The 72089-nt window shown below is 41.1% G+C and overlaps 2 protein-coding genes across 4 annotated transcripts; both read left to right on the forward strand.

Moving 5' to 3' along the window:
* Positions 1-25854: 25854 nt before the first annotated feature.
* Positions 25855-46416, forward strand: rgs8 (regulator of G protein signaling 8). Of its 3 annotated transcripts, none has more exons than XM_020497604.2 (6): positions 25856-26231; positions 38544-38635; positions 39786-39893; positions 40130-40191; positions 43356-43522; positions 44434-46416. In XM_020497604.2, exons 3-6 carry the CDS (start codon positions 39793-39795, stop codon positions 44626-44628), a joined length of 525 nt encoding a protein of 174 aa, XP_020353193.2. In that variant the 5' UTR covers positions 25856-26231; positions 38544-38635; positions 39786-39792; the 3' UTR covers positions 44629-46416. The 3 variants fall into 3 exon arrangements, with proteins under 3 accessions (XP_031641647.1, XP_020353193.2, XP_020353191.2); XM_020497602.2 differs by having other exon boundaries at positions 25859-26231; positions 38544-38708; XM_031785787.1 differs by having other exon boundaries at positions 25855-26231; positions 38544-39893.
* A 10213-nt stretch (positions 46417-56629) lies between these two features.
* rgs16 (regulator of G protein signaling 16) lies at positions 56630-58869 on the forward strand. Its single transcript, XM_020497601.2, has 4 exons — positions 56630-56848; positions 57123-57268; positions 57682-57848; positions 58011-58869. Exons 1-4 carry the CDS (start codon positions 56805-56807, stop codon positions 58209-58211), a joined length of 558 nt encoding a protein of 185 aa, XP_020353190.1. The 5' UTR covers positions 56630-56804; the 3' UTR covers positions 58212-58869.
* The last annotated feature ends 13220 nt before the right edge of the window (positions 58870-72089 follow it).

A 72089-nucleotide genomic window follows, 5' to 3' on the forward strand; every position in this document is an offset into this window, starting at 1 on the left:
ACATTCTGCTATCCCCCCTTACGCAAGGTGTAAAACAAAAAATAACAAACATGATAACGTTCTCCATATTGGAAGGCATTGTTTTCATTTCAGTATACCTTCATAAAGTTACTCTATATTTGTATTACTAATCCCAATCGACAATAAATGACTGATTTGTTCCATAAAGCTCATCATTTAGTCAAATGATGTATGCAATCAATCTTTAGAATGTTTTTAACATAAACCATCAAAAAGGTTCCAACCGGAGAATTTCATTGTCTGAAGAAAAGCATTGGAACGAGAGCAAACTCTGTCGGGAGCGCGTGTCATGAGACCGAGGCTCTCTGCAAGACCACTCACTCATAGAACTATTATGAGCCTCTCCTTTATAGTAGAATCCTCAAATCAGTTTCTAAAGACGTTTGACATCTAGTGGAAGCCCTAGGAAGTGCAACCTCATCCATATCTCAATGTGTACTCGGTAGGCCAAGCTTTGAAAAACTACAAACCTCAGATGTCCCACTTCCTGGTTGGACTTTTCTCAGGTTTTCGGCTGCCATATGAGTTCTGTTATACTCACAGACATCATTCAAACAGTTGTAGAAACTTCAGAGTGTTTTCTATCCAATACTAATAATAATATGCATATATTAGCATCTGGGACAGAGTAGGAGGCAGTTCAGTCTGGCACGCTATTCATCCAAAAGTGAAAATGCTGCCCCCTATCCCAAAAAGGTTAACTCTAACCCATTATAAATGTGTGTTACATCACATCTTTTAGACTAGTGTTATATTCATACAGGGGTTCTACACAGGCTCTATTTAACAGCATATTCTGAAATAGAATGAGACATGCTATCCTCTGAGACATGTTATGTATGAGATTCCTGAGACGTTATCCTCTGCCTGTAGATCCAACGGCAGTATTGGACAGACCCCTAGATAACGTTACAGATCAGGTCACACAGAACTGGAAAACTCAGCTCACACAGAACTGGTTTCCCTTACTTTAATAGGAGTATAGAATATTTAGCTTACATTACATTGTAATGATTATTATCGCACAAGTGATAAGCGGATGGAATGTAATGGAAATGTTCATGTCTGTGCTTTTCTTATAACTAATTTCTGTGTTCTATTCATGTGCTGTTCTATAAACCAATTTCAGTGTTCATGCAAGTGACTGTTGTAACGAAACCTCACTATTAGTAGCTGCAATTTGGCAGTACACCCAGATCTTGATTTGAGAATTAAAGATATCTCAGTTTCAAGGTATCAGCTTAGAGAGGTATTGGTCTGTCAAATGTTATGGACCAGTATTGGTCGGTCACATGAATGATACCAAACGGTAATGATTAAATAATTATGCTAAATCATACAAATATAACTTGTGTAGCCATATATAACACAACTGCTGGGACTAAACAAACAGAGCTCCTGATTGACATGTGTACTATGATGCATTGAGTTGGTTGGAACCTCCCCAGCATGATTGATTCTGCCTGCGGAGCTTTCCAGTGGGGTCTGCGAGAGAAATTGAGAGAAATTCCCAAATTCCCATCTCACCAAAAGACGAGAAGAGCTGCCCAGAACAGACCCTTACTGTGAGCTGCCCAGGAGGAGACACATCATCTGCAAACAATTGAGGGATGGCAACTGATTTCAGTAAGTCAATTTAAATGAATCTGTATAAAAAGAAAAACAATTATAAAAAGGGAAATCAAGGCTAGTAACTCATAAAAAGGTACCCATAGTCACTCGTTTTATGAGAAGACTAGAGCGAGGGTGTAATGGTACCATGGAAAGCCCCGCTGACAGCTGTCTGTAGGCATTTAGAAGAAATGTCTATGTGGTCTGCAATCACAAAAAAATTAACACGTGGTATTTTTTAATACGGGGTGTTATTTATATGCATAGCAAGTAACGACAAGAGAATCGTTGACGATGCACGTGGGGTAACGAAGAGATGACCGAGTGTGTTTGTTTGGGAATAGTACTAAGTGAATATGGATGTGAAGGTTGTGTGATTGTGAGATATGGGATGAGAAAGATTGAAATTTGGATAATAAATGGATTGAAATGATTACTATTAACATTGAAATATGGATAATAAGCTGATTAAAACGTGGATAATAAGTGGATTGAAATTGAGCTATAAATTACTGAGTGAATGAGAGCCGTCAGGGGACTAGCTCATGAGTGAAAGAGGTGAATGAATGCCACAACCAGTTTTGTCGATCTGTAACATTATCTAGGTTTCTGTCCAACACCGCCGTTGGATCTACAGGTAGAGGATAACGTCTCAGAAATCTCATACGTACAGTTGAAGTCGGAAGTTTACATACATCTTAGCCAAATACATTTAACCTATTTAATCCCATCGGTCACAATAGTGACCATAAAAAACCTTTCAGTTATAAGGCTCTAAGAATTTTACTGAATGATATATCAATGCATTTCCATCAAATATTGAAATAGTAAAGAGTCTCAAGGAAATATGTGCAGTGTCACATGTTTATTGTAAATTGTATTGATATATGCATTTGCAATTACTCAACTTTGTTCAGTGTGGTCATAGAATGTGTAAACATGTTGACGGCAACAATAGTGACCGGCAGGATAACACAGTGCATCTAGGTATAGACATAGAAATACACATACATAGTTCTTGTTCTACCTAACTTTCTACTCTGTTCTTTCTTTTAATTTCATTTTGAGTCAAGTTCTGGATATGTTGGATCTAGGTGACTGCCCAGACAAGGCATGCAACATTGCAGTTATCCCTCAAAATGAGAAAGATGCTGTCCTGAGTGATTGTGATAGCGATGGGTCAGTTATGGTATATGGACAGGCCATTTGCCAGCCAGGCTGTTGAATGCATATGCTGAACTGATGCAAACAGATCATGACAGGAACAACGTTAGTGATGATGACCTACCCCTCACCCCCCCATCCACAACCTTCCCCACCCCCCTCCATTGTTGATAATGAAGAACCAAGGCCTCTACTCGCCAGAGGGTCCAGTCAGAAGAGCCAAGGGCCTCTACAAGCCACCGATGTGATTCCAAAACACATAGTATACAGCCCAAATATGCAAAAGTTTGGCACGAAACCACTGAGCCACGGAAGGAGATCTTTACTGGCTGCTACTGTTGAAGAACAGGCAAGATATGACAAAGCTTCTCACTGGCCAATCAACACGATGCACCGGTTCCAGAGAAGTCGTCATTGTGACAAACGTACTACCTATGCATGTGAGAAATGCATTTGGCGTAGCGCATTTGCATTTGCTGATGGCTAGATGAGACGATTGCGTCTCGGGTGGGCTTAAGAGTCAACAGAAGTCAGAAATAACATTATAAATATTCACTTACCTTTGATGATCTTCATCCGAATGCACTTCCATGAATCCCAGTTCCACAATAAATGTTTGTTTTGTTCGATAATGTCCATCATTTATGTCCAAATAGCTACTTTTGTTAGCGCATTTTGTAAACAAATCCAAAGTCACGAAGCGCGTTCACTAGGAGCAGACGAAATGACAAAAACTTCCGCTACAGTCCGTAGAAACATGTCAAACGATGTACAGAATCAATCTTTAGGATGTTTTTAACATAAATCTTCAATAATGTTCCAACCGGAGAATTCCGTTTGGAACGGGAGCTACCTCTCACGTGAACGAGCGTCACGCGTTTGTGGCACTCTGCCAGACCACTGACTCAAAGAGCTCTTATGAGACCCTCCTTTACAGTAGAAGCCTCAAACAAGTTCCTAAAGACGGTTGACATCTAGTGGAAGCCTTAGGAAGTGCAACATGACCAATATCCCACTATATATTCAATAGGGAATGAGTTAAAAATTGACCAACCTTTATATTCCCACTTCCTGGTTGGATTTTTTTCTCAGGTTTTTGCCTGCCATATGAGTTCTGTTATACTCACAGACATCATTCTAACAGTTTTAGAAACTTCAGAGTGTTTTCTATCCAAATATACTAATTATGTGCATATATTAGCAACTGGGACTGAGGAGCAGGAAGTGTACTCTGGGCACCTCTGGGCACCTTACTCATCCAAGCTTCTCAATACTGCCCCAGCCATAAGAAGTTTTAACAAGAAATTTGTGGAGTGGTTGGACACGAGTTTTAATGACTCCAACCTAAGTGTGTAAACTTCCGACTTCAACTATAACATGTCTCAGAGGATAACATGTCTCGTTAGTAATGTCTTATTAGTAGCGAGGATAACATGTCTCTGTGGTTAACATGACTTTAGATTACATGAGGATAACATGTCTCATCAGTGTAGTTTGATGGTATAACATTATTAATTAAGTATGGAGATATGAAAGAAGAGAACTATTTCCGAATATGCTGTTAAATAGAACTAGTGTAAATATCTAAACCCCTGTATGAATAGAACACTAGTCTAAAAGAGGAATTTGTGATGTAACACAAATGTATAATGGTAACATAATATTGAGTTGGTTGGAACCTCTCTAGCGCGCTTACAATAAACAATGATTCAATTAAGAATGACTTGTGTTCCCGTGTAAGAATTTCCACAACATAGTGTCAATGATATCTGACAAGGCGGTAACACGTTATATTATGTTGCCCCTATTACTATCAACTACACAGTAATAACTGTAGTAACAACATAGTAATTCTAGGTCTTACTATGTAATTACATGGTAATAAGGTTGTAGCACTCTCAGTTATTGCACATTTGAAACTAGGAATCCACTTGAAGGTTATTCCACATGTTATTCCACACATTACTGATGTTATTCCACATTTTCTAGCTACACTAGCTTTACCACCCTGTGTTAGTATGTTCTACTAGTTAGTACATTTTCCAAAATGATTGCAATGTGTCTGCAATGGGGAATTGCATTTGAATGGTTTACGAATATGGAATGGAATACGAATCTTTGTCAAATCCATAAAATAATATCAAATTGAAAAATGTTCTCCTGTATCCTTCTCTGAATCAGATTAAAAAAGGAATGGATTTTTCTCTGTCCTCCCCTGATTCATTTTCATATTGTTACTTCATCAGATCATCATAATAACCCATTATATTCAATATTATGTAACTTTAACTCTAACCCATTACACATTTGTGCATAATGAGGTCAACCCTGAAACTTGACCTCTGCGCATTTCCCTTGTAACAACATTGTAATTACAGAGTTGGTTGATACATTTCTTCTGGTTAGCCGATAGGCTGCAAAGGTTGTTACATTGTAACTACCTAGTAATTATTAAGGTTATATTATTATTAAGGCTCCTGGGTTGGTTAATGATAATTACAAGTATATCCTATGTAACTACATTGTTCTTACATTACACCTGATTCAGGTATAGCCTTTGCGCTAGGTCATAACATAGAAATAAACAAATAGAAAATGACCGGTAGTTAATGACAGGGTGTACCTTGTTACAATTGTCATTGCCAGGTCCTAGCCTATTTATCAACCCTGGTATTACATCTGGAATAACTTTCAGCAAGTGGATGTGTAATTACACAGTCCTTGTCCCAATTGTATAATAACTGATTGCGCTACAACCTTATTACTATGTAATTACATAGTAACGTCTAGTTAACTCCTATGTTGGTACTATAGTCATTACGGTGTAGTTACACAGTAATAGGGGAAACTTAATGTAAAGTGTTACCGCAACTGCTTACAATGTGGGGAAGCATACAACATAGAGCTGACTTTGTCCTAAAAGAAATGTAAATCCCCCAGTATGTTTTCTCTCATATACTGTAGTGATCATCTGATTTATATGTACAACTAGTACATATTCTAAGAAAGAAGATTAAACAGTAATATACACTATGCATATAATAAACATATCAACAGATGTGTATTTCCTGAAATTCTTAGTAACAAAAAAGTTCACTGTATCATACCTTAAGGATCTAGTGATGAAAGTCTGGTAGTGTTGGTGAACGCCTGGTAGTGTGGTTGAAAGCCTAGAGAGCCAATCCAGCTGACACTAAACTGATTAGAAGTAGAGGTAGTGGTACAGTGCCTGCCCAATAGATAACAAAAGTGCTCCAAAGATAGAAAGCAGCCAGGTTTCCATCTAATTGGCGACAGATTTTCATGTGAATATCCTCAAATCTGCATAAAACAATATGTGCATTTTCCCACTAGAGATGTGTTTTGATCAAATTGACTTGTTGCAGATAAAAGGCTTCGCGTGATGACATAGTGTACATAAAAATACCCATGTACCAAATATAAAATACAAGTTAAATGGGTTTCAATCTTATTTTAAACTCTATTGATGGTTTTCACACACAAAATAAAGCGTTATGTAGCGACTGTGCCCACTCTGGTATTGGCACGTGCACTCTAGCCGACAGCGCAGCCCTTGTGCTGTTGTCTAGAGCCACCTATTGCCTACATTATGAGATTATTATGGACAAAAGAGAACAATTATTTTTATTTGTCAAATGGCAGCAAAGATGATTTTGTCACCAGAGTAAGACCCTCGAAATGTATTGGAAAGGAGCATCAAGCTCACCATGCACTTTCACCACCCTGTGAAGTTCATCATAATTGATTTAATCTGTAGCCTAACAAACTGCATGCATTCCCAGGAGTCGTAGTGGGAGGACCACACAACATGTCATCACATTTTGCGAATAAAAGCATTTCCATCGATATTTCTGGCATAATTCACTTTACCAACACAAAAAGATTCCACCTTGTCTTGTGTATTTTGTTTTATCGACATTTGGAAAGTTTACCGAAAGTGTTTCTGTTTCCATCAGGCCTGTCATAAAAAATGTTATCCAACATATACTTTACTCGCATAAAAAGGTTGGAAGGAAAACTGGTTAGTGTCTCAGTCACCTTCATCCCCTGGGCTATTTTAGGACTCGCCAGTAGGGGTCGAAACAGTACCCAATTGTCATATTTAAGTAAGAGTAAAGATACCTTCATAGAAAATTACTAAAGTAAAAGTTACAGAGTAAAATACCACTTGAGTAAAAGTCTAAGAGTATTTCATTTGAAATATATTTAAGTATCAAAAGTAAATGTAATTGATAGTATACTTAAGTATCAAAAGTACAAGTATAAATCATTTTAAAAAATCCTTATATTAAGCAAACCAGATGGCACAATTTGTTAAAAAGATAGCTAGAAACACACTCCAACAACTCAGACATAATTTACAAATTAAGCATTTGTGTTTATTGAGTCCGCCAGATCAGATGCAGTGGGTATGACCAAGGATGTTCTCTTGATAAGTACATGCATTGGACCATTTTTCTGTCCTGCTAAGCATTCAAAATGTAACAAGTACTTTTGGGTGTCAGGGAAACAAACTCAGTAAAGTAATGTGATTACGTTTAGTTACTTTTAGATTACTTTCCTCTTAATTAAGAGGCATTAGAAGAAGACAAACATGTATGTTACCAATTGAACGACATCTATTGCAGGATAAATCAATGTTAACGTTTACATACTGTAGCTGACCATATATGGATGTTCAATTTTACTTTATGGGTTGGTTAAGTAGGTTTCTTCTAACCCATCACTTTCTACTCCATATAATACGATTAAATTATATATTTACATTAAAATCCACAGTCAGTCTATTCCAGTCATTCCAATAAATCTTATACCCCTTGATCTTCAAGAATAGGACTTTGAAATATAGAAGTATATATTAACCAAATTGTTTTCCCTGAGCATAACCCAAAAACGAAGGACTTATTAGCCAGCCCTACTTTGTTGTTTATGATTTTGTTGTCATGGAGGACTGATTGGGCTCATTGCTTTGAGTTCAAAAATAAATGCTGGGCTCACTTTTGAAAAGTGCTATTTACATGTGAAAAATGTATGCCATATGCTGCATTTTCTATAGGCCAATTGTTTAACTTTTTGCTGGTGACACTTTGATATCTTGATAATATGCAGCTGTTTAAAGGGCAAATCCAATAACAAAATGGACACCCTGCCTCTGTTTTGGTAAAAGTCTGAGGGATGGGCCTGGAGAAATGTAACCACTCTCAGATTAATAGACAGAGCTACGGATGCATGGACTGACCATCAATGATATCAAAATTATTATTTTAACCATGTTATGAAGCTATATAGTGTTTGTTTACATTTACAATGTTTACAAACATTGGAGAAAAACAAGCTTATATTTTGGGTTCTGTGACAGTTGTGTGTGACAGTTGAACCAAGCTCATGAGGCATTTATAAGTTATATTCTTCAAGAAGCAATGGATATATATTGTGGCAAACCTCTTCAAGGTTAGGAGCGTTTGTCACAAACTAAGTGGTAAACTGTCACCAAATCACCCAAGAATGAGAGTTCTTTCGAACAGGACAGTACCTGTGTGTTTGTTTCTCCGTCCTGGTCCACCCAGGCCGTAGGCGAGGTCAATGATAACAGGGTTCGGTACACGAATCGGGTTCTCGGTAGGTCCAGGTCCAAACGCCAACAGGTAAGTCCAAAACAATCCAGCTCATACACGGTAAATCCAGCCAATCTCTATAGTCTCTTTCTCTATTGTTCATACCTCCTTCCAGCACTCTCTCTCCCTCTTCCTGGTTTTTCTTGACCCTTTATCTGTGAGTCGGCTCCACCTTCTGAGGGTTCCCCTTGCTTCTGGGACTTGTAGTTTTGGCGGTCGGCCATTTTGTGATCTGTAGTTCTGACAGGGGTGGCCATTTTAGTGATCGGGCAGAGCCCGTTTATTAGTTCTGCTCTCACATATCTGCCACTTATCACTCGACCCCCTTCTTTGCCACATATCTCTCCCCCTAGATCCGACCCCCTAGGTCGGGCTACCGCAGCAAAATATGCATGCATGCGGGATAACCCATCCACGTTTCCCATTTCCTTCCCTGCTCTGAGTTTCAAGTCAAAATGAAACGGTTGGAGACTCAAAAACCACCGCATTTTCCGAGCGTTCTTCTCTTTAGCCCTATGCATCCAGGTGAGTGGGGCATGGTCACTGATGAGGGTGAAGTGGCGCCCCAGCAGGTAGTACTTCAGGCTTTCTAGAGCCCACTTTACTGCCAGCGCCTCTTTCTCAACGACTGAGTAGTTGGTTTCCCGTGGTTCCAGCTTCCTGCTTAAAAACAGGATGGGGTGTTCTACCCCTTCTACATCTTGGGATAGCACTGCTCCCAAGCCGACCTCTGAGGCATCCGTCTGAACCACAAACTCTTTCTCAAAGTCTGGTACCACCAGCACTGGGTTACAGCAGAGAGCCTCCTGTAATGTCCTAAATGCTTTGGTGGCCCTTTCATCCCATTTGACCATGTTTGGCCCTCTGGCTCTAGTCATGTCGGTAAGTGGGGCGGCCACTGTGGCATAACTTGGGATGAACTTCCGGTAGTAACCGGTCAGCCCTAGGAAGGCTCGAACCTGCTTCTTATTTACTGGTTTCGGCCATTCTCTAATTGCCTTCACCTTCTTATGTTGGGGTTTGATTAACCCTCTTCCTACAGTGTATCCCAGATACTCTGTTTCCTCTAACCCCACATAACACTTGGCAGGGTTTGCCGTGAGCCCTGCCTTTCTAAGGGCATCTAACACTGCCTGTACCCGGGGTAAGTGGGATTCCCAATCTGGGCTGTAGATCCCCACGTCATCTAAATAAGCTGTGGCGTATGCTTTATGCGGTTTTAGGACTTTGTCCATGAGCCGTTGAAAGGTGGCTGGGGCCCCGTGTAAGCCGAATGGCATGACGGTGTATTGAAACAAACCGTCAGGTGTTGCAAAGGCTGTCTTTTCTTTGGCCCTGGGGGTCAGAGGAATTTTCCAGTACCCTTTTGTCAGATCAAGGGTCGTAATGTACCGAGCATGACCAATTTTCTCCAGTAGTTCATCTACTCGGGGCATGGGGTAGGCATCAAACTTCGAGATTTCATTTACCTTCCGAAAGTCGTTACAGAACCGCAAAGACCCATCGGGCTTGGAGACCATCACAATTGGGCTAGACCACTCACTATGTGACTCTTCGACCACTCCAGCTGTCAACATTTTCTCAGTCTCTGCTCTAATCGCGGCCCGTCAAGCCTCGGGTACCCGATATGGCCTCATACTCACTTTTCTCCCTGGTAGGGAAACGATATCATGAGCCGTAACCTCAGTTCGGCCAGGTACCTCTGAAAACACATCTCTAGCTGGATCAGGGTCTTTACTTCCTGTACTTGCGCTGGGGACAGAGTGGGTGAAATATTTACTTCGGCTGTCTCCTGAATGTGTGTGGGGTATGTGACCATTAGTGTTTCTCTCTCTCTCCATGCTTTTAACAGGTTTATGTGATAAATCTGTTCCTGGGGCCGTCGACCTGGCTGTCGGATCCGATAATTGACTTCTCCTATTCTCTCCAGTACTTCATATGGTCCTTTCCATGTGGCTAGTAGTTTACACTCTACCGTGGGGATCAGCACTAACACCTTATCTCCCGGTTGAAATTCCCTCAGGGTAGCCTGCCGGTTATAAGTGTGCCGCTGGTGTTCTTGTGTTTGTCTCATGTGCTCTCTGACGATGGGCATGACTGTCGCTATCCTGTCTTGCATTGCCGTGACGTGCTCTATGACACTAGTATATGGGGTGGATTGGTGCTCCCAGGTTTCCCGGGCGATGTCTAAGATTCCCCGGGGATGCCTCCCATATACCAGCTCAAAGGGAGAAAACCCCAGCGAGGCTTGAGGAACCTCTCTAATGGCAAACATCAGATACGGCAACATGCAATCCCAGTTTTTCCCATCCTTTTCGATTACCTTCCTGAGCATTGACTTCAGGGTTCGGTTGAATCTCTCAACCAGCCCGTCCGTCTGAGGATGGTAAACCGATGTCCTCAACTGTTTCACCTGCCACAGTTTACAAAGGTCCGCCATAAGGCGGGACATAAAGGGGGTCCCCTGGTCGGTAAGGATCTCCTTTGGAACCCCTACCCTGGTGAACAAGAGCACTAATTCCTTTGCGATATTTTTGGAAGTCACCGTCCGAAGGGGAATGGCTTCTGGGTAGCGAGTGGCATAATCTAGAATGGCCAGAATGTATTGGTGCCCTCTGGCGGATTTGGGTAATGGGCCCACTAAATCCATCGCTATCCTCTCAAATGGCGTTTCGATTATGGGGAGTGGCACTAACGGGCTTCTAAAAGCTGGTCGGGGAGCTGTTAACTGGCACTCCGGGCACTCTCCACAATGCCGAGCCACTTCAGCTTGAATTCCTGGCCAGTAAAACCTCCTTACAATCCGGTCTCGGGTTTTATCGATACCAAGGTGTCCACCCAGAATGTGCCCATGAGCTAGATCCAGTACTGTCCTCCGGTACCGAGTGGGAACCAACAACTGTTCCACCACATCAACCCCTATTTTCGAGACTCTGTACACCAAACCCTTTTTCATGATGAAGTGGGGAAAACTATTAGGCATCATCCCACCATTTATGGGAGTACCATCTACGACCTGCACATCTGCTCTGGCTTGCTGCAGGGTTGGATCCTGGTTTTGGGCCGTCCCAAAATTAGTCAAGGACCCTGCCAGGTCTGCTGGTTCTAGATCGTCGTCCTCTGGATTCAGATCGACCCCAGCCCCACTAGTACCGGGCTGTTCGTTATCAGTGAGGTTTGCCACTTCATCCTCCTCCTCCCCTACAAGCACCTGTGATGTTGTCCACTGGGAGACCTCTTTTCTTGGCTTTGGTTGAAGGCCCCATGCTTCTTCCTGCTTGGTCGGGGTTGTTGGCTTCTCAAATATGCCATTATTGTGGCCTAACTTCGCAAAGTTAGGAAAGTCTCTACCCAATATTACATCATATGGCATCTTTGGGACCACGCCGACCTCATAATCCAGCAGACCGTCCTCTGTTTGTATGCTCACTAAGGCCGTGGGGTACAGACGGGTATCCCCATGAATGCATGTAACACTGATATCCTGTCTTGTATCCAGTTTATGAGTCGGCACTAGGCCTGCAACGACCATGGTTAGCATACTGCCGGAATCCAGCAGTGCTTCAACCTCTTTCCCTTCAACCTTCACCCTGCACATATGTTTGTTTCTTGATCTTTCAAGTACAGTGGTTACAACAGGACATGCATACCGTATATCATCTTCATTTTCACCAAGGTTACATTGCATTGGCTCTTCTTTAATAGGTCAGTAGGCTGCAATATGTCCTGGTTGATTACAATTGTAACAGATAATAGGGGTTCGGGGGGGGAGACCCCCTCGACACCCAGTCCCGGTTTCCGTTTTTTCCCTTAGTGTCTCGGCATGATTCTGATTCTTTCCTTATGGCCCCACGCTGCTCTCTTCCCCCTCCATATGTTGGGACAGCTTTACCCCGTCCGCTGGTTCGCCCAGGCCTGGGGAACGGGAATCTTTCCTCCTGTGCTTGCTCAGCTGTTCCTGCTGTACAATACCGTTCAACCAGGCCCACAAGATGGTCGGCGGAAAGTACCTCGTTCTGGCCAACCCATCGTCTCACTTCTTGGGGTAGACCTCGCTGGAACTGGTTGAGTACGATGGTCTCGACGATCTTGGCGGATGACCGGGTCTCTGGTCGCAACCATTTCCGTGCCAGGTGAATCAAGTCGAACATCTGTGTTCGTGGGGGTTGTCCCGGTCGGTAGGACCACTGGTGGAAGCGATGTGCCCTCACGGTATCGGTCACTCCCAGTCTAGTCAGGATCTCTCGCTTTAGTTTATCGTAATCCTGTGCATCTTTCAACTCCAGGTCGAAATACGCTTTTTGAGCGTCCCCTGCCAGGTATGGTGCCAGAAGCCCTGCCCATTCTTCTTTCGGCCACTTCTCCCTCTCTGCCGTCCTTTCGAAGGTGGTAAGATATGCTTCCACATCATCCTGTGCTGTCATTTTTTGAAGAAAATGATTGGCCCGCCTCTGGGTATTTGCAGCTGGTACTTGAGCCCCAATTTGGTCCGCTAGCCCCTTTAGGCCTTCTCTTAACTCCCGGGTGTTTCTCTCTTGCTCTTCTCTGAGCAGCTGGTTGGTGCGGTGCTGGACCTGTAACGTGTCCTGATACATTCGCATTGCATCCTGATGAGCTATTTGTTGAGCTCTAGTTGCCTCTTGTTGGGCTGCCACCGCTTGTAACAGGGCCTGTATGGCTCCCTCCATACTCATTTTCCTGAGAAACTGTGTTAACCAAACAAAGCCAAAACAAAAAAAAAACCTGACTCCCCTTTGGAGTGCTAACTGAACCTTTATTTATTTTTTTCTTCTACCTAACCAGTGGTATGTTAGCCCATGCCCGCGTTCTCCACCACGTGTGGCAAACCTCTTCAAGGTTAGGAGCGTTTGTCACAAACTAAGTGGTAAACTGTCACCAAATCACCCAAGAATGAGAGTTCTTTCGAACAGGACAGTACCTGTGTGTTTGTTTCTCTGTCTTGGACCACCCAGGCCGTAGGCAAGGTCAAGGATAACAGGGTTCGGTACACGAATCGGGTTCTCGGTAGGTCCAGGTCCAAACGCCAACAGGTAAGTCCAAAACAATCCAGCTCATACACGGTAAATCCAGCCAATCTCTATAGTCTCTTTCTCTATTGTTCATACCTCCTTCCAGCACTCTCTCTCCCTCTTCCTGGTTTTTCTTGACCCTTTATCTGTGAGTCGGCTCCACCTTCTGAGGGTTCCCCTTGCTTCTGGGACTTGTAGTTTTGGCGGTCGGCCATTTTGTGATCTGTAGTTCTGACAGGGGTGGCCATTTTAGTGATCGGGCAGAGCCCGTTTATTAGTTCTGCTCTCACATATCTGCCACTTATCACTCGACCCCCTTCTTTGCCACAATATGTGTATATATATATATAGTTGGATAATCTTTGGGTGCTGACAGCAGTCGCAGTATTGGAAGACATAGATTCTACTGTAGCCTACAAAGCCTATTCTTGCTCTTTTCCTGCGATTGATCAAACACATTTGGTGTGTCATCATAGTGGTCGCTGACTTGTGGTCAGACTTGCTCAGGTGGAACAAACTTAAAGTTGTGCCTTTTTTCAATGCTGATTTGAATGTCATTGAGAAAACAGAGAAGTGTCAAAGATTTATTTCCGCAAACATCTTTTCTGAATATAAAATTAATCCTTGAAATAAACATCTAGTTTTTCAAAAATATCTGTAATATGATTACAATATTTTTGCTGGTAACGTAACGGATTACAGTTTCAGTTTTTTGTAATCCATTACTTTCCAACCCTGCAATCAATACATTAATGTTTCTATACCTGAAAGTATTAGGCCTCAATGTTGTGTAAGTGTTATGTTATGACTGCAGTAGTCTTTGCAGTTAGTGTGTCAATGTACCCTAAAGGTGATGATGGCTGAGAATAAGAGGGCTGAACTCTAGTTTAGTCACTGTAGGCAAAAAGAAAAGGAACAATCCACACACTGTGGTCTAAGTGTGTTTTAGAGAAACATCCCATTGACCCACGTATTTTTGTGATGTAACAGTTAACGAATTCTGCATATAAAAAAAGATGATGCATTATGAAAGATAGAGGCTTGTGACGTTCATAAAGAGACCCATGAAATTATAAAAAGGGACAGTGCACTTGCCAGCCCATGAAAAATGTATTTGACTTGAGAGAACCCAGTTGATCCTGTATTATTTGAATAATGCTGTGGTCATAAATCTAATGCTTCATGTTATAGTATATGGCATTTTAGCTGAGGCTTTTATCCAAAGCGACTTACAGTAATGCGTACATCCATTTTCTTTTACATATGGTGGTCCTGGAAACCAAACCCTCTATCCTGGCATTGAAAGTGCCATGCTCTGCCAGCTGAGGTACAGAAGACCATGTGATAACCTTATAATGAAACTGTTATGAGACTGTGCGAGGTCTCATATGTCCTAGAGTGGACCTCAGCTTTCTGTCTTGATCTATCTAGTCTGTAGCCTACAGTCTGTATGTCTGAATGCAAACTCTTACAAAAAGAACACATGAAAAATCACATGTGAACATACGTGTGTCAACAAATCACATTACGTTCTCCGCAGTGAAAACAAAGGCAAGGGTAACATAACCAAAGATAGGGAAACATGCAAGAAGAGGGAGGCGTTTTATTTAATAGTGTTATCATAAAATTATGTTTCATTGAAAAATACACTACCGTTGAAAAGTTCACTTAGAAATGTCCTTGTTTTTGAAAGAAAAGCACATTTTTGTCCAATAAAATAAATGGATCAGAAATACAGTGTAGACATTGTTAATGTTGTAAATGACTATTGTAGCTGGAAACAGCTGATCTACATAGGCCTACAAGAGGCCCATAATCAGCAACCATCACTCCTGTGTTACAATTTCACATTGTGTTAGCTAATCCAAGTTTATCATTTTGAAAGGCTAATTAATCATTAGAAAACCATTTAGCAATTATGTTAGCACAGCTGAAAACTGTTGTGCTGATTAAAGAAGCAGTAGAACTGTCCTTCTTTAGACTAGTTGAGTATCTGGAGCATCAGCATTTGTGGGTTTGATTACAGGCTCAAATTGGCCAGAAAGAAAGCACCTTCTAATGAAACTTCAGTCTATTCTTGTTCTGAGAAATGAATGCTATTCCATGCAAGAAATTGCCAGGAAACTGAAGATCTCATACAACGCTGTGTACTACTCCCTTCACAGAACAGCACAAACTGGCGCTAACCAGAATAGAAAGAGGAGTGGGAGGCCCCGGTGCACAACTGAGAAAGAGGACAAGTACATTAGAGTGTCTAGTTTGAGAAAGAGACGCCTCACAAGTCCTCAACTTGACAGCTTCATTAAATAGTACCCGCAAAACACCAGTCTCAACGTCAACAGTGAAGAGGCGACTCCGGTATGCTGGCCTTCTAGCCAGAGATGCAAAGAAAAAGCCATATCTCAGACTGGCCAATAAAAATAAAAGATTAAGATGGGCAAAAGAACACAGACACTGGACAAAGGAACTCTACCTAGAATCCCAGGAGTTGCCGCTTCACTGTTGACGTTGAGACTGGGGTTTTGCGGGTACTATTTAATGAAGCTGCCATTCTTCCTTGCAATGTTTCTCAGGCTCTATTAACTTACATCGATAGCAGCGGTTAACTGCAATCTTCAAGTCTTTACACAGATGTTTTATGGGAGTCAAGTCTGGGCTTTCGCTGGGCCACTCCACATTATTGTTCTGAAGCCATTCTAGCGTTGCTTTGGCTGTATGCTTGGGGTCATTGTCCTGTTGGAACGTAAATCTTTGCCCAAGTCTAAGATCGTTCGCACTCTGAAGCAGGTTCTCATCAAGGATTTGCCTGTATTTGGCTCCATTCATTGTTCCCTCTTACCCGTCTCCCAGTCCCTGCCGCTGAAAAGCATACCCATGACATGATGCTGCACCACCATGCTTCACGGGAGGGATGGTGTTAGATGGGTGATGAGCTGTGCTTGGTTTTCTCCAGACATAGCGTTTTGCATTCAGGACAAAGAGTCTCATCAGACCACAGAATATTTTGCCTTATGCTTTCAGACTCTTTCACGTGCCTTTTTGCAAACGCCAGGCTTGCTGTCATGCTCCTTTTTCTCAGGAGTGGGTTCTGTCTGGCCACTCTGCCATAAAGCCCAGATTGGTGAAGTGCTGCAGAGACTGCTGCCTTCTGGCATGTTCTCCCATCTCAACCAATAAACTCTGTAGTTCTGTCAGAGTGGTCATTGGGTTCTTGGTCACCTCCCTGATCAAGGTCCTTCTTGCCCAGTTGGTCAGTTTGGTCCAATGGCCAACTCTAGGCAGAGCCTGGGTAGTTCTGTATTCTTTTATATTTCACAATGATGGAGACCACTGTGCTCTTGGAAACTTTCAAAACGTTATAAATGGTTTTATACCCTTCCCCACATACTGAAAATATCATTAATGTATGAGTTCAAAAATTGATGTAGTAACTAAGGAATGCCCCTTTAATAACAGGCAGTGACCTTCATATAGCAGAACTACACTACAAAAGTATGTGCACACTTGCTCTTCTGGGAAGGCTTTCCATTCAGCCACAAGAGCATTAATTAATGAGGTTAGGCATTGATGTTCGGCGATCAGGCCTGGCTCTCAGTCGGGATTTCAATTCATCCCAACGGTGTTCAATGGGGTTGAGGTCAGGGCTCTATGCAGGCTTATCAAGTTCTTCCACACCGATCTCGACAAACCATTTCTGTATGGACCTCGTTTTGTGCATGGGGGAATTGTTATGCTGAAACAGGAAATGGCCTTCCCCAAACTGTTGCCACAAAGTTGGAAATACAGAATCGTCTAGAATGTCATTATATGCTGTAGCATTAAGATTTCCTTTCGCTGGAACTAGGGGGACTAACCCGAACCATGAAAAATAGCCCCAGACCATTATTCCTCCTCCACCAGGAGGTACTATGCATTGGGGCAGGTAGCGTTGTCCTGGCATTCGCCAAAACCAGATTCGTCCTTTGGACTGCCAGATGTAGAAGCATGATTCATAACTCCAGAGAACACGTTTCCACTGCTCCAGAGTCCAATGGCAGCAAGCTTTACACCACACAGACCGAAGCTTGGCATTGTGCATGGTGATCTTAGGTTTGTGTGTGTCTGCTCGGCCTTGGAAACCCATTTCATGAAACTCCCGAAAAACAGTTATTGTTCTAATTTCGCTTCCAGAGGCAGTTTGGAACTCAGTAGTAGGTGTTGCAACCGAGGACAGACGATTTTTACACAATACCCACTTCAGCACTCTGTGGTCCCATTCTGTGAGTTTGTGTGGCCTACCACTTCGAGGCTGAGCCATTGCTGCTCCTAGACGTTTCCACTTCACAATAACAGCAGTTCGTGCAGGGCAGAAATTTGACTAACTGACATGCTAGAATGGTGGAATCATTTGACGGTGCAACATTGAAAGTTAATGAGCTCTTCAGTATGGGCCATTCTACTGTTAATGTTTGTCTATGGAGATTGCATGTCTATGTGCTCGATTCTATACATCTGTCAGTAATCGCTGTGGTTGAACTAGCCAAATCCACAAATTTGAAGCGGTGTCCACATACTTTTAGATACTGTTCAGGAGCCTTTTGGTGTCAGACTTGATGCACCGGAAACTGCAAATTTCACATGTGAAACGTAATGTTATGACTTTAAGTACTGTTCCCTGATGAAGGGAAACGAGGTACGACATATTATGGGGGAGTCGCACTCTGGTGACTTAGGTTGAAGGATCTACAATCACGCTGAAATCTGCGCCTCGCTTCAAGCCCCGCATTCCACAGGTGATAAGCGTGTGGCTCGGATTCATTCCTTCAATTTAACACCTCTCTTTACAGAGCCCAGGAATTGTCAGTGCGGGTCAAACATGTGTTGTACCTCGTTTCCTTCCATCAGCGAACAGTAGTTATAGTCATAACGTTACATTCCTTTTTAGTCAGTCAGTTTCGGTGCATATTATGGGGAAATATAATCACTCCCCAAGCCAACCCCAATGCATAAGGTGACTCACCTTAGAGTCGTCTGAGGCGAACTGAGTACCGGAAAGGTGTAGGTCCCCAACACATTTAACCATTTAGCCAAGCCATGAGCAGAGAGATTTTGTAAGAGAGTATCTTCATGTCCACTGACTCCAGAGGCTCAAAGGGGATCTCACACAATGCCTCCAAATCCAGCATCAAGTCCCATGTGGGCGCAATAGGTTTAGATACTGGTCTGAGACAATGTACACCTTTCAGGAACCGCACCACCAGGGGGTGAGCCCCAGATGAGGCTCCATCAATTCCCACATGACAGCTGAGATAGCAGCCATGTTCACTTTTTGCTCAAAAAGCTCCTCTAGGAACACAAGGATGTCCCTAGCAGAGCACTGAAAAGGAACAGGTCTTTATTTTGGCACTTGCCACTTATACAAATACAGACCTTTCGTGGAGGGCGCCCTTGCATACTGCATGGTAGAAATAACATTCAGAGGTAAACCCCTAGCTAGCAGATTGGCCTTCTCAGGGGCCAGGCCCAAGGGAACCAAATCTCTGGAATCTTGTGCCAAACCTGTCCTTTCACGTGGGACAACAGATCTTCGCAAATTAAGGCTGCCTGGGCCAATGGGGAGCCACAATAATGAATTATAAGTCCTCCCGGCACACTCTCTCTAATGTAGGCTGAATCGGAACCACTGATGGAAACGCGTAAAGGAGGATCTGAGGCCACTGGTATGACAGAACGTCCGTTCACCATGGGGCATTCGGATCCCTTATCAAGAAAAAAAGACGACACTGTGTTTTCCAGCAATGAGTAAAGATTTATGTTGACCCTGCCGAACCTCTCCCATATATGGACAACCTCCCACTCCTGAGGAGGAGCCCCCCCCCACCCCCGAATAGCAGATCCGCACTCGAGTTGAGGCAAATGTGAACTGCTCCACAGCAACAGGGAGCGAGCCAATGTGAGGAGTGGGAGGGACTGAGTCCCCCCGTCTGTGGATATATGCCACCGTCGTCATGTTGTTGGTTATAACTAGCACATGTCGGCCCGGAAATGGGAGAGGAGGCACCTGAGTGCTAAGTACACCTTCAGAAGATCCAGGTAATTGATATTCCCCGCACTCTGTGACACCGTCCATACTCCGAGAATTGATTAACCCTCGCACATCGCGCCCCACCCTTGTAGGGATGCGTCTGTTGTGACCACCTTGCGGGAGAACACCTGACTCATGAGAACCCCTTGTGACAGCAGCAGGGTATCCCTCCGCTGGGCCAGTCCTGAAGGCATATCAGGGATAGCTTAATCGAATGGTTTAGGTGACGAGATGCATCAAAGCCTGGAATGCCCGCATCAACAATAGTCCCAGGGGAATGACCACTATCATAGAAGCCATTATCCCCAGTAAGCACAGGAACTGGCGAAAACGTACTGTATGCCCCAATCAAAATTGGGCAGAAAAAGTGATTTACGCACGAGACCAAAGACTATCACTCCATAATGGAGCTTTCTGCGACTGGGGTACAAGGGCACGTGAAAGTATGCATCCTTTAGGTCGATGGTGGTGAACCAGACCACTTGGGGGTACTGTTGTCACCATGGGTGTTTAGGGGGGCTGGCAAGGGAGAACCCGATCGGTCCTGCGCCACCTCCCATCCCCGAGCTAGGGCTGTCTACTTCCCTGTGCTGTGGCAGGACCATCTCTCACCTCATCTCCACAAACTACACATAAATCGTGAGTATCTTTCAGAGAAATTCTATAACTGCATGACTGGGGGCACGTTCTCGACCCCAAACCAGACTTAGCCATCGTCGTCTCTGTTGCTTTCTTAGCAATCTTACTAATTTCGCTAGCAAATTGAAGAACAACAAATTGTTTGTGATTAGGAAACTTATGAGAACAAGTACAAACTTCAGCACACAATGTCCAGGGGGTGAGCAAGCTCTACTGCTATGGGACAGATTAGTTGGAGTATGAATCGTTCCTTTTCACACCGAGGTGAAGAGCGGAATAATTTAAGGAATAAATCCGAGCCTCACGCTTATCACCTTTGACAGGCGGGGCGTCCACCGAGGCAAGGATTTTATTGGCCTTGTCAGGCGGGATTGTAGATCTTCAAACAAAGTCGCGAGAGTGGGACTCCCCCACAGTGTGTTGTACCGAAGTTGTCTGTCTGAAAGGGAACTGCAATTCACATGTGATGTAAAAACATGCTGTTCTCCTCAAGTGAATAGGTGGTGTTAACATGTAAACTCTAGATTGAATACACATGAAAATATGATTTGAAATTTAAGATCAACATGTGAAAACAGTTATTTTCAACCGCAAATTTGCCGTCTTTTTTTGTAATGGATCCCACATCTGAATCCTAGATATACAATACTCTAAGCTGACCTACTTGTATAATATGTGCATAATGAGTAAATACTTTAATTGTCCTATTTTGGTCCAATGATGCCTTCTTACTTTCCCCAATAATGTAATCTGGAAGTGAAGTGAATGAGTGTGCTTTATGTGAGTGAACATAGCTGGTCACGGGTACAGAAGACAGACATCTGTAGAATAATCTGTTTGCTGTGAGGCTGTGAGGAGCAGTGTGCCTGATAGAGCAGAGCTACAATACTGAATGTAGGCTTCTCAGCATGTGACATGTGCAGCTCCAGCAGACAGCGGCCACGTGAGACAGACAAAGAGACGGCAGAGAGATGAAAGGTCAATGGTTAGGAAGCAATAATAACAGGGATTAACTTTAGTTAAATGTTTAAAGAAAGAGAAAGGGGGGTGACATGTGCACACACATGACACACACACACACACTCTCACACGATTGCCGGGGAGGTTCTCCATGTCGATTAGTCATCTACAGCAGAGGTAAAGAGAAAGAACGATTGAGAGAGAAAGAAGTGTCTGTGTGATTTGAATGACATCAGCGATGCCAGCCGCATTAGTTAGCTCTGACTGTAGTAGCCGTATGAAAGGTGTGTGTCCTTGGTACCAAGTGGGCGGACATCTCTCATCATTTTCCTTTTGTACGGTTCTTCCTAGTATTGAAAAGGGCTCCATTTGATTTGCTTGCGGCTGATTCTCTCCTTGTGGCAAACAAACTTTCCTTCTGTCTGACGTTGCCTGATGTGGAGGGAAGTTAAAGGATAAAGACTTTGGCTCAGGGCTTTTAAGGGTGAGCATTCTGACAGCTATGTATATTTCTGATTGAATATGCTATGAAAAGCACTGTTTTTTCTCTTTGTGCATACTGTCACAATTGTCATTGGTGATATCAAGGAATGGCATGTTCATTGTTGTTCAGTAATTGGCAGCTACATTCTTCCGACTCCCCAATGATTTGACAGGAGACTAGAAAGGGTTGTTCAGCAGTGAAGTGCACGTGCCAATTATGCCCCTGAACAAGAGACAGATAAAGAGAGAGAGAGAGAGAGAGAGAGAAGGGACAATGAAAGAGAAACAAAGGGAGAAAGAAATAAAGCGCTAGAGAAAGAGACAACCCTGGCTCTCTGCACTTCGTTTGTGCTGTTGCTGGAAAATGGGAAGTATTTCTGCTCCACCATGTGAAATAAAAAGAAACACATCCAAACATTTCCCATGCTTAGAAATGTGTTTTCTTCTTTCTCTACTGTCTAAGAAAAACACTGCTAACATCTGAGCTGCTGCTGTGTTTGCCTCCCAACACCCTGACCATGAGACCTCACTCCACTACAGCCACCCCCCTGTTGTTTCCTGCTGTGGATGAGTGCCCCTGTTCCCCATTTGGCATCGCAGCACTGGATGGCTGAGTTATGTGTGTGTAGTGTTTGTGTATACGTGCATCCGTCTATGTCTGTGTGCACATTCACTTAAACATTGGTGGGTTCTGAGCAAGGTTATTATAGTTTTGTGAGTTTCTATTCTATTCTATATCATTTTTATTTCTATTCATTTTTAGATTTACACTACTGTTCAAAAGTTTGGGGTCACTTAGAAATTACCTTGTTTTTGAAAGAAAAGCACATTTTTTGTCCATTAAAATAGCATCAAATTGATCAGAAATACAGTGTAGACATTGTGAATGTTGTAAATGACTATTGTAGCTGGAATCGGCTGTTTTTGGGGGGAATATCTACATAGGCATACAGAGGCCCATTATCAGCAACCATCACTCCTGTGTTACAATGGCATGTTGTGTTAGCTAATCCAATTTTATCATTTTAAAAGGCTGATTGATCAATAGAAAACCCTTTTGCAATTATGTTAGCACAGCTGGCGTTCTTCAAACTAGTTGAGTATCTGGAACATGAGCATTTGTGGGTTTGATTACAGGCTCAAAATGGCCAGAAACAAACTTTTCCTCTGAAACTCATTTGTCTGTTCTTGTTCTGAGAAATAAAGGCTATTCCATGCGAAAAATTGCCAAGAACTGAAGATCCCATACAGCGCTGTGTACTACTCCCTTCACAGAAAAGTACAAACTGGCTCTAACCAGAATAGAAAGAGGAGTGGGAGGCCCCGGTGCACAACTGAGCAAGAGGACAAGCACATTAGAGTGTTTAGTTTGAGAAACAGACGCCTCACAAGTCCTCAACAGCTTCATTAAATTGTACCTACAAAACACCAGTCTCAACGTCAACAGTGAAGAGGCGACTCCGGGATGCTGGCCTTCTAGCAGAGTTCCTCTGTCCAGTGTCTGCGTTCTTTTACCCATCTTAATCTTTCTTTTTATTGACCAGTCTGAGATACGGCTTTTTCTTTGCAACACTGCCTAGAAGGCCAGCATCCCGGAGTCGCCTCTTCACTGTTCACGTTGAGACTAGTGTTTTGCAGGTAAAATTTAATGAAGCCGTTTTAGTTTCGGTTTTAGTTTTAGTGCTTGGGAAGGTAAGGAGTCACTTATGTGCTGTCAGCCTATAGCAGGGGCACTCAAGTAGTATTTGAGATGGTCCAGTCACACGAATGTCCTAGGTGGCAAAGGCCCGGAAAGATATTTTGATTTATTGGCGTAGTAACAAACCCCCACCTCGCAATCAATAGGACCCCAAACTGTTCCAACTGTTCACACCCTTCTTGTTGGCAGAGAGACAAATTAGCTGTTTAAAGCTTATTATGCCATCAAGCAAACAAAACATTTAGCCATTTTTTCCCCTGCAATTCCCCCAAAATGTGTGTCTTATTTGTGTTTACATCCTTACCAAATTCCAAAAATATTTGGACAGTATAGCTGTTATACCTAGGTCTTTATCCAAGAAATTGTTTGTGGTTGTTGTTCAGATTAAAGTTGGGTTTGATTGGGATTGTCCCTTTTATCACTATTCTACTAAAGCTGCCATCTTCTAACACTACAAAAAGCATTTGCTTTTGTACTTTCCAGCAATTTACTCACCAGATTCAGAACCTTGAAAACCCCATTAGAAAACATTTAAACTAAACATAATTTATGATTGTTTTGATTTGAATTTAGTTTGTTTTGCAGTCAAAGATTATAGTTTCAGTATAGTTTTATTTTTTCAAATGTTTTAACTTTTTATTTTATTTCAGTCTACTAAATAGTTTTTCCACTTTTAGTTATTATTTCAGTTTCAAGTTTGTTTACTATAATTTACTATAATGTCGCTACAATCATATATAGGGCAATATGACACCAATCTCGATGACACACTCCGCGCCATTCATCATGAGCCGTACGTCCGTTACCAAAAACTACACACCAAATTTTTTACAGGTTCGTTAGCAAAATCTTTAGCCAGGAACTAGCTCAATGTCTTGCCGTTGGATAAGAACAAGGCAACAGAGTCCATAAAGGGACCATTAGACTTGACACCTTTCGGACTGAATAAGTTTGTAGGTGTAACATTTTTGATTACATTTATAATTTATCACTCTCACATGCTGATTGTTATCATCTATACAGCACTTCGCCAATCAGGCCTTTATGGAAGTGTCCAGATGGAAGCCACTCCTAAGTAAAAGGCACATGACAGCCCGCTTGGAGTTTGCCAAAAGGCACCTAAAGGACTCTCAAACCATTAGAAACAAGAGTCTCTGGTCTGATGAAACCAAGATTTAACTCTTTGGCCTGAATGTCATGAGTCACATCTGGAGGTAACCTGGCACCATCCCTACGGTGAAGCATGGTGGTGGCAGCATCATGATGTGGGGATGTTTTTCAGTGGCAGGGACTGGGGGACTAGTCAGTTTTGAGGGAAAGAAGAACAGAGCAAAGTACAGAGAGATTACTGATGAAAACCTGCTCCAGAGCTCTCAGGACCTCAGACTGGGGCGAAGGTTCACCTTCCAACAAGACAACAACCCTACAGTAAGCACACAGCCAAGACAATGCAGGAGTGGCTTCAGGACACGAGGCTGTAATCGCTGCCAATGGTGCTTCAACAAAGTACTGAGTAAAGGGTCTGAATACTTATGTAAATGTGATATTTACGTTTTTTATTTGTAATACATTCGCAAAAATGTATTAAACTCGTTTTTTGGCATTTTAGTATAAGTCTCTAACAATAAAATGTGGAAAACGTCAAGGGGTCTGAATACTTTCTGAAAGCACTGTATATCATTTGGCTGTATGTATTTTTAGATATAGGCCTATTGTAAATGTGTATTAACGTTGCATCACCATCTTTATTGCAAAAATAAATTAAAGTACAAACATAACTTTAAGCAACATATTATTTTGACAGGGGTAATGAATTGTCAATTGATCAGCACAGCAATTGATAAAACAGGACCATTTTTGACACACAAGGGGTTCTGAGCTTATGTCAATATTACACAGGTAATCTAGCAGTTACATGAATCCGGAATGTAGACAGGCTCTATCTATCTGAGCTACTGTGTTGATATGTTGGGCACCTACTGACCAAAACATTATGTCATTATGATTTCTTTATGACACGTATTGCTAAAATAAAGGTTTAAGGAAATACATGCATACACCACATTACACCACATAGTTATTAGATATTCAGTTGGATGTTTCTCGATGTGGAAGCAGCGCAGTGGTCACATCCTTGCTGTGTATATCTCCCTCTGCTGAAAGATATCAAATTCATTTCTCTCCTCTCCTATCCTCTCCCTCTCCTTCCTCGCCTCTACCTCCTCACCGCTCCCTCCTCTAAGAGAGAGGTGGATGAAAGGAAGGCTTTAGTCCATCTGCCAGCATCATTATTCTTTTTTATCAGCTGAATAATGTTTCTGTCCTACCTCACCTCAGTGGTTATCCTGAAAATGCCTCAACATTCTCTGTCCAGAACAGTATTTCTATACAGCCCCTGTGTACAACTGTATATTTCTATACAGCCCCTGTGTACAACTGTATATTTCTATACAGCCCCTGTGTACAACTGTATATTTCTATACAGCCCCTGTGTACAACTGTATATTTCTACACACTGTATTGTTGCCCATATATTGTTTAAAACAACTACTCTGCTGAAGCTTGGCTTGTCCTCTGAGAATTCTCTGAGCATTAACAGCGTTCTCTACCTCTCCCTCCCTCTGTTTCTCCCTTTCTCCATATTCCCCTCTCCATACGCCTGTCTCTGTTTCTCTTTCTCCAATGTTTTCAAACCGATGAGCATGCTGTGTGGCTCCTAGCCTCCTACTCATCACTGCAACTGTAACAGTAACAGCAGAGATATCGCCACTCAAGAGGAGTGCCATCGCCGACATCTACACACACAGTCACACACACACACCAACGTTGGATGAACATCGGCTTATTCTTCTCAAACGTACGCTGGGGATGTAGAGAGAGAGAGAGTGTCCACCTGCGCTTATCTCATACACAACAGGGCTAAGGTAAAGCATCATCCATATTCATCTGGCTAGTAGATAGTTTCATTACGTAAGTAAGTCCCCTATGGATAAGGGATGGGAGGCAGGCTGCCGTTATGTACATCTGCTGTTTTAATGTACTGTATATCTGTCTGATCTTGACTGACATCAGAATATAAAAGATGGAGACTGTTTGTTTACAGGACAGGCAACTGTCATCATCTGGATAATACATACCGTTAGAGACGTAAGTGGAGAATGTGTTTGCTACTCCAAATATATTTGATAATAAATATTCTTGATTATTTACTACAGCAGTGCACTGTTTACAAGTTTTGAAATGTGTGTATGTGTGTGTGTGTGTGTGTGTGTGTGTGTGTGTGTGTGTGTGTGTGTGTGTGTGTGTGTGTGTGTGTGTGTGTGTGTGTGTGTGTGTGTGTGTGTGTGTGTGTGTGTGTGTGTGTGTGTGAATGTCAAACAGTGAAGGAGTCACAGATGGAGAGAGGCGGCTTTGAAGCACCCACACGTCCAACCTACATGTTTCACACCTCTCTCTCTCTCCCTCTGATTTTTTCATCCCCCTACTCAGAAAGTCAAAGCAACTCTTCCTTCCTATTTATTTTTCTTCTCCTTCCTCCCTTCTCTTCTCTCTCAATAGGTATCCCTCTTCCGTTCAGTTTCTCACACAAGCATCTACAGTTAGGTCAATCATTTTTGGCAATGTTGATAAAGATGCAAAAATGACTGCATAAAAGTAATATTACAAATACTGAGCTATGTTGCATGCAAAAACAATGCTAATTGATGTTACTTTATATAATAATGCAATTGCTCAGAGAAAGAGATAATGTTTAAGTCATTAAAAAAATATATTAAAAAGATAGGGGTCAAAATTATGTGGATCTTTCAGCAAGAAAATAACTCCACACACTAAGCAAAATCCACATCGAAATGTTTAGTTGACCACAAAATTGAAATTTTTCAATGGCCATCAGTCTCCGGACTTTTCTATATCTTTTCTATATCTTTTCTATATCCCATTTCCATATCTGGAAACATTCTGCATGGAGGAATGGTCTATGATCCCACCCAACATGTTCTCCAATTTCATGAAATATTTCAGAAAAAGACAACCACCTGGTGTCCCAGGTATAAATCAGTTCCTGATTAGAGGGGAACAATGAAAAAAATGCAGGGGAACTGGCTTCAAGGTCCAGAGTTGAGTTTTAGGGCGCAATAGAATTAAAACAGTGGTGATAATCAGTTTTACCCTTATCTTTAAAAAAAAGCAAATGAATTACTTGTTAAACATTAGCTCTTTCGCTGAGCATTTGTATTAGTATGAAATAATATACATTTCCGCATTTTTGAGCATACAATAATATAGCTCAATGTATGATTTATTTATTTTACAGTCTGTTTTGGTCAACTTTATCAAGGGTGGCAATAATTATGGACCTAACTGTCTCATCCTTGTGTATAGAGAGAATCAACATCTCTCCCTCTATTCTTCCCTCCCTCTCTTCCATCTCTCCATTCCTCCCTCTTCCCTTACCCCTCCCTCTTCCCTTATCTCAGTACTCCTCCCTCTCCTGCATATCTCACACAAGCACCTGCCCCTAATCCAACAAAGATTCTGTGTGGCCACTCTCAACACAGAAACACTATATGAAAGTCTACATTCAAACTGTGAACACGATGGGTTTAAAAGAGCAAACAGCTGTCTAAACATAGATGCAGCTACAATACTTTTAAAACAACTGACCCTACAGATGGTTAGCAACTGTGAAAGTTTTAAACATAATGAGCTGTCAAATTTATACTTTCTGGATGGAGTGGTCTGCAAACCTAATCCCCCAAATAAATTGATTACATAAAAAGCTAAAGTCAGGATTAAGAGCATCATTATATAAGTGGTTATTATCACCACATAGAGCATGAATCCAGACCCCAAAACACACACATACACTGAACAAAGATATAAAAGCAACTTGTAAAGTGTTGGTCCCATATTTCATGAGCTGAAATATATGATCTCAGAAATGTTCGTTTTGCACAAAAAACAGTATTCTCTCAAATGTTGTGCACAAATTAGTTTACATCCCTGTTAGTGAGTATTTCTCATTTTCCAAGATAATCCATCCACCTGACAGGTGTGGCATATCAAGAAGCTGCTTAAAAAGCATGATCATTACACAGGTACACCTTGTGCTGGGGACAATAAAAATGCACTCTAAAATGTGCCGTTTTATCACAAAACCCAATGCCACGGATGTCTCAAGTGTTAAGCGAGCGTGCAATTGGCATGCTGACTGCAGGAATGTCCACACGAGCTGTTGGCAGAGAATTTTATGTAATTTCTCTACCATAAGCCACCTCCAACGTAATTTCTGAGAATTTGGCAGTACGTCCATATGACTTCAAAATGGCAGACCAAGTGTAACCACGCCAGCCCAGGACCTCCACATCCAGCTTCTTCACCTGCAGGAACTTCTGATACCAGCTACCCGGACAGCTGGTGAGGAGTATTTCTGTCTGTAATAATGCCCTTTTGTGGGGAAAAACTCATTCTGATTGGCTGGGCCTGACTCCCCAGTGGGTGGGCCTGGCTCCCAGTTGGTGGGCCTGGCTCCCTAGTGGCTGCGCCAGTAATGTGAAATCAATTGATTAGGGCCTAATTTATTTATTTCAATTGATTGATTTCCTTATATGAACTGTAACTCATTAAAATCGTTGAAATTGTTGCATGTTGCATTTATATTTTGGTTCAGTATATATTTTTAGATGTGCTAAAATGCTTAACAAGTTTTTTTGTAAAACATACAATGATTATAAAACAGAGACAAAAAGCTTAATCTGATGCTCTGCAGAATGTCCCAATTACCGTGACCACTCTGTGCATATATTTATTTTAAATAGTAATATCCTCATCACTCAGGGCTGGATGGGTATGGCCAATCTCAGGGTCATCACAAACCTTGTGTCTTATGCCTCAATCCTCAACTTCCACCTCCATGTGTGTGTGTGCGTGTGCGTGTGCGTGTGTGTGTTTGTGTGTGTGTGTGTGCGTGCTAGCAAGAGATGTGCAGGTGCACATGCATGTGTGCATGCGTGTGTGTCTTACTCATACTTATTTGTCCTGGTTTAGAGTGCCTTAGAGTTTATTGTAGCCTACTGGGCAGCAGTAACTATTCAAATCAAGCAGAAGCAAACTACCACTGTGGGGGAACAAAGTGACATTAACAGGACTGTACATTGATTTACCTGAAGAGAGCAAAGAGTAAAAATAGATAGACTGTATTTGTTTGATGAGCTTAGACTGAGAGGCTTCTGTCCTGGCTTTACCCCATGCCTCTCTAGATGAGCCAAAAATCAGGGCTGATGTGTTCATCAGGATTAAGCCTACTCTATGAGAGTGTTTAGATAACAAGTGTAGGCTAAGTGCTAAGCTGGCGTAAGGCAAGGACATCAGTGAGACTGCTAGCTGCAGAACAGACAACAGGGCTATTTTTACCTGAGTGGGTAAGGTCAATGCCTCTGTGGATAAATCATGATAGCTGGAGGTCCACATAACAATGTTGGAGGGTAGCTGTTGGCAGTGGCTACAGGTAAACAAACAAGGGGGGAAGAAGAGATAGAGAGGGGCAGGGAGGAAGGGATGGAGAAAGAGGAAAATACTAATGGAGAAAGTGATGGAGGGAGAGATGGCGAGTGGGTACAGAGAGAGCGACGGAATCAGTTCAAGCGGAGTCAGGTTTCCCCCTCAGAGACACAGTGGACATTAGATAGACAGACAGTCTCCAGGCTGAAACAGAGAAAAGAGAGCAGCATAGGTCTATAAGACCAGAAATTACCCAAACGGTCCTCCTGCCGGATGCTACACATCAGATGGCCTGACACACTGTCTGTGGGCAGCACGGCTTCCGCAGGAGGCACTTTTCCTTCAGACAGGGTAGCCAAATACACGCAGGTGCAAGTGCACACATTAACACACAAACATAGGCGTCTGAATGTGTCTGAAAGTGGAAGTGCAAAAAGAGGGGGGGGTTCCCAGGGGATTTTTTGTTTTTTGCATTTCCTGCAATTCTTGGGGGAATCCATATTTGTGACTCCTTTCAGGAAACTATGGGTATGTCGTGGCTCACTACTTCACAGGAGAGCCACCATGCAGAAATGCCTTCTGGAACATGTGAACTTTCATCTGCCTTAATAACAAACCTGTATGCCATTTGTAAATTCCAATAAAATTGTTAAATTACAACCGTAGTTGTGTTTGCCACGGAAAAAAGAAGGAACCTTCAAGCTAGCCATGATGGCTGAGAAAATGAGTGGGCTGGACATGCCGAGAGATGAGTTCAGATTGGTCTGCCATGTAGGTAACCCTTTCTAACGAGACTTTTTTGGAAGATATCACTTGGTAGAACTACACAAGTTTTGCTCTCCACTTTTTGGAGGACGGAGTTTTGAAATCAGTGGAATTAGAGTATGATAGGTAAGGAGATTGAGACATTTCTGGCGTGTGATTGCAAATATGCAGACAGAGTCGAAAAGAGAACGCACAGAAGGCTGTTGTATAAAACATCTGTCTCCAGATTACATCTTCAAACTAAGGGCAACAATGACATCCATGACAGAGAGGGAGAAGCATCCATCCATGTATATGGGTAAGATAGTCTAGTTAGCTACATTTTCAGATATTACACATTTCTAATTTTGTCAGAAAGTTGTTTTCATTTCAAGTTAAAATGCTAGCTAACGTTATATGTATGATCTGTGTAGTAATATTATTCGTATCTCAGAGCCATTTGCATTGCTAGTTATAGCCTAATGTTAGCTAGCTAACATTGAACCTGGTTGGTTAGCTACCTGCAGATTCATGCAGTGTGGTAAATGCTATGCGTTGGGATTATGGTTCATTGTTTCGCTAACTTGCTACATGTCTAAACAAAAGACACTATGCAAGTAATAATTTCAGTTGAATGTTCATGATGTCACTGCGACAACCTCTGCTCTGGCTGTCTACTCTGATTTCAGATCACTCTCATCCGACTGTGCCAGAATAACTGTCGAATTTACGAATGCTCAATACCTGTGTCAGTAAACGTTGGCAAAAAATAGTAATTACATTGTTGCCAGCAGCACAGTTGCAGTCACCAACATTCTGGATAACATAAAAGCAGCCTAACCAGCTCTGCTAGGGCGAGTAAAATGGTCAGGGTGAGCTGTTCTCTCATTTGTGTCTGGAAGTAGCTAGCAAGCTAGCCAACGTTAGCCAGTTAGCTTAGGTGCTTGACTGCTGTTTTTATGTCAAAACGCTCAGATAAACCCTACTCCTCAGCCAGCGCATCCAGTGTGCACTCTGAATGCTCCAAGAGAGAAATGCTCTGTCTTTATGAACTGAAAATCTGACAACACTGAGTTTATGAACACCCAGAGCACACTCTGGCACTCCAGACTAAATTTATGAACACACCAGTAGTTTAAACCAGCCTTTAGTCTTGATTCTTTTGTTTGTTTAGTACATGGCCTTACATGTGAATCCTTAAAGAGATCAATGGGGCTAAAGATTATGAGGGTGTGAATTATGCTGAATGGGTGTACCAAAACATTCAAGTGCCATTTTCTCAAAAGTGAGGTTACAAGTTTTCCAACTTTCAAAGCAGAATTACCTTGCCATTGTTCCTCAACTGTGTATGATACAGAATTGTCTAGCTCTGAGTCTCTACTTTTATCCAAGTTGTAGTTTTTCTAAGTGGCTCCCATTTCGGCCAAGCGCATGGCCGAGAGAGCGTGTTCTTTTTTTCATCTCTGGTAAAGACAATAACAATTCTCTGTATTAAATGTTATTGTTTATTTGCGTATTAGGGTACCTAAGGATTGATTATAAACGTTGATTTACTCGTTTGGATAAGTTTATTGGTAAAGTTTGGAATTAATTTAATTAATTTTGTATGTATTTTGATGAAGGGAAACCGAGTGAATTATTGACTGAAGCGCGCCAGCTAAACTGAGTTTTTATGGATATAAATAAGGAATTTATCGAACAAAAGGACCGTTTTTAATAATGTAACTGTAACCTTTTGGACTGCCAACAGAAGAATATCTTCAAAGGTAAATCATTTTCTTCAAAGGTTACACTATTTCTGACTTTCGTGTCGCAACTCCCTGGTTGAAAATGATTTGTTATGCATTTGTGTGCTGGACGCTGTCCTCAGATAATCGCATGGTTTGCTTTCGCCTTAAAGCCTTTTTGAAATCTAACAACAAGTTAAGATTTATTTTGATGTATTGCACTTGTGATTTCATGAAAGTTAAAAATGTATAGTAATTTAATTTGAATTTGGCGCTCTGACATTTCACCGGATGTTGGCCAGGTGGGACGTTACCATCCCGCCTATCCCAAAGAAGTTAATGACGAGTTTGGAGGGTATTATGGCATTAAATGCTGAGCTGTAGCCGATGAACAGCATTCTTACATAGGTATTCCTCTTGTCCAGATGGGTTAGGGCAGTGTGCAGTGTGATTGCGATTGCGTAGGTCTAGGGTGTCAGGTAGGGTGGAGATCATATGGTCCTTGACTAGTCTCTCAAAGCACTTCATGATGACGGAAGTGAGTGCTACAGGGCAATAGTCATTTAGCTCAGTTACCTTAGCTTTCTTGGGAACAGGAACAATGGTGGCCCTCTTGAAGCATGTGGGAACAGTAGACTGGGATAAGGATTGATTGAATATGTCCGTAAACACACCAGCCAGCTAGTCTGTGCATGCTCTGAGGACGCAGCTGGGGATGCCGTCTGGGCAAGCAGGCTTGCGAGGGTTAACACATTCAAATGTTTTAGTCACATTACCTGCAGTGAAGGAGAGCCCGCAGGTTTTGGTAGCGGGCCGTGTCAGTGGCTCTGTATTGTCCTCAAAGTGAGCAAAGAAGTTGTTTCGTTTGTCTGGGAGCAAGACATCATGGTCCACGACAGGGCTGGTTTTCCTTTGTAGTCCATGATTGACTGTAGACCCTGCCACATACCTCTCGTGTCTGAGCCGTTGAATTGTGACTCTTCTTTGTCTCTATACTGATTCGATCATGTTTCCGGTCACCTTGCCCTGATTCAAGCAGTGGTTCGCGCTTTTAGTTTTGCGCGAATGCTGCCATCTATCCACGATTTCTGGTTGGGGAAGGTTTTAATAGACGCTGTAAGTCTACCTTGAGAATCTTGCCTTTTTAAGATGAGACAATAAAATGGTAATTCTGTTTAATAGTAGCCTTTTGAACAGCAACCACAGTGAGTAGGTTACATATTTGACAACAAATCATGAAGAAACAGACTAATAATAAAAATGAGGAATGAGGAAAGCAAAAGTGTTATCTCAGCAAGCACATTAATTGACCGTTCGGCTTTTCCTCCAACATTGACTTTAATTGACGCTGTTGTTTGAAGCGCTGTCACCATGACAATGTTTAAAATGAACTTGTCTTAGCAGCATACATATTTGATGCAACAAGGTTAGAAATGGCTTAGCAGAGCTGTTTAATCAAGACTCAAATATCCTGTGCTTTTCCATTTGATCAGAGACACAGCTATGCTGCTGCGTTTGCAAATGAGGCTCAGCCAAGACCGTTACTTTGTAACTGAATGAAAACATTTTAACAATGAGATTTAACATATTGAAGTTGGGAAAATAGATAGCAAAAATGCACAATGGTGTTAGATGCCTGTAAACAGCTTGGGGGGGGGGTTATATCAAAGGTTTAATCATATAGGCATACTGATTATTTCTCACACTGGAGCTTCTGGAACCTGCCAGTCATTTCTGTCCCAGTGCTCCCTCATCTTCGAGCTGCAGCCTTCTTCATTCCCCTCGGGCCGCTCAAAGATAGAGTACATGATAATACTGATGTCTGAGAGGGCACTCGCCTGGGCTACGGTGGTGTGGGAGCAACAGTCCACCGTTTGCCTCAGTCTGGAGGAGTTTGTGGCGGAAGTATGAAAAGTGTTAAATTCTCCATTGTCAGAAACAGAGAAAATTCAGATGGACCCTGACAAGGTGATAGCGGAGGAACAATGACGTGGGAATCGAGAATTAGAAGGGGTGGAACATTCATTCTTTGTGTGGACGGACCTTAAGAACCTGGAATATCTCCGCACTGCCAAGCGCCTCAACTCAGCAAAGACGGGCCCTGTTATTTACTCATTTCCATTTCACTATCTCCTACCGGCCGCAGTCCAAGAATGTGAATCCTGACGCACTCTCACATCTGTACAGCCCTGCTACTACACCATCAGACCCCAAGACCATCCTCCCTAGTTCTTTTCTACCGGCTGCAATCATCTGGGGAATAGAGAGTATGGTCCGCCAGGCACAGTGTTCCCAATTGGGCCCGTTAACCGGATGTTTGTCCCGGACTCTGTCCATGCTTCAGTCCTGAAATGGGCACATTCCTCGAGACTCACCTCCAAGGCTTTCGACACTGTCAATCACCGTATCCGTATCCGCAGACTCAACAGCCTTGGTTTCACTACTTCTCAGATAGAGTTCAGTGTGTAAAATCGGAGGAACTGTTGTCCGGACTTCTGGCAGTCTCTGTGGGGTGCCACAGGGTTAAATCCTCAGGCCGACTTTTTTCTCTGTATACATCAATGATGTTGCTCTTGCTGCTGGTGATTCTCTGATCCACCTCTACGCAGACGACACCACTCTGTATACTTCTGGCCCTTCTTTGGACACTATGTTAACTAACCTCCAGACGAGCTTCAATGTCATACAACTCTCCTTCCGTGGCCTCCAACTGCTCTTAAATGCAAGTAAAACTAAATGCATGCTCTTTAACAGATCGCTGCCCGCACCTTCCCGCCCGTCCAGCATAACTACTCTGGACGGTTCTGACTTAGAATATGTGGACAACTAAAAATACATAGGTGTCTGGGTAGACTGTAAACTCTCCTTGCAGACTCACACTAAGCATCTCCAATCCAAAATTAAATCTAGAATCGGCTTCCAAAATATCCTTCACTCATGCTGCTAAACATACCGTAGTAAAATTGACTATCCTACCGATCCTTGACTTCGGCCATGTCATTTACAAAACAGCCTCCAACACTCTACTCAGAAAATTGGATGCAGTCTATCACAGTGCCTTCCGTTTGGTCACCAAAGCCCCATATACTACCCACCACTGCGACCTGTATGCTCTCATTGGCTGGCCCTCTCTTCATATTCGTCGCCATACCCACTGGCTCCAGGTCATCTATAAGTCTTTGCTAGGTAAAGCCCCATCTTATCTCAGCTCACTGGTCACCATAACAGCACCCACCCGTAGCACGTGCTCCAGCAGGTATATTTCACTGGTCACACCCAAAGCCAATTCCTCCTTCGGCCACCTTTCCTTGCAGTTCTCTGCTGCCAATGACTGAAACAAACTGCAAAAATCGCTGAAGCTGGAGACTCATATCTCCCTCACTAGCTTTAAGCACCAGCTGTCAGAGCAACTCACAGATCACTGCACCTGAACATAGCCGATCTGTTAATAGCCCATCCAACTACATCCCCATACTGTTATTTATTTTATTTATTTTGCTCCCTTGCACCCCAGTATCTCTACTTGCACACTCATCTTCTGCACATTTATGACTCAAGTGTTTAATTGCTATATTGTAATTATTTAGCCACTCTGGCCGATTCATTGCCTTACCTCCCTTACCCTACCTCACTTGCATACACTGTATATAGACTTTTTCTGTTGTATTATTGACTGTATGTTTGTTTTTCCATGTGTAAGTCTGTGTTGTTTGTGTCGCACTGCTTTGCTTTATCTTGGCCAGGTCACAGTTGTAAATAAGAACTTGTTCTCAACTAGCCTACCTGGTTAAATAAAGGTGAAATTAAAAATACAAATAAAGAGCCTGCGCTACAGCGAAGCCTAATCAGAAATACCATGCATCATGGTTGTTATAGGCAAAGTGAAACGATACAATGAATTTGCTTGTGGTGCCCTCATCTCAAATTATATTTAACAACACCATTGGACCAACACCATCTGACAGGAAACAATGATACAAATGTAACAACAGCACAACAAAATAGATAAACAATTTGATTTTGCAGGTGCCTTTTCATTTTAAACACCAGTGGTGCAACTAGTGCTTTCTAAATGCACTGAACCAAAACAGTGGCGTGCGGGTGTGAAGCAAAACTTTCCAGAGTTCAAAACCATTCATCTTGAAGGACGGGGGCGGTGGTGCAAAATACAATTTTTAATTATACTATATAAAAAAAATTGCATATCTATTTTAATACAGACTAGCTGAAAACACCACTAATTATTCAAAATGACAATTTACCCAATGGATCATGATCATTCTCTGGTAAAAAGTGGGGGTGCAAAAAAGGACACAGAGTTCTTCAGTGTTCCCATCTTTTAACTAATAAACACACTGGGATATTTAATGCAAGAAATGCTTTTCTTAATTTCTAATGCAACATTTAGGATAGATAATAATGTACTATAGCGACAGAGAGAAACTCTACAAGGTGAGAGACTGCTTGCATCAATTCAGGGTTGTTGTTATTCATGCAGCGTTTTATACTGTGCTGGGTAATTTTTTTCAACAACTAATAGATTGATTTGAAGTGATACATGTTCGTTGCCAAATGGCTGCTGAGAGTGATGTTTGCTTGACAGATGGACATGCCAGGATCTGCTCTCCAACTACATTCTCCACACTAAGAACAAGAAAACCAGGGCAAAGGAAACATTGAAAATAACGCAATGCACCAAAACGATATCAAAGGGAATTTCAAGACTTTCAGGGTCCCTTTAAAGTAACCAGGCATCTTTGAAGAGGAATTGATAATGTTGGCATGTTCAAAATTCATGATGCAACATGACATCCCCATTTTTTCTGACACATTAAAATTCAGACTCCTTTTTATAGCTGCGCCTCCAGGAGTCTGTGCTTGCTGCATGGCTGAATAAAACATAAAGTGGCTTCCCCCTGACTGCACGGATTTGTCAGAGAACTTTATAAATAGCTCTGCAGGCAGGCAGGCAGGCACGTGTACCCACCCCATGTAGGCAAAAAAAGATTCCTCCCGCTGCTAAGTAGAGTAGAGAGAGAACAGGAAAACACAGATCTGCTTTCCAACGCAGAGAGACTGCAGACTGGTTTGAAATCTGCAATCAGCAGACGTATATTCCAAAAAGATTGATACCTGGAAAAGATATGCATCTTGAAATGCATTAATATTTGTGATATATCTGTCGTAATTAGTTTGCAGTTATCTTCAAAAATCTACGACACAGTAATCGGTGGAGCACCATTAATTTCTCAAAATACTAGCAACTATTAATGTCGTTAGTCTCAAAGGGGTTCAAAATTCACACTTTGTGACATCATTTGGTTTTATATACTGTAGTTTCATCATGTGACCTCCGTATCACTGACGCTTAAAACTATATATGCCCATACGTTAATATTTGCAGTGTTAGGCTGACTAATGCAACAAAACATTGTAGAAGATATATCAGAACATCTTCAGAAAAATGAAAAAATGAAATGCTTAAAAAGCTTAGAAATCAATTCCACATCTCCCTGTTGTTGATTTTGATTGCAAATAACAAGTATTTTTCTCAAGAGACTCCTGGGAGAGCTGTATACCCAGTCATTTTCTATTTTTCAAGTTACCACACACAAATACAAGGACTAACGGACACACAGACAAACACACCACACACACAAACACACACCGAGCATCATAACAAATCAGCTCTGCCTAGATAGAATCTATGAGTGGAATCTTAAGAGTACATGATAAGAAAGCCCATTAATTCCAGTAAAGTGCTTTTCTCTAGAAACATGAGTGGTACGTTTCATGCAATGTTCCCAATTACAGCAGACGGAAAAGCAATCCACAATATCGCCTCCTTCAACACCCATCAATGTTTGTAGAGGAAGTGTTTGTTCAGATAGATTCTAAAATACAGTAATGTAGTACATTTTTGCAGACACTTCCATCCAAATTGACCTAGAGTTTACACATCATGTATTGAGTATGTGTGGCACATGCAGGAATCAAACCAACAACCCCAGTGTTGCTAGCAGCACCATGCTCCATCCAACTGAACCATCTTAACCACAAATTGTTTTGGAAACTAGTGGCCTTTAGGGATCAAGCTTATTGAATAAGATAAGCTTTAGGGACCCAATCAGTTTGTTGATATTGTGGTGGGACTTCAGGTGGCATCTGGCATTAGGACAATGAGCACCAATGGGAGTAATAATTACACTAACTACCTTGCTGTTGTTCACTATAAAAATGCATGACTTTATTTCTCTCCAACAGAGAACTCCAGCAACCACCAGTGATCTTAGAGGAGTCCTTGGATTACTGAAGCTTGACTGACCATTCTAACAAAACCAAAAGGCAAAGCAACAGTGATCTTAGAGGAGTCCTTGGATTACTGAAGCTTGACTGACCATTCTAACAAAACCAAAAGGCAAAGCAACAGTGAGTAATCTAACAGCTTACCCACTAGCGGGATGGAGATTGTGTCCCTTATGTAACCAACTATTGATGGGAGTACTCATTCCACTCATTCCATTCCAGCATATTAGGCACTCACTGCGGTGCTTGGTTTGTTTGGTCTGTGTGTTATCAGGGGGACTAGATGCATGGTAGAGAAGCTCGTGGCTCACTACCCAGATTGAATGTTCTCTAGTGGCTAGCTGATGGGTATGTTGCCTGCTCCATATGGAGCTACACCTGCTGTAAATGTCTATCTGGGCATTTAGAGCAATGACTCTTATCAGACCCATCAGTATGTCTGATCTGTCTAATCCTACAGCAGCTGGCCAATAGGTAATGATATTAAACATCACTTTTTGATTATATCTACAACTGGAGTGCATGAAACAGCATAGACAAAACATTGATCAGATTGATTGTGTGATATGTACTGTAGTGTGAGAGAGTAAGCAGAAAAATGTTGAAAGCAAATGACCATGCGTCATCAGGTCGGTGCAGACGAAACAAATGTGAAGTGATGTTTGGCAAACTTCATCAGGCACATCCTGAACCAGCTCTCCACCTCCTCCAACATCTGAATCCATTTTCTTATGCAGTCATTCAAAGGGTCAGTACACTGATTGAAGACCATGGCCTTGCTTATGACTGATGCATTAACATACTGCCTATAGGCAGGAGGTTAACATTGTTACCTGTTAATCCATTAGGAGACACTTTTATCCAGAGCTATTTACTGCAGTGAGTGCATACATTTTCCTTCTGGTCCCCCATGTGAATTGCACCCAGAACCCTGGCGTTGCAAGCAACTGTGTGGCTCAGTTGGATACGAGCACTTTCTGAGAAGACTATGCTCAGAGCTGCAAGCTGTAGGTGTACATGGAAATAGCTCAGTCTTTAGTTAGCTACTGTAAAAAAAAGCTGTGAAGAGAAATGTATACATCAGAAGACAATCAATGTGATCTGCATCTGATATCATGTGTTTTGATGTTATGTGATCAATATTCAGAAATGTACTGTACTTTCTTAAATGCTTGTATTCTATTCTTCCCGTCATTTGAGCATAACCATGAAGACCAGACTAGCCTGCCTGTCCAATAAGTCTGACTCCTACACCGACTTCACTGAGTTCCTGCCCCCTGCCCAAGACAGGACCACCAGATGCCTAAAGTAAGTAGACCTTTATATCCGATTGCATGGTGTCAGTCTCTCCCATTCATATAGTATTTAGATATTATTTCTCCCAAAACTATGGATATGTAATAGGACTACTACACAATAGATGGTGTAGGCTCTTTTAAAACAAACCTTTGAAACTGTGAATATCTGTGTGTTGACAACCTGCAACTGCATATTTGCATACACATTTAAAAACATGTGTCTCAGTATCTCTGTCTTTCCTTCAGGCTGACAAAAGACGAGGTCATTCGATGGGCAGATTCCTTCGATGTTCTTCTATCGCACAAGTGTAAGTGAAATTTAAATGATAGTCCCTTTTATATTAAAAAGTAACAGTCGATCCTTCTCTTTAGAGTTAGATATAAATATTTAACCTTTTATCAACCAACCCTGCAAAAAACTGGGAGTCCATGTCATTGTTAGCGAACTGTTCGAAGCAAACCAGGCAACTGTACTGATGACATTTTCTCCTCCGTCCCATTCTGTACTCTTTCTGTTTGTCCCTTTGACAAAATGCTTGCCTATGTATTTCCTTTGACAAGAGGATTGTTTATCTGTTCCCTATCTGAGGATGGCTTTCCACATCAGCCCATTTCTCTTCCCCTAAACCCTTCTTATTTAACATCCCCTATCTGTCTGGTTATTGATGTGTAGCACTCCACAACACACAATGAGACACACTCTTGGTTGTGACCTTCTCTGTGTATTACACAATAACACACATACAAACACATGTTCACGCGCAAATACACACATGCAAACACATGCAGATGTTCACGTGCACACACACACACATGTACACGCAGAAATAGCTGTGATAACTAGGCTCTCCACAGGGATTGGGAAATTACATTGCACAGAAGACTTTAGTATTATATTTGTTTTGATTTTGTAGTGCATCAATGAACACCACCTAGCTGCGTTTGAATATTACTAGTTGTTCCTTCCAAAACCAGAACCTGGATGGTGTGCTGTGCAATGCACAGGGCAGGTTTTGCACTAGAAAAAGTTGACCTCTAAACCGCTGACTGATTCTGGCTTCATAATCATTATATCAGGCTTTGTTCTTCCAGTGTTCTTGAAAAGCAAACTAAATGTCTTACATTTTCTGTTGTCTTATTGTGCTGTTCCTTTGTTAGGATGCCTAATAGCTCAATAAATATGTTGTCCAAACTAGAGATATAAACATGTACACACAAATCAAGTCATATGTTAATGAACATTTGCAAAAACATTGCATGTGTGCATGTCTCATGTTAGTATTTGTAAGTAATGAGTTAATCAAGCATAGTATACAGTATCCTGTTGACCCCACTGCCAACTGTTTAACTGGTGGTGTAGTTTGTATAACATAGACAAATTGGTGTGAACTTGATGGTTTGAAGTCGCATCCACACCTTATTTAACCAGGTAGGCCAGTTGAGAACAAGTTCTCATTTACAACTGTGTCCTGGCCAAGATAAAGCAAAGCAGTGCGACACAAACAACACAGAGTTACACATGGAATAAACAAACGTACAGTCAATAACACAATAGAAAAGTCTACATAGAGTGTGTGCAAATGTAGTAAGATTAGGGAGGTAAGGCAATAAATAAGCCATAGTGGCGAAATAATTACAATTGAGCAATTAAACACTGGAGTGATAGATGTGCAGAAGATGAATGTGCAAGTAGAGATACTGGGGTGCAAAGGAGCAAAGAAAAAATAACAATATCGGGATGAGATAGTTGGGTGGGCTATTTACAGATTGGCTGTGTACAGTGTGTACAGGTGCAAATATTATCTTCAAATGACAAATATTATCTTCAGACACAAAGGGGCAAAGAGACAGACTTTAGTATCCGGCTTCACAGAACATAAAGGAGTGAATCAAGACACACGCACACACACAACTTTATAATCACATAAGAGGAACAGAAGCAGTACTATTTGTTCCCATGCCTTGGTCACATTGGCTCTGTCCTCACCTCCTGATTTAGCACTTATTGGATCTAACAGGAGAACACAGTTATCACATTCACCCGGCCGATCATATAACCACAGCCCATTTGTATCACAGCTAATCCTATTTATCTGGTTGCCCTTTGCTTCTGGCTGGGTACCTTAGGCAACCTATCTGTGATGATGTGGTTTGTGACTGCTTCTCATTTCTATGGGAGTCCATTTTATGCTGAACTAAATAAGCCTCAATTCAACATTCATGTATATGTTTTTCAATATTTATTAACAACAACGTTTATGTAAACATTACTTAAAGAAAATCGAAAATCCTTTCAGGGTTTGAAATGTACACTGACCTACATTCACACATTAGAAGGCCTTGGCTTCATTAACAAATAGACTATTCCTAAAGACGCTGATTAAAAATAAAGCAGCGAGAGAAAATCTTCCTCCAAGAAAGGTTCAATGCCTCAGGGATCTATTTTTATTTCTAACAATGTCTGTTGACAAGACTACATGCAGTAAGTGTCCTTCTGGTGATCTTCCTAAAACCATTGTTTAGTAAGAGTGTGTGGCTAATGTTGGTGATTGGGCCTGATGGCCTACTCTCCTGGCGCTCCTGCTGGGCAAATGTTAAGCAAATACAGGCAAGAGAAAATAGCAAGTGAGGGAGGGAGGATGGATAAAACATGTCATGATGACACGGCCGATTGTAAAACAAGACCTCCCTCCATGTTATCATTGATGTCAGACAAATTGATCCCCACTTTGATTGATGAAGACAAAAAAGTTCATTGGAAGGTTGTGGGACACATTTTTGCGTTCTAGTCGCAGGGCTGTTTAATGTACTGAGAATGAAAGCACACTTGTAACGCGATTCGTCTTCCTCTGACGAGGAGTATGAAAGATCGGACCAATGTGCAGCGTGGTAAGTGTTTGTCATTTTTTATGAAGAGTCACTGAACACGAAAATACAAAATAACAAAGTGAAAGACAGAAACGAAAAAAGAAACAGTTCTGTATGGAGGAAACACAGACACATAAAACAATCACCCACAACTCAAGTGGGATAAACAGGCTGCCTAAGTATGGTTCTCAATCAGAGACAACGATTGACAGCTGCCTCTGATTGAGAACCATACCAGGCCAAACACATAGAAAACCAAAACTAGAACAACACATACTGTAGAATGCCCACCCCAACACACGCCCAGACCAGCCTAAAATAGAAACAAAAAAAGGAACTAAGGTCAGGACGTGACACTCCTCATCTCAGACAATATCAATGCATGATAATCAACCCTGTTATTATATGCATCAAGGGAACTACAAGTGGTCTCTGTGGAAAAAAACACATCAGTTCCAAAAAAACTGGCCCATGTTCAGAAATAGGTGCTGGGATACGATATAGATCTTTGTAAAGACACACACACTCTCTCTCTCACACAGACACACACACACTTGCTGTCCATTAGCCCCTCTAACTGGCTGATGGATGTTTTGTGTCGTAGATGGCCTGGCTGCCTTCCGGGCTTTTCTCAAGACGGAGTTCAGCGACGAGAACATTGAGTTCTGGATGGCCTGCGAGGAATATAAAAAAATCAAGACTCCCGCTAAACTGGTGACCAAAGCCAACAAGATCTACAATGAGTTTATCGATGTCAAGGCTCCCAGAGAGGTTTGTGTTGGATCAACCAGCTAATGATGCAAAATACACATTTTGTCAGTTTTATTGTGACTGTGCAGTGTTTCCAGATTTCTATGAAATATGACCTATAATTAATTACAATATGAGTAAAATAGTTTTGGTTTGTAGATGTTCAGGAGATGGCTCAGTTGGTACAACATGGCACTTGTAACACCATGATTGTGGGTTCAATTCCCATGATGAAAATATACGCATCTGCTCTGGATAAGAGCATCTACTAAATGACTCAAATGTAAATGTTCAATAACTGTCAGCAACATTTTAACTAACTGTACCTTATTCTTAAACACAACCCTAACTGTAACTTTAGCATGCAATTGCTTATTAAAACATAGTCATACTATCAACAACCTATCTGTAAATCATCTATATGGGATAACGTGTCACCATAAAGTACGTTATAAAGCAGATTTTCTGTGTTGGAACGGTGTAGATTTAATCCTCCAACAGAATGGTTATACCGGTCATTTAACATATTCATGCGAGTAGACCGCTGATTGGCCAGCTCAGCCAATGAGCCAACATGACACCAGGGAAAACACACGTTTAAAAGTTCATATTCTGTTAACTAGGACCCAAATGATGTTGATGACTCATCCTATACTCGTTTTTGTGGCCAAAGCGTAAATTGGGGAGAAAAAAAAGTTGGTGAAAATGCTTGCTATGTTCCATATCAATGCTAAGGGTTGTGTTTGTTTTTAAACAATCCACAACTCTGCAATATTACAGATAGGTACACATGAATATACATACTTTGATTATATGGGATAAAACTCATTTTGATACTGTCTTCAATTTTGATACTGTTTTTCATAGAACATTGACACACTTAGATGATTCAGATATCTAATGTTTATTTTTCACTCCCTTGGTCAATGTAGGTAAACATAGACTTCCGTACACGGGAGGTGACGAGACAGAGCCTTGAGGAGCCCACTCCTTCCAGTCTGAACGAGGTCCAGGCCAGGGTCCACAGCCTCATGGAGAAAGACTCTTACCCACGCTTCCTCCGCTCCCAGATCTACCAGGACTTACTCAAAACGCAGTACACACACTGCCAACGGAACTCTGTCTGAAGAACACACACGTGCAGCCGCAGATACATATACGCACACTTAAGTGATAATGCCGTGAAGCCAGTGTTTGGAGGATATATTGGCACTAGGCCAGAGACAAAGTCGAGGGTTGGCAAACCGTGCCAATATATGCCCTAACATAAACTTCTTGGACATTATTACTTTTATACAACGGGTTAGCAACATATTCAAATAATGATTGACGTATTTTCATTAAAAACATTCATTTGATAAATGTATTCATACTATTTCATCCTTCCACAATATATTGTCCCAAATCTAGGGTTGCTACCCAAGCTGGCTGGTTGTTCATTCTATCGGTTCAGTTGCTAGAGACGCGACCCAGTCATTCAGATGTTTTGTTCTGTATCTATGGAGGCGACACAGTCGTTCCTTCTAAATATTCCATTGCCATACTGGCTAGCAACGTTCGTATCCCTTGCTTGCTAGCTAGAAAACTATGGCTAACTTACAGTCACATCAAAAAGTGCAGCCAGAATAACAGCAAGCATTTGCATTTGTTTAAGCTGTTTTCTAGTGACATTTATTTGGATACATCCATAACAATGAGCTAGTGAGGCGCAATTTCACCTGGCATATAACTTCTGCTCACTCGTCAGGATACAGTCGTTGAGAGGAGCTAGCCAACAACACAGCTAATGCAATCACTTCAAACTGAAGCTGGAAAGACTGCAAACTAGCTGCACTTCATTTCGTTTTACCTTGTTTCAATTGATATTTCTTTGTATATATATCCATAAAAAATTATGCCAGCTGATTCATGATTTCGACTGGCTGAGAAACGCAGCTTGCCTGTTGGTCTCGTTCCGACTCCCGACACGTTCATTACTATGGGACAGCTGGAGATCGATACTGAATATTGAAACAATGTTGTAAATGTCAGAGAGACATGCTACAAGGTTTATACAAATCTCCTCTGTTGAAAACTAAATGTTAGTCTAAAATAAATGTGAGATAATATCTAGATGCTTTTTATAGTGGAGATCAAGTTTATAAATTGCTTGGCTGGGCTGATGAGACAGTGGATTGCGCAGTCAGATGGAACAAAGTAAATAGGCATTTTAAGTTCATAGATTTAGCCAGTGGTAACTTGTGGAATAGACACCGGCTGGATTGCTGTTTTAACCAATCAGAATTCAGGATTAGACCCACCCGTTGTATAAACACACACACATACAAACACACACACACACTTCTTCAGTAGTTAGAAGAACACAAGTAACCATTATTCCTCAAGTCCTAACTTGAGATATATGTGCGTAACTCGATTTCAGTCTCCCATTGACATAGTGAATCATGTGAAAGTTTAAGTTAAAATATTAAGTTTAGGTATCAACTTAGGATTCTAACAGAGGGATTCATAGAATTTAGACATATCGTGATATTGTGTCGAGCTAGTTTGCACTTAGAAAACAAAATACCACAAGACCTTGTACTGTGTATACTTGTATTACTCTTATTAGACAACGTGTTGTTTTTGTTCTTGTGTATTTATCCTCTCAATATATACTTATTTTGAAGTTGATACGTTTCTGGGAATTTTATTCAACTTTTGCAGCATGTCATGTTCTATATATACTGTAATATTCTTTCAGATTATTAATATTTTGATTATTATTCTTTAAAAATTACATAGAATATAGAGTATAATTGAATTATTGATGATATACACACTTTAAAAGATATGATTTAAACTTACTGTGGATCAGTGAAACTGCATGAGTAAAATATAAAATATACATATTTGCAATGGTTTGTTCATAGTGGTGCATACCTTGAAAGTAATGTCCTCTTGAGTTTTTTTCTATAAAAATGAAATGACCTGTTGTCAAGCTGAATTTTATACACAGACAAAATGCACACAGATACAGACCAAACCAACGAACACATAACACCTCCGGAGAGAGGGCGAGAGCGAGAGGGAAGATAAAGATGAAGAAGACAGGGACAGCATCTGGTTATTTAGGAGGGGGTTTAGTAAAAACTCAAAACAGGTGCAGGTGTCAAAAATGTGTGTTTGCTGTGCCAGCCATGAGGGATCTGTGCCCTTTGAATGTGTAGGCCAGGTGCCCAGTGGTCTCGCCCACTGCACCACTTAGTTCGCCTGCTGTGTATATGTAAGTTGTTGAGTCACTGTGGGGAAGAGGACCAGGGGAAATGTAGGCCAGTGTTCTCATTCGTAGACACACGAGCAGTACACGGGCAGCACACGGGCAGCACATGGGCCGATGTAGGTCAATAGACAAACAACACACCCACTGAGCTACGTTGGATATTATTGATGATGATGGTTGTGTAATTGTGATGATTATGATGGGCATGCATGTTGCTAATAGCAGTAGTAATGGTACTCCTTTCTTACATAAAATAAGTCATCAACATCATGTTTTTGGCTGATCCTTTTTTGAATGTTATTTCCACAAAACAAATCTTTCTATATTTATTTGCAGTAAAGAGAAACAAATGTCCAAAGCAAACTGTTGGCAAGGCAACACTTGTTCTACTTCACTAATGAGAAATCTAACAAACGTGCCACACTCTCTCTCTCCTCTCTCTGTAGCTTCCTAATCAATAGCAAACGCAATCACCTGCCCAGAGCCTGCTGCTGTTATGATTGCTCCTCACTCATCACATTTACAGAGAAACAACAACAACAGTCCCAGAGAGTAGAAACCCATATGCCTCCATCCAAAAGATGGTGACTTTACATATTGATTGTTATTGACAAAATCACTTAAAATGGCACATTGGTGTGAGTGAAGTAAGACACCTGTGATCAACATGTTATTTCCCAGGCTTCCATTGTGTAGTGAAAGATAAGCACCAAATCTCAGCATGCTAGAGTTAATCAGTTAGCAGTCTATGTTGATCATATGGCCAAAAGGCGAGATACCTCTATGCAGTCGTTAAACCCAGTCAAACAATGGGTAGCATGTGGTCAACACCTCAAGGTTCTGTTAGTGTAGTATTCAATAAACTGGACATTATTCACGCTCAGTCCCTCCTCTGAGGCAGAGGAGCTGTGAAATGGTTTTATCACAGGGCAATAAAACAGACAAAACAGTGATCACATTACATGCAGTCACTGAGCAACTGTCTCAGCCCAGTCAATATGCTATGAAGGAACCAGCCAAACACAAGGGAAGTACATAGCAACAAGAGGTGTTGGAGACAAGCAAAACACAAGGAAAATTGAGGGCCACTCCCTTATTGAAAAAACACATGAATTTCACATGTGAACACGTGGGAGTGTTCCAAAAGTACACGTTTTCATGTGATCACTTGTGACAACATGTAAAGCAACGTGTGATAAAATGAAACTACACATCTGAAAACGTGATCACATATGAAGTGTTCCAAAAACACGTTTTCACATGATTTTACATCTGAAATTTAATGTGGAATCTTGTGACTTTCCACGTGAAATCATGTGGTTTTTGAATGATTGTAATATTAAAGTCTGTAGTGTTCATGTGATCTCAACATATAAAATATGTTATTTTTCAGTGTGTATGATGGGAATGCTGCTTAATGCAGGTCTACATATATTCATATGGACGCACAAAGCATCTTCTAAATAATGGAAGCATACACAGGTGTCAACCTGGTGATTTACCAGCACCCCATAACATGTATTACACATGCCACTTCCTGTACACTACAAAGTGGGGTTGATTGAAGCGGGCCCTCAAATCATTGTGAGCCAATTGGGAGAGGTTAGATTGCCTGTCCCTGTGGAGTCGTACAGTGAATATTGTGTAACGAGGCCTGGGCAGCATCTGTTGGCTCGGGGCTAAACCCTCCTCCACCTCATCCCTTCCCCTCTTCCCCTCTTCACTTGGGAACTATCAGACAGATGAGCAACCTAAGGCTCCCAAACTCACCACATGGAGCCATGTTGCCACCACAGATGGAGGGGAACATTCTGGTACTAAAAATGTGTAATTTCAACTGATACCCATGGCATTTGATTGAAAACTAGTTTCAAATCAATCAAAATCAAATCAAAATGTATTTGTCACATGGGCCGAATACAACAGGTTTAGACCTTACCGTGAAATGCTTACTTACAAGCCCTTAACCAACAGTGCAGTTCAAGAAAGAGCTCAGAAAATACTTACCAAATAAACTAAAGTAAAAAATAATTGTAAAAAGTAACACAATAAAATAACAATAACGAGGCTATATACACGGGATACCGGTACCGAGTCAATGTTCGGGGGTACAGGTTAATTGAGGTAATTTGTACATGTAGGTAGGGTGAAGTGACTATGCATAGATAATAAACAGAAAGTAGCAGCAGTGTAAAAAACAAATGGGGGTCAATGTAAATAGTCTGGGTGGCCATTTGATTAATTGTTCAAATCAAATCAAATCAAATTTATTTATATAGCCCTTCGTACATCAGCTGATATCTCAAAGTGCTGTACAGAAACCCAGCCTAAAACCCCAAACAGCAAGCAATGCAGGTTCAGCATTATTATGGCTTGGGGGTAGAAGCTGTTAAGGAGCCTTTTGGTCCTAGACTTGGCACTCCGGTACCGCTTGCCTTGCAGTAGCAGAGAGAACAGTCTATGACTTGTGTGACTGGTGTCTTGGACAATATTTTGGGCTTTCCTGTGACACCTTCTAGTATACAGGTCTTGGATGGCAGGAAGCTTGGCCCCAGTGATGTACTGGGCCATACGCACTACCCTCTGTAGCACCTTACGGTCAGATGCTGAGCAGTTGCCATACAAGGTGGGGATGCTCTCAATGGTGCAGCTGTAGAAGTTTGGAATTACAGTGGATTGTGATTTCACAGCATTCATATATTTGATTTTATCAACACTAGAGCCACCAATACTTGTCACATACAAGAAGCATACGCATACCAATGATGCCTTTCATACATTTACACAAAAAAAACTTTATCTACTCATGGACGTTGCAATTATAGAGGTTTTGAACTGACATTATGTACCCCAGAGCCATAGAGCATGTCCAGCATCTCTATAGCAATAGGGTTAGGGTTAGGGTTAGCTGATCCCACTCCGTCAACTCTGGGTTCATGGAGGTGCAACTTCCCATGTGTCTCAAGCACTGGCGGCTGGTCACACATTAATTGGGGAGGGCAGCCTCATAGTAAGGAACATGATAAATAGAATGGTATCAAACAAACCAAACGTGGTTACCATGTTTTGGATACCATTCCATTCACTCCATTCCAACCATTATTATGAGCCGTCATTCCCTCAGCAGCCTTCTGTGTTCTTAATGATTCCTTCAGCTGGCTGCATTCATCAATTACCTTGAGAATTGCAATTTGTTTTTTTCCTATCATCATTCTGCCTAAATGATATTAACCAAGCCATCCCTTTGCTTGCCGTTGACTAGAAGTCCTCAAAAACGAACAAACATAAAAAATTGTCTGTGTTGCCGGGAACCATTGTGGGCCTTTCCGGTGGCATTGAACTGAAGTGAACTATATTCCAGGACACGGACACGGACACGGACACACACACACACACACACACACACACACACACACACACACACACACACACACACACACACACACACACACACACACACACACACACAGACACACATATCCCCACACACACTTCTTATTTACCGGATTTCACAGGCATTATGGTGCCTGCTGCTGGCCTTCAGAACACTCACCACACCACTGGGCAATTCACACAAGTTGCTAGGGAAACCATGGTTTTGCAGGAGACAGAGAGACAGACTATTATATAAAATTATGCCTGTGGATTTTGTTACATCTGTGTTAAGATGGAAACACTGAACTGTTTCTGTTGCTAGCTGAGGTGAGTGACAGTTTTTTTTGTTTATGGCCATGCGAGGACAGAAAGTACCCTTGATAGAGAAGAGACAGAAAGTACTCTTGGTGATGAATGCTGATTGGTTTACATCAATGCAATCAATTATTGATGTTTGTGTAGCGGAAGCCCCTTTGGAGCCACATAAAGAAAAATATGTTGTCCAAGGGAGAGGGAGCTAAACTCTCCTATGTTGCTAGCAAAAACTTTACTTTGAATTTAAGAAAAAAAAATATATTGAATGGGGTTCGACTGTAACAAACACATTAAGTACATTAGACTTCATGAAAGCACTCATGAAAGCACTCATGACCCAATAAACCAAAAATTGCTTTAACGTTCCAGCCTTGTCTTCAGCTGCGACCCAGAATGAGCTAGCAGTGATCGAACAATGTGTCTCGACCGCCCATCCAATACCTAATAACTAAAGCATCCCTCCCAGCTGGATCCAAATGGAGCTGCCATATACGGCTTAGTGGGAGATCTGGAGAAGGCTATGATAGAATGAGATACAAGGAGCTACATTGGAGTGAATTATGATACCAAGGGGCTAGGTAAGGTAGAATGATTATACCTAGGGGCTAGTTAAGGTAGAGTGAGATACTTTATGTAGGGGCTGTGTTAGGTAATAATAATATGTGGTGTATAATACCTAGAGGCTACATAAGGTTGAGTGATTATACCAAGGAACTACATAAGGTAGTGTGATTATACCAAGGAACTACATAAGGTAGTGTGATTATTCCTTGGGGCTTCATAAGGTAGAGTGATTATACCAAGGAACTACATAAGGTAGAGTGATTATACCAAGGAACTACATAAGGTAGAGTGATTATACCAAGGAACTACATAAGGTAGAGTGATTATACCTTGGGGCTTCATAAGGTAGAGTGATGATACCTAGGGGCTACATAAGGTAGAGTAAGATACTTTATGTAGGGGCTGTGTTAGGTAATAATAATATGTGGTGTATAATACCTAGAGGCTACATAAGGTTGAGTAATTATACCAAGGAACTACATAAGGTAGTGTGATTATACCTTGGGGCTTCATAAGGTAGTGTGATTATACCTAGGGGCTACATAAGGTAGAGTAAGATACTTTATGTAGGGGCTGTGTTAGGTAATAATAATATGTGGTGTATAATACCTAGAGGCTACATAAGGTTGAGTAATTATACCAAGGAACTACATAAGGTAGTGTGATTATACCTTGGGGCTTCATAAGGCAGAGTGATTAAACCAAGGAACTACATAAGGTAGAGTGATTATACCTTGGGGCTTCATAAGGTAGAGTGATGATACCAAGGAACTACATAAGGTAGAGTGATTATACCTTGGGGCTTCATAAGGTAGAGTGATGATACCTAGGGGCTACATAAGGTAGAGTGAGGATACCTAGAGGCTACATAAGGCAGAGTGATGATACTTAGTGGCTACATGAGGTAGAGTGATTATACCTTGGGGCTTCATAAGGTAGAGTGATGATACCTAGGGGCTACATTAGGCAGAGTGATGATACCTAAGGGGCTACATAAGGTAGAGTGAGGATACCTAGAGGCTACATAAGGCAGAGTGATGATACTTAGTGGCTACATAAGGTAGAGTGATTATCCCAACTGGGCTACATAATGTAGAGTAATGATACCTAGGAGCTACATAAGGTAGAGTAATTATACCAAGGGGCTAGGTAATGTAGAATTATGATACCCAGGGGTAGGTAACGTAGAATATGTTGTAATATCTATGGGCTGCGTAATGTAGAATGATGATACCTAGCACCTAAGTAAGGTGAGGTCAGGTGGTCTGAGACCAAATGTGACTAAGAAGGTACGGAGAGGTACTGTAAGGTACTTGTCCTCAACGGCTACCCCTCATGGTGTCACACAAGGAGAGAAGAATAATTACCACAGATAAAACTTTTGTGATACTGTATTCTGCCCTGAACTGAAATGTCAAATCAGGTTTTATGCAGTGTTGTTCGGCTTTGCGGTGTCAAAAAACTTCAGGATGATAAAAAAAATATTAATGCATTGATGAACATATACAGTTAGGTAAACAGATGGTTATTTGGTGCAGAATAACACCCCCAGCTGCTACACAGGAAAACTACAAAACCCCAGCAAACCTGTTCAGAGAAGCTAAGTCAGGAGATTATCAAGAACATTCCATGGAAGACCAGAACAGAATTGATAAAAGAAGAAAGATGCTTTCAATTAATATTTCCCTTTGGAGGCTTGAAATTATGTGTGACAGTCCTTCTCAATGACTGTCTGTTTTGTGAACGTATATCTTTGGGTCATATCTTGTCTAGTCCTCTGCGTGTCTGCAGGGTTAGGGTACTGTATACCCAGAATAGGTCCTTATCAGGGGATCTTCTAACAAATCAGATCTTTGTGAGTGTGTTATATTGAGCATCTAACTGTTGCAGAGTATCAGTTGCTTGTGTATATTTTCAGAATCCCAACCAAAGACTGAAAGGCTACTACGAACTGCTACTAGACCTGGGTAAAGCATCCCTTATATGGTTTGCCTTCCAATAACTGATCTTCACCTCTATAATGAAACCATTATCCTAGCATAAATCTTGAATTACTTGTGTATATGCCAGTGCTGTAGGCTTCTATGTAGAGTATGTTACAGGAGGAGATGCATTGTAGGGGAAAGAATAACTCTTATTCTCTGGTAGTTTCAGTGTCAATTAAATTGGCAATTAAATCGTGAGTGGCACATTTACCGGCAAAAAAAATACGTCTGAGAAGGTTCAGCAAGACAGATAGAAAGAGAGATTTGGAAAGAAAATAAACAGGGCTATGTCCTCCCTACACACCTCCTGCTTGAGCAAATAGCTCCCAAGTAAAGAATAGAAGAAAGTACCCTAGCTTACATCACCCAGGCAACCCCAACCTTAGAGAAGACAGCGTCAGACCTCAAGGACAGCTTCTTCGCAGCTTCCGGAGAGTTCCTTTTGTAATTCCCACACCTTACACAACAAGCACAGTATTATTTCCTTCCAGACACTTCTTCCCTCCTTCGTTCTCCGATGTTAGAACAGACAGGCCTTTGTGAGTGATGACATCACAATGATAACTGTGTGTCTGTGTGTGGACAGGTTCTCCCAGGCCTTTCTAGGAACCGGAGAGATCTTTTATTCCCTCATATTAAATTGAATGGTCTTTTACCAGAATGTTCCCCGTGGTATACCCATATAGTCCCCATGGTCTATTTTATGAGCCATACACTGATGATGCAGGTGAATCATCCTCATCAATGCAAACTAACCTTGATTAATGCTGCAATAAAAAATGGCATTTGTGCATTGTGCAGTCATTATGTTTGTGTATTGCACAGTCAAATGTTTATTTTCTCTACGATCGTATAAGAAGGATGGGTAATACAAATGATGCATCTATCTGACGACGTTATGAAGATACTCCTAGAAATAAGTGTTTCCAAAAGGGTTCTTTGCGGAGGGATAGGGTTCTACCAAGAACGATTTTCATCTGAAGAACCCTTTTTGGAAGAGTAGTGTTCTTTGTAAGGCAAAGGGTTCTACCTAGAACCTTTAAAATCCTAAGAACCATTTTTGGAAGAAAGGGTTCTTTGATGATTTTTGGAAGGCAAGAAGGTTCTACTTAGAACCCTTCTGAAGCTTTTTTATTATATTTTTTTACTTTCTTTTAAATAGTACCTGAGCATTATTTTTTAAACCCCCTAAAGTCAATGCGGAAATCTAATTAGCATAATAATTTAAAAAACATCTATATCCATCGGTTTTAAACCAGTTAAACGTAACTAAATGTAATTGAAAATGTAATCTATGTAATCCCCAAAAGGAATAATTTATCATGAGAGGGCCATAAACAATAACTAGCAATACTGCATACTCAAAGAAAGGTTAAAATATCACCTTTCTGATTTAAAAAAAATAGTAATACATTGCTGAGGTGTAGTCACTTTCTAAATATAGCATAATCAAATTATAAAACGACAATAAGATTTCACCTTACTTATAATTGTAAAATACATATTTTATGTTTAGTTAGAGAAAATCTGCATATTTTCTAAAGCTCTGTCTTGATCAAAATGTCTTCCCCATCGCTGTGAACGTCTCACAGAGCTCCTGCTTTGCTTCCTGAACTCGTTAGGAACTCGTCTTCCGTTTTTGTGTTTACAATCTACTAATTATTTTTGATTAATGGCTATAAATTGATCTATGAATGTGCTATCATGATAAAAACACACTCTCTTGCTACGATGTAACGATTGCAGGTATGTGCTTTGTCAGAGGCTGTGTTGTAGGGTTCAGTCAGGAGTCGATGGACAGTTGGAAGAGCAAACAAAATGGTAGGAGGGACATGCCAGATTCAAGTGGTTTCAGATTTCACATCCTATGTCACACAGGCTCAGAAAAAAAGACTACTAGTCTGTGGGAACCAGGGCTATTGCTAAATGCAAACCATTTCGATCTACAGATCAATTTATAATCCACAGATCAATTTGTAAGCGTAAATGTTGGTCAGTCGGAACCGGTACCAGAACCCTAAAAAGGGGACCTTACATCTAAGAGGTAGCTAGAGATATCTGTTTTTGCATGGGCTGCATCTGAATCCACCGCATCCGCCGATGTCGGCCTTCTGCATCTGCAGTGGACGGTGCAAGAGCTACAGCAGTGTTTGTCAGAGCAGAGAAACGTCTGAAGCTCCAAACCGCTCCAAACTAATATGTCCCCTCTATGGAAAGATGAGACTCACATGAACACATACAGTACATGTTGGTTGTTTTGCTCTAAGACACCCACAAGCCTCACAAGGTGGCCTAGTACCAGTTAAAACAATTTATGGAATTATATTATATGGAACTAGTTTAGTGCCACAAAAAAGGGGTTAAACATGGGTCGAATTATATACATATCAAATCAAATCGACAATAAGATTAAAATAAAATCCAATTTTATTTGTCACATGCACCAAATACAACAGGTGTCGTAGACCTGACATTGAAATTCTTACTTACAAGCCCTTAACCAACAATGCTTTAAGACGTTTTTTTAATAAGTGTTAAGTAAAAAAAAATGAAAATGAGCTGTTCAGGAGTCTTATGGCAGTCTGTTTCCTGACTTATATCGCTCAGATATAGGAGAGACACTTCCACACAAACTTCTTTCTGATCTATTTTTTGACTATCTGTTTGCCATGTCTAAATATGTTATTCAATGTGTTTCTATGGGCTAATAGCAGTAAGGTCAAATTCAATGTTTAATCAAATAAGAAAGTAAGAAAAATTGATACCTACAGGGGTCCAAAAATTCAAAATCAAGTAGCAAAATGATCCATGGTATGCTTAGTCAAAATCATTTTTACTGGTATTGTTTATCCAATCAAATGTTGTGATGAGCATTAAACTTGACAAAATAATCAAACCACATTTCCTTCCCTGAAACAGGCCCTGGACTTTTTATATCAATGAGATCATCTTTGTTGAGGGGTAATTCCTACCGTTGTAAGATGTAGTATTATTACTGTATTCTCATCTTATCTCCCCTGTTATCTCCCATGTGTTTGTGTCCAAGCAGTGATCATTAACAGCAGACAAAACAGCTGCCCCAGACTTTGCCTAGTCAAATAAAGGTTTACAAAAATACAGCAGACAAAGGAAGAGCATAATCATTGTGCTGACATCCAACAGGTGGCGGATATAACAGTGCACATGTTGGCACCTCTTCCTTATGGTTAGTAAGCACTGCCACACATACACACATGAACTGAACACATGCACGCACACACATGAATGGATGCACACACACCCTGAAATGGACACACACACACGAATGCCCACTGGCCCATGTAAGTGGGAGATTAATTTTGTCCAATTAGACAATAACATGTTTTCAGGGAGCAGAAAGAAAACAAACAACATGAAGGACGTGTGATTTCAGGGATATCGAAAAATATATATAAAAAAATATCAGAAGCTTTTATCATTAGGTCACACAGTCATTTCCCAGCTTCATCCTCCCTCCATCTCTCGCTCCCTCTCTCCTCTCTATCCCTCTCTCGTTCTCTCTCCCGTTCCTTCCTTTCCACCCTCTATCCCTTCCTATTCCTTTTCCTCCTTCCCTATCTCTCTCTCCCTATCTCTCTCTCTCTCTCTCTCTCACACACACGCAGAGTCCTCAGGCCATGTCATTGGCTGAGCAGGCTGATGATGAGTCACAGGCTGGAGGATAAAAGCTCTCTGCTCCCTCAATGCAGACACACTGTTGATATCAGTTCAGCTGCTACACATCTACCTATCTTGCTATCGCTCTCTATCATCCACAGCAACTATGTGCAAAGGACTAGCATTACTGCCTACCACCTGCCTGGAAAGGTATATATAATTTTTTTTTACCATCCACAGGTTTACTGTTGCTGTCTCTGGCATTTGGATTAGAGGATTAAAGGGGATCATTATTGGGTGTTGTAGCTTCTGTAATGGTGAAAGTGAAGGCGGTTTTGGTAGATTCTAAATTTAGACCTTGCAGTGCGGAGACGTGTCTATTTTTGTGTGTCTAGTTTGTAGCAAAATATTGTGCTGAACAAGGACACAATTCAAGGGCATGTGGAGTATTTATCTAACCTATGATGTTATTCTCTCTCTCTAGGGCCAAGGAACTAAAAGCAAAGCTGGGCAGCTTTCTGCAAAAACCCGACTGGAGTCTAGCAAGCTGCAAAATAGGCAAAACTAGACCTACTCTGGAACAATGTATGAGGTGGAAAGAGTCTTTCGAAAAGCTGTTGTCCAGTAAACGTAAGTAAACCTTACTCTGAAGACACTGCAAAAACACATGCAAACATATACACGATTAGCCTAGTTCCGACATAAATAATCCTTTAAGATTAGAGTGGGACATTTTGTCCAATTTTAGCCCCAGATTTTAGCCCCAGATTTTAGCCCCAGTATTACTGGGAGCTCGCTAATTACGAAGATAAGAGAAGACTTGATCCTCACCACATCACACAGCCGCTACTGTAGATTAGAACACACGTGCTGGCACTGTGCTGGTGGCTATACCACAAGATATAGACACATGCATACACGTGTACAGACACACAGCAGATAATGCAAGGACACAGATGCTAGGATAGCCCACTGCACAGCATCATTGTTATTGCACTGTACCAATATGAATCTCTCTCGCTCTTTCTCTCTCTCTTCATCAGACGGACTGATGGCCTTTACAGCTTTCCTGGTGTCAGAGTTCAGTGAGGAGAACATTGCATTCTACGTTGCCTGTGAGGACTTCAGGAGCACTAAGTCTGCTGCCAAGCTGGCGGCAAAAGCCCAGAGAATCTATGATGAGTTCATCTGCACCGACGCACCCCGAGAGGTATGCATCCCTCAACAGCTTACTTTACTCTCCCTCACCTATGGAATTTGCATAGCATCCCACGTTCAATAATCTTAATTATAACTCAAAAGTGAAAATAAAAAACCTTCATTCAAACTGCAGCAGATGACTAACCTCCCTCTCTCCATTATCTCTCTCCAGGTGAACATTGACCACGAGACTCGTGATATCACCAGGGCCAACCTGAAAGATCCATCTACATCCTGTTTCGACATGGCCCAGCATAGGATCTACCTTCTCATGGCCAAGGACTGCTACCCTCGCTTCCTTCGTTCCCCAGCTTACAAAGACCTGATCAGCCAGCTCCGTGCAAAGTGCACATCCATCTCCAAGAAGGCGTGAATTAGTAATAGAGGACCTACTGTGGTCGTCTAAAATTTTAAATAAGAAAATGAATGGATCGCCCATGAGCATTGACCGTGCGTGAAGCCTCAAGACGGGAATTGTACAGATGGACGAATGTCTCGTCATGAACCAGAGGTTCTGGTGCCAGCTACTCTGAAAGATGATGAGAGTCAATCACCATAAAGCTCTGAAGGAGAAAAAGAGAAAAGTGATACCCCGTGAGGATGGAAGATGAGACTTGAAACAAGAACTGTGGTGGCAATATCAACACATGATGTCGACTATCATCAGTGAATGTACAGAGATACAGAATGGGCTGAAGGAAGGGTGAAAAAGGATGCATTGACAAGTTGGACATTTGCAATCAAAGACACACTGTTATAGTGTCCCAGTCTACTGCATCAATGTCTAACACTGTGTTCATGACTAGGCATGTTTTCTACATGTTTTTTTAATGTTTATGGGAACTGAGTATTTATTCTATTGATTTGTTTCTACTCTGTTCTTTTGTCTCTGTGTTAAGTATTTTGTTTGACAAGACCAACAAATGATGAAAAACTGTGCAATATATTTCTACTGTTATCTGATTTGTGATGTTTTTTACTGTAAAAAATGATAAGTTATTTGAATAAAAAACAAAACCACAATATTAAAACAGTGTCTGTCATATATAATATCACTTCCAATATCACTTTTGAGTCAGTTCACTATATTGATGAGGTAACTGAATAGTAGGTTGTGATCAGCAGGGTTGGGGAGTAATCAGATTACAAAAGAACTGTAACTGTAATCAGTTACGTTACCAGCAAAATTATGGTAATCATATTACAGATACTTTTGCTGGTAATGTATGCGGAAAAAAATACATTAACACCTTTATGTTCTCTCAATGACATTCAATTCAGCATTGAAAATAAATTGTGCTTTATTGTCACATACACCACATAGGCTGTTGTTTTACAGGGTCAGCCATAGTTGTACTGCACCCCTGGAGAAAATTAGGGTTATGTGCCTTGCTCAAGGGCACATAAAGAGATTTTTTATATTGTTGGCTCAGGTATTCAAACCAGCAACTTTTCAGTTACTTGCCCAATGCTCTAACCACTAGGCTACTTGCCACCCTACAGAAAGCACAAGTTTAAGTTTGCTCCACCTCAGCGAGTCTGACCACAATTCAGACCACTGTGATGACACATCAAATGTGTTTGATGGATCCTTTTAGTCTTCTTCTAATACTTCTTAGACGGAAAGCAATCCCAAAGGAACTGAAAGTAATCAGATTACGTTACTAAATTTGTCTAATCCAAAAAATTATGGTACTGATTACAATTTTGGACAGGTAACTACAGTAGTTACGTTACCAGCAAAATGTAACGGATTACATTTATAAAGTAACCTACCCAACTGTGGTGATCAGTACATGATTATGCCTGCGTAGTACAACACTGGCAACATGCCATTTAATAAAATGTTCACTATATACTGTAGTTAATAACTAAGTAGCACAAAATATGTAATTTAGCTATGATTTTCTATATATTTACTATTCATAATACAAATCAGAGCCTCTCCTTACGAAGCTAGACAACATCCATTTCAGTGTAACAGGATATCAGACATGCAATACAACGGTCATCTTCGGATGATGATAGAACATGTTTGCTCATACTCTATCATTACTATGATTATTATGAGGCTGGGATTATTTTCATTAAACCCAATCGGCAGTGACATTAACTTTACACTAATTGGGTCACCGAGGCAACCGTTTTGGGATGTATTCCAAATCACCAGAAACACCAAATGTTCCTGCCAGCTAATAACTGTGCATTGTATGTGCATTGTGTAGACTATCTGAGCTTTTGTTTCATATGGTGTGAACTGGAAGCTAGTTCTTGGAAACAGGAAATAAAAGAGAGATAGTGTGAGAGCATCTACGTAATATGGAGTCATAAAGCCTTGTTAGTTATTATTGTTTGATCAAGTCATCTATGTTTGCAACCAATGATATAAATCAAACTAGCATTGTGGCAGAACAGTTCTCAGTATATATCATATGCCTACCGAACTAGCTTTATTGACACTCCTCAGCTGCTACAACCACGTCAGCCATCTCACATATCCACAATGGTTCATAATCCTGCTGAGATTATGTAAAACCAGTTGTATGACTTAATTTCGATCATGTTGAGGTAACACTTTTAAAGTACTGTCACTAATACATGCAATGTAATGACATGGTAACTATTCAAGTAATTCATTTGTTGGTAGACTACACAATATTGCATAGTACCCACTACAAATGTGATAAGAATAATTATCTGATTTAGAAAATGTAATTTTGAAGATGTCTTTTAATCAGCCAATGTCTTGATGACAAATGTCCAAGTCATGGTTATTTAAATGTCATCAGTGAGGAGTGGACCTAGCGCAGGTGGAACTCAGAGCTGCTGAATTTGTATTTAAGTTAGATCTGATCTCATTTGGAACAAAATGTCCATTAGTCCCAGCCGAGGAGTATCAATAAAGCTAGTTTGTAGGCAAATGCTGAGAGCTGTTCAATGCATTGGGGATGCTGAAGAGGGGTACTCGGAACTATTTTGATGAAGACTCTTCAGCATGGACTCACAGAAGGAAATTCCCTTTAGTGGAGCACCAGGCAATGTTCTGACTGGGAAAGCAATGTTCCAAACCAGAGATAATGGTTGTTTGACCTCGAAGGTAAAAGTAACAAATATAAAAACTGAGCTCTATATCTGACATGGTACAGGTGTCTTCTTTTTTTAAGCCCATAACCATGTGTGTGAGGTGTATATTTTGTTTCAAAGTAGATTTGTTTAAGGCTACAAATAAACACTCTGTGTGACCCTGATTTAGCCCACTGCGGTAAAAGGTTTAATGATGATCTTAACTGGTTAATATTTTGGGCCAGAAATGGGCCTCAAAAAAATATATTTTTAATGGGCTGTAATTTAGTCATCTGGTGTTCTTTTTTCAGGAATTATGATTGGAACCTAGTCGGGTTAACCAGTTTGGTCACACACAGGCAAACCCATGTTGGCAACATAGGTCCCCAGTGGGCTATCTGGCGTGAATATGGTCAGAGGTTGTCTCTGGGACCCAGTTGCGTATACCACCTGGGGCACATACCCATACAATATTGGGCACAATACAGAATTTCTAATTCAGGCGCTTAACGTTGGAGATGTCAAGGCAAGACAACGGGAGCTGGAAATATAGTTAATCAACCGGTAAGTGGAACTGACTAAATGTAATATTTGCTTGTGTTGTAAGCTAATAGTTTTTTGTATCTTCTGCTGCTGCCTGACTGCAGACTCGTTATAGTTAATGTTTGGCATGGTTGCTAGTTAACGCTATTTGGTAACGTTAACTAACTCAAGGCGGGCTGAAATACAATGGCTAGCTAGCAACTTCACTCAAAGAGTCACCTTGTTGTTCAGTTGGCTAGCTAGCCTTGTTGTTGAGCGAATTGATGTGTGTTGTCGAGTTAGCTAAATAGGCGTGTCAGTCACGCCTATCTAATGACTACATCCTGTCGTTTTCAATGGAAGGCAAGTGAGCCGAGTAGGTGGGATCAAGTGTCGAGATGGGTTTTTCAATGTCGCGTTTATTGGTCTATCAGAAGTCAGTCAGATGGGTTCCTCCCTGTTTCATTACAGAATAGTAATATGGCTGGGCACATTGGTAAATGCTGCCTCATGCTAACGTAAATTCACGTAAACTCGTACATCGCCTTGGCCCTTATTTTAGTGCCCCAAAAACTTCATATTTCCAGATCAACTGTAATGTCAATACAATTATAAAGCACAATTACTCCCCTTTCCAACAGAATCAATTACATGACCCCCACGTTGCCCGTTTCTGCATAATTCAAGCAGGCAATGAGCCTCGTCGGTTAAAAAAAAAATGGCGGGTGGGGAAGCAAAACTAATGCGTGATAGTGAGAAGGAGAGATTTGTGTGGGACAATTGTTTTTTTTCACTCGATCTGTCTAACTTATCACCTTATCGCCTCTAAAAAGTAAATAAAACACTATAAAGAGGTTATATAATGTGTCATTACATACCTATTTGAAGGTTTGTGTCGAATTTGAATCTGGTTTTTTAGGGCGGTGCCAAAGTGATCTTAGAAGTAAACAGCGGCATTGAGAATGATGATCGCATGCAATGATGACAAAAAAATTACTAAGTATCCCCCCCTTAGCCCCGTGACTGTCCATTTATTGTTTTTAAAGGATGATAGAAGTGCTACACCTGGTGGAGAGAGATTGTAAGACAGAAATAGTTGCTTTATGCGTGCGGTACGTTATGACATGACACGTCAAGATGTAACAGAGGGTCAGTTTGATCAACTTTTCTCCAATATTATTAGTATCGGATAGAAAACACTCTGACGTTTCTAAAACTGTTTAAATGATGTCTGTGAGGTTAACAGAACTCATATGGCAGGCAAAAACCTGAGAAGAAATCCAAACAGGAAGTTAGAAATCTGAGGTTGGTCGATTTTCAACACAGGCCCTATTGAATTCACAGTGGGATATGGATGAAGTGGCACTTCCGATGGATTCCACTAGATGTCAACCATCTTTAGAAACTTGAATGAGGCTTCTACTGTGTTGTGGGGCTGAATAAGAACTGAATGAGTCAGGTTACTGGCAGAGAGGCATTTCCTGGTCACGTGCATTTCACATGATATCGACCTGCGTTCCATGGCTTCTCTAGAAACAAAGGAATTCTCGTTTTTGAAGATTTATGATAGGGATTGATTCTATACTTAGTTTGAAATGTTTCTTCAACCTGTAATATAACTTTTTGAAGTTTTTGTCCGAAGTTATGCTGGACCTGCACGAGCGTTTGGATATGTGTACCTAATGTCCTAACAAAAGTAGCTACTTGGACATAAATAATGGACATTATCGAACAAATCAAGCATTTATTGTGGAACTAGGATTCCTGGGAGTGCATTCTGATGAAGATCATCAAAGGTAAGGGAATATTTATAATGTGATTTCTGGTTTCTGTTGGCGGATCATTTTATTATTTTTCTGAGCGCCGGCTCAGATTATTGCATGGTTTGCTTTTTCCGTACAGTTTTTAAAAAATCTGACACAGCGGTTGCATTACCTTTTTAGGGATAGGGGGCAGCATTTTCACTTTGGATGAATTGCGTGCCCATAGTGAACTGCCTCCTACTCTGTTCCAAATGCTAATATATGCATAGTATTATTACTATTGGATAGAAAACACTCTGAAGTTTCTAAAACTTTTTGAATTATGTCTGTGAGTATAACAGAACTCATATGGCCGGCAAACTTCCAAACAGGAAGTGGAAATTCTGGGGCTGGTTGATTTCAACTCATCGCCTATTCACATCCCAGTAAGATATGGATCTGTTCACACTTCCTACGCCTTCCACTAGATGTCAACAGTCAGTAGAACTTGGAATGAAGCCTCTAGTGTGATGTGGGGCCGGATGGCAGCTATTTGAGTCAGTGGTCTGGCAGAATGCCAGTTCCTGGTCATGCTCATTTCACATGATATCGCCATGCGTTCCATTACTCTGTAGTCAAAAACGAATGCTCCGGTTGGAACGTTATTTGATATATATGATAATAACATCCTGAAGATTGATTCTCTACTTAATTTGACCAGTTTATTCGACCTGGAATATAACTTTTTGAAGTTTTCATCTGAGTTCGCCTGGACTGGCGCCAGCGTTTGGACATGTGAACTAAACGTGCTAGCAAAAGTAGCTAATTGGACACTAGTAATGGATGTTATCGAACAAAACAATTATGTATTGTTGCATTAAGCGGTTGCATTGTGATAACATGCGTCTTGGTGAGAGGTGTAGGAGTCAGGCGCAGGAGAGAGCAGGGATGTCTGAGAAGCGTGTTTAATAATAGAGTCCAGCAATACAAAAACGGCACAGACCAAAACCCCAAAACTACGCTCTCGAATAATCAGAAAACTCGTGCAAACGCACGGAGGAACAAACACAGTTCCGACACTTTACATACACGTGCGTAATAGCGAAAAAACAACAAACATCAAATACAATCGAGCGCAATGCACACAAGTCTAATCCTGCACGAATTACGGCAGGTAACAGGTGCCCTATATACCAACAGAAATCAAAGCAATGAAAACCAGGTGTGAAAAGGAACACAGACAAAACAACCAGAAAAAGAAAAAGGGATCGGTAGCGGCTAGTAGACCGGCGACGCCGAGCGCCGAGCGCCGCCGAACAGGGAGAGGAGTTACCTTCGGTAGAAGTCGTGACATGCATTAAGAACTAGTGTATCTTTAATCATATGTAAAACATGTATCTTTCATCAAAGTTTATGATGAGTATTTCTGTTATATGATGTGGCTCTCTGTAATTACTCCGGGTATTTTGGAGGCATTTCTGAACATGGCGCCAATGTAAACCGAGATTTGTGGATATAATTATGCACATTATCGAACAAAACATAAATGTATTGTGTAACATGATGTCCTATGAGTATCATCTGATGAAGATTATCAAAGTTTAGTGATTCATTTCATCTCTATCTCTGCTTTTGTAACTCTATCTTTGGCTGGGAGAAATGGCTGTCTGTTTTTGGGGATTTGGTGGTGATCTAACATAAATATATGTCATGTTTTCGTTGTAAAACATTTAAAAAATCAGACACGATGGGTAGATTAACAAGATGTTTTTCTTTCATTTGCTGTATTGCTCTTGTTAATTTGTGCGATTTCCCGCTCTGCCTTTTCAGCGGAATGTTGGGGGGGGGGGGGGGTTCCGCATTCCGAATGTCCTAGACAGGTTAAGGAGAGGTATATCTATAATTCCATGTGTATAACTTGTATTATCATCTACATTTATGATGATGTAAACTCAGATTTTGTTATATAAATATGAACTTTATCAAACAAAACATACATGTATTGTGTAACATGAAGTCCTATGAGTGTCATCTGATGAAGATCATCAAAGGTTAGTGATTCATTTTATCTCTATTTGTGCTTTTTGTGACTCCTCTCTTTGGCTGGAAAAATGGTTGTGTTTTTCTGTGAGTTGGTGGTGACCTAACATAATCGTTTGTGGTGCTTTCGCTGTAAAGCCTATTTGAAATCGGACACTGTGGTGGGATTAACAACAAGGTTACCTTTAAAACAGTATGTTTAAAACATGTATGTTTGAGGAATTTTAATTATACGATTTCTGTTGTTTTGAATTTGGCGCCCTGCACTTTCACTAGCTGTTGTCATATCGATCCCGTTAACGGGATTGCAGCCATAAGACGTTTTTAACAAAGTAATCTCTATAAACAATTAGGTATGTCAAGTCTACCTAACTTAGAGCACTCTGTTTCTTATAGATTCTATTTTTGGAAACAGAAGACTGTATGGAGATCAAATGTTTCATTTCTGAGAAAATGTGCAGATTGTGTTGCAAAAATCCATCTAGCTCAATCTTCTCCCACTGCCGTCCACTGGGCTTCCATATTTGGTAGTGAGAGGAAACACCAACCGGATGTCTCACATTTATACATGCAGTGAAATATCTGTATCATCTATCTGTGCTATTGTTGAATTATCTAGTTAACATTGGTTAGCTAGCTAGTTTTGCATTGGACCTAACTTTAAACTTTAACATGGTTTGCTTGCTGAACAAGCTTGCATTAGTAGTAAACGAAAAACTTGTGTTTGATTGAGTTGATTTTGTCGTTCTTTGTGAGTGAACATTTCTCAGTAGTTAATTATACGGCCTTCGCTGTATTTATCTACTGTTGGCCGACTCGGTCCAAGTCAAGTTTGTACCAAGGCAAATACAATTTGACAGACTGTTTTAAATGGCAGCAGCCATTTTGGTTGCACAATGCTGATGAATTGTTCACGGTTCACATGCTATAATGTGTTGGGAATTTATTATTTTTAAGGAATCAAGTGTGGAATCGATTTAAAGGACTCAAGTATTTTTTTAATTTTTTTTAATTTTAATTTTATAAAGGTTGTAAAAAAAAGAAAAAAAGAAAACGAACCCAAAACAAAACTGAAATTAGAAACTTTGCCTCCTGCACTAACTAAAATAAAATCAATATAATGTTAAATTATTGAGCTGGCTAAACTCAGTTTATTAGAACAGGCTGATCAGAAAAGTTGAAATTAAATATGATTTTGGAATTGATTCTGAAATCTCAATGGTCAAAAATATTAAGATTATGTCATCATAAGCACATAATTGGTAAAGGGTTATTTTGGCTGCGTTTACACAGGCAGCCCAATTCAAATCTTTTGCCCAATTATGGGCAAAAGAACTGATCTGATTGGCCGAAAGACCAATTAGTGGAAAGAAGAAACTGAATTGGGCTGCCTGTGTAAATTCAGCCAAAGGGGCTCATGTAGCCCACATGTTTAATCCATGTCTGGCCAAAAGGTTAACCCAACTAGCTACAGTACCAGCTAAGATGACCATTTAGAGCCCTTAGGTAAAGATTGAAATGTTGCACTAGATCAGTAACCTTAAATAGGTTATGTTTTCTTTTCACAGCTACCTATGAACAGGCCTGGATCAAACTTAAAAAGGCAGAGGAGACTTCTGATCTGCAGACTCTCAGACATGGATGAAGAAGAGTCAGGACTTAATTAACTGTGGTAAAACAGCAACAGCAGCACTGCTCGAGGGGCTGATTTCCCTATGAATACTATCATAAATGTGGAGGCGATGGAGCAAAAGTTACTTGACAGCTTTCCTGAATGGAGTGGTAGGTGCTATGAAAGGGATGTTTTACAACAGCAACAAAAAACTATTGTAATATTGTATGTTATATAAATGTTGCATGTTAGCAATCACGCAATCACGATAGAGTACTTTAAGTACAGGGCAAAAAGTGTGATGATGCAAATTATACGCAAATTACCAACATGATTGTTCTATATGATTTGCTTCACACCTGCTTTGTACTGCAGTGTTTCCCAATCCTGGTCCTAGGGACCCAAAGTGGTGTTTCTTGCCCTAACATTCACACACTTCCTTTCACTAAGCAACTCATCATCAAACCTTTGAATTGAATAAGGCATGTGAATGCAAGGGCAAAAACTAAAATGCTCTAGCTTGAGAACTTCACTACTGACATGCACATTTTTGGGATTGTATACAGGGTGTGGAAACCAATGTGTACATTTTGTAATTTTGATTGAACTATCGCTTTACTCAGAGTTCCTGCATAGCATTTGATCTGAGCATGTACTATAAATAAACATTTATTTATTTTACAAAGAACTGCTTTAGTCATCTCTTAAGAAAGCTTGCTTGGGCAGCAGTATCTGGCTCCTACATGGAGACTGAGAACAAACCCAGGTTGGTCCCAGGTGGGCAGCCCAATTGAAAATCACATTCACAGCCTACCTATTGCCCATATACTGTAGTTCTCACTAGTACTGTAGATATGTGGTAGTGGTGGGGAAGGGGCCTGAGGGAACACTGTGTGTTGTGAAATCTGTGAATGTATTGTAATGTTTTACAATTGTATAAACTGCCTTAATTTTGCTAGACCCCAGGAAGAGTAGCTGCTGCTTTGGCAGCTAATGGGGATCCATAATAAATACAAAAATACCAATTCTAGCAAGTTCCAAACTTTCTCTGGAAGCAACGTCAGCACAATAACTGTTCGTCGGGAGCTTCATGAAATGGGTTTCCATTGCCGAGCAGCCGCACACAAGCCTAAGATCACCATGCGCAATGCCAATAGTCGGCCGGAGTGGTGTAAAGCTCGCCGCCATTGGACTTTGGAGCAGTGGACACGCATACTCTGGAGAGATGAATCACGCTTTACCATCTGGCAGTTCGACTGACAAATCTGCGTTTGGAGGATGCCAGGATAACGCTACCTGTCCCAATGCATAGTGCCAACTGTAAAGTTTGATGGAGGAGGAATAATGGTCTAGGGCTTTTTTTCATGGTTTGGGATAAGCCCTTTAGTTCCAGTGAAGTGAAATCTTAATGCTACAGTATACAATAACATTCTAGACGATTCTGTGCTCCCAACTTTGTGGCAACAGTTTGGGGAAGGCCCTTTCCTGTTTCAGCATGACAATGCCCCTTGTCTACAAAGTGAGGTCCATACAGAAATGGTTTGTTGAGATCGGTGTGAAAGAATTTGACTGGCCTGCACACAGCCCTGACCTTAACCCCATCAAACACCTTTGGGATGAATTTGAACGCTGACTGCGAGCCAGGCCTAATCACTGAACATCAATGCCCAACCTCACTAATGCTCGTTGGTGAATTGAAGCAAGTCTCTGCAGCAATGTACCAACATCTAGTGGAATTCCTTCCCAGAAAAGTGGAGGCTGTTATAGCAGCAAAGGGGGGTGACCAACTACATATTAATGCCCATGATTTGGAATGAGATGTCCGACGAGCAGGTGTCCACATACTTTTGGTTGTGTAGTGTATGTAACCAAGAGCCCCCTGCATGAGGTCGACCACTGGAATAACATTCACATGAGAGTACTGCCACCATGTGGGAATAAACTGATACAGCACAACATCCTTTCAATTCAATTCAAAGAGCTTTATTGGCATGGGAAACGTGTTTACATTGCCAAAGCAATTAAAACAGATAATAAACAAACGTTAAATAAAACAATCAAAAAGGAACAGTAAACATTACACACAAGTTTCAAAAGAATAGAGACATTTAAAATGTCATTATGGCTATGTACAGTGTTGTAACGATGTGCAAATAAATAAACAGAAATACGGGTTGTATTTACAATGGTGTTTTTTCTTCACCAGTTGCTCTTTTCTAGGGGCAACAGATCACAAATCTTGCTGCTGTGATCGCACACTGCAGTATTTCACCCAATATAGTGGTTCCCAAACATTTTATAGTCCCGTACCCCTTCAAACATTCAACCTCCTGCTGCATACCCCCTCTAGCACCAGGTTCAGAGCACTCTCAAATGTTGTTTTTTGACATCATTGTACGCCTGCCACACACACACTATACAATACATTTATTAAACATAAGAATTAGTTTTTGTCAAAACCTGGCTCGTGGAAAGTGACAAAGAGCTCTTATAGGACCAGGGCACAAATAATAATATAATTATAATCAATAATTTTGCTCTTTATTTAGCCATCTTACATATAAAACCTTATTTGTTCATCAAAAATTGTGAATAACTCACCACAGGTTAATGAGAAGGGTATGCTTGAAAGGATGCACATACCCCTGCACTGTTGGGTGTTATTGGAGAGTCTCAGTCTTAAATCATGTTCGACACACAGTCCATGCCTGTATTTAGTTTTCATGCTAGTGATGGCCGAGAATCCACTTTCACATAGGTAAGGGGTTGCAAAGGGAATCAGTGTCTTAACAGCACAATTTGCCAAGGCAGGATACTCTGAGCACAGCCCTATCCAGAAATCTGGCTGCGGCTTCTGATTCAATAAAATTTTCACAGAACAGCTTGTTGCAATTTAGATGAGGCTCTCTTGTTCAGATATCGGTAAGTGGACTGGAGGCAGGGCATGAAAGGGATAACGAATCCAGTTGTTTTGGTTGTCCATTTCTCACTCAGGTGCTTCGCTATATCACATTTGACATTGTCCGTAAGCTTGAGTTCATTTGCACACAAAATATATACAATTATGGGAAGACCTGTGTGTAGTCCTTTTTAATGCAGACAGAGAAGAGCTCCAACTTCTTTCATCATAACCTCAATTTTGTCCCTGTAATCCTTGATTCAGATCATTCAGGAGAGAAAAAACGTCCCCCAGGTTATCCAGTCGTGTGAGAAACTCGTCATTATGCAAGCAGTCAGACAAGTGAAAATTATGGTCAGTAAAGAAAACTAAGCTTGTCTCTCAATTAAAAAATATGTGTCAAAACTTTGCCCATTGATGACCATTGTAAAAGTGTTACATGGTCGCTGCCCATATCATTGCATATTGCAGAAAATACACAAGAGTTCAGGGGCCTTGCTTTAACAAAGTTATTTGACTAGGCTACCTGTATTTGACATTGTGTTGTTATTTCACTGAACACTATATGGTTTAATTAGATTTTTGGCAGTGAAACGAGTCTACTCAGGTATACTCGAGTCTACTCACCCAAATGTATAGCCCAGTTGGAAAATCTAAATGTACAGTTTTAAAATGTGAATTACATTGCGCGTTCCCAGTTTGGGAATAGCCGACCCAATATATATGGTAGTTATCAAAATTGTATTTGTTTTCAAATTCTTTGTGAGTCTGTGTAATCTGGGGGAAATATGTGTCTTTAATAGGGTCATACATTTGGCAGAAGGTTAGGAAGTGCAGCTCGGTTTCCACCTCATTTTGTGGGCAGTGTGCACATTGCCTGTCTTCTCTTGAGAGCCAGGTCTGCCTACAGCGGCCTTTCTCAACAGCAAGGCTATGCTCACTGAGTCTGTACATAGTCAAAGCGTTCCTTAATTTTTGGTCACTCAAGGTGGTCAGGTAGCAGGAGACGCCAACCATTCTAATGCAGATCGGTGTAAAACTAGTAAAATAAATGTATGTTTATTTCAATGGACGAGGGAGAAATAACTTGTAGTCTGTATATATGAATGGACAAGGCCATCAATCACGTGACACCATTCATTCCTATGTGAAGACTCACTAGTGCGTTGAAGCCAAAGGAAGTTGGTTAATATGGCTTCTCATGGAGACATAAAATGCGCAGTTTGAGCTACTCCAGGAAGTGATATTCCAGGCTAGCTCAGTGCAGCCCCTCTTATTGAATAACTCCAGTTGAAGGCCAACCGGGGTCCTGCAGGCTGCCATTGGCAAGTCAATTATCCTCATAACTTCTTCTGTTCGATTTTTAGATAATCGGTTCAAGGATATACATCTGGTGAAGTAGAAGCAATTATTGGTACCTTGATTGTCTTGGACACATGTTTTTATTTACACAAAGATTGCCATTTTTTCATTCACTATAATGGGGGATCCTGATTTCTGAAAGCAACTCCTGCAGTACGCCGTTGGTCTTGAACTTCCATGGCTTCAATGACAGGGGGCGGTCGTTCTCCACTTAGGCGGAAGTTCTATGAGGGAACCACCAGTGGGGGTACTAGGCTTCTAAATAAAAAATAACCATTGAGCCCAGTTCTGTTTCCCCCCTTCTCCTCCCCCCTAATAGACTGGGGGGGAATAATTTTTTTAAGAATGCTTTCCAGCTAGCATTTAAATGTTTTTATTTTATTTAAGGGCTAGTAAATAAATACACCTGGGCTAGGAACTTGTTATCAGACTAAGCTACAGTTGTTTACAAGCATTTCGCTACACCTGCAATAGCATCTGCTAAATATGTGTATGTGACCAATAAAATTAGATTTTGTCCTCTTCCACCTGTGGTTATGGTTGAAACATCTGCCTGTTCACATCCCAAGCTCTGAGGCCGTCGTCCTCCCACCACTCTCTCTAACCCCCAACAAATACTGTACTTTCCATAATATTTTGGCAGGGTGACATACAGTATGTTATCATAAGTTATGAGAAAGAGATGTTGGGGAGATGGAGAGAGGGAGGGAGAGGGGGGGTCCATATTTTCCAATAACTGCTAGGGAGGGATTTTTGGAGGGGGGGGGGGTTAAATGGAGATCCAATTTGGTTACATCTAACCTCAACTAGGGAGGATAGAGAGAGAGAGAGGGTGTGAGAGAAGGAGCAAGAGAAAAAGAGAGACGCAACTGCATGTGACACTCGAAGCGTGGGAAATGTTTTGTTGCGTGTCCCTAACGGAAAGGGAAAACTGTGCTATCCCCTGACCTTGGTCTCCATGGGGTTTAGATGCTCTATCCTCTGTGGATCACAGAGACCATCTCATAGGCC

The sequence above is a fragment of the Oncorhynchus kisutch genome, linkage group LG13 (genome assembly GCF_002021735.2).
Source record: "Oncorhynchus kisutch isolate 150728-3 linkage group LG13, Okis_V2, whole genome shotgun sequence".
In the NCBI taxonomy this organism is placed as follows: Eukaryota; Metazoa; Chordata; class Actinopteri; order Salmoniformes; family Salmonidae; genus Oncorhynchus; species Oncorhynchus kisutch.

Excerpts from the sequence above, each read along its gene's own strand:
- rgs8 (XM_031785787.1), top strand. The coding sequence starts at position 39,754 with ATGCTTGTATTCTATTCTTCCCGTCATTTGAGCATAACCATGAAGACC. Across the intron at positions 39,894-40,129 it reads AGGACCACCAGATGCCTAAA|GCTGACAAAAGACGAGGTCA; the intron begins GTAAGTAGACCT and ends TCTTTCCTTCAG. Across the intron at positions 40,192-43,355 it reads TGTTCTTCTATCGCACAAGT|ATGGCCTGGCTGCCTTCCGG; the intron begins GTAAGTGAAATT and ends TTTGTGTCGTAG.
- rgs16 (XM_020497601.2), top strand. The coding sequence starts at position 56,805 with ATGTGCAAAGGACTAGCATTACTGCCTACCACCTGCCTGGAAAG. Across the intron at positions 56,849-57,122 it reads CCTACCACCTGCCTGGAAAG|GGCCAAGGAACTAAAAGCAA; the intron begins GTATATATAATT and ends CTCTCTCTCTAG. Across the intron at positions 57,849-58,010 it reads GCACCGACGCACCCCGAGAG|GTGAACATTGACCACGAGAC; the intron begins GTATGCATCCCT and ends ATCTCTCTCCAG.